Genomic DNA, 72089 nt, shown 5'->3' with positions numbered 1-72089 from the left:
ACAAAACATACTTTTTAGTATAGGTACTAGAAGAAGCAACAATAGCAGTAATATGGTATAGAAGCTATAGTAAGACTTGTAGTGGCACAAAAGGGAATATTTGAATGAGAGTCAAAGAGACAGTTCACCCCCAAATAACCTGAAGAGTATATATGCAAAACAGTGTACAAACCATTGGTATAATGTATTTAACAAGTATGAAGCAGACAAGTTACCACATAATAGGTTTTAGCAGATTTTGAGTCAACAATGTTGAGTTAATTAACAGTGAGCCCAACCCACCCTGATAAATGCACAGGCGAAGTTATGCTGGAAATATAGCTTATAAAAGATGTTTACTGAACTGACATTTTAAATGAAAAAAAAATTAAAACAGTATTATTATCTTTCAAAATGCAGCAATTAATTACTAGGAGTCCTATCATATTACTAGTATAACATGCAAACAATGAAATTAAAAGAAATTACCTGAAATTTAGAACATTTCAACAAAAAAGAAACCTTCTCTGCATAAAGCCTAAACGTTTAATTTTGGCCTTAGATCTTACAATAGGGGAACTTTGACAACCAGAAGGAAATGTATAGGCCCGTTGGCTGTACTTTGGTGGCAGTTGCAATGATAAAAAAAGTAAAATACATTTTTTGTTTTTGATACATTGATTTTCAGCTTTTACAAAAAATATATTATGGTGTAAATTATCAGACTAATAGTTTCAGACAGCTGCATCTTTGAACTCTAGAAAACTAAAACTTAAAAGAAAGTTTGATTCATATATAACCTTAAAAAAAATGCATCCTATACACCTAACGTTTGCATAAAACAAATGACCAATGCAAACAATTAAACAAAGAAAGAAAATACAACAAGATGGTACTTGCAAATCCAAAATACTTGGTTACTTAATAATGTTTTCCAAACAACTTGATAAGGCAGGGCTTAAGTGTGTCATGTATTTCAATGATGCATTGTAGTAGCACTATACAATTGTGCTGAAAAATTGACAAACTATAACAATATTGTTCAGCCCTGAAAGAATGTTCACATTGTGTTTAGCTATGCTAATAGCTCTATGAGTTCATGGCTTTAAGCTCCAGAAGCTCTTGACTGACAGCAATCGTCATGTCAATTTGTCATTTACCAACCTCTAGCTCAAGTTACTGAGCCTCACTGAAATGCAGGAGTTTGGTTGGCTTTTGAAGAAAATATGGTTCGAGTCACTGGTGTGAATTCAGTTAAGAATTTGAAAATTGGAACATTTAATTCCCAATTAAATAATTTGACAAGGCTTAATTAACCAAGTCACATGTCGTACTGTATGCATCATGAAGACAATCGCTTCAGCTTAGATTGCACAGACTGAACGCTGATTCTATATTTATATAGAGCTTTTTTCATGGGTTCAGATTAGCCCAAGATTAGGTATACAATGTGAACATCCTTTAAAACCTTTAATATCTACCAGCTGAAAGCAAAGATGGCATGAATGAACATACATACAATGAAAATAAACATATATTGTTTGGATCAGGTAAAACAAGTTAAAAATAAAAGGAAAGGGAAAGGAAACTTACAGGAGTTATAGTGTCTAAAGTCATGGCCCCCTACCCTACGCTAGAGTATGTAGTTTGAAATTGTGAGGGATATAAGTGTGGGATTTCAGCTGGTAGAAGTACATCAGAAAGTATGTGTTACATAGAACATATACTTTTTGATGTAAATACATTTCTGCAAAATTGTGTCAGCAGCTATTTGTGTCAGCATGATGTTTATAGCTGCTGACACAATTGTGGCCTGTGCATTTATCAACCCTGAGCCCAACCCACCCTGATAAATGCACAGGCCAAGTTATGCTGAAAATATAGCTTAAAAAACACGTTTACCTTAAAAAGATATGACCCATAATATTGTCCAATACTGTGAAAAGTTAAGATTGCCCAAAACATTGTATAGCTCAAAAAACATGATGACATAAAAAAGATATGACCCATAACATTGTCCAGTGCTCTGAAAAGTTTAGATTGCAACAAATATGTTATAGCTTTTAAAAACATGATGACCTAAAAAAGATATGGCCCAATATTTCAAATAGTTTCTACCTACCAAAGGTTCCAGCTAGAACTCACCTGACATCATTAAACACTGTTAGAGGACACGACACAGAACACAGGATTGTGATAACTGTAGTAGGTATTCATCACACCTGAGTGGAGACAGCGCTGTGGTTGAGAGATGAAGATGAGGTCGAGCAGTGTGTTCTTCTCTGTGGTGGCGGCAGTGATGAGCTGTGCATATCCCCTGGACTGAAACATCTCAAGAATTGGCTTACCTGCGTTGGATAAGAGGTTCTCATTGAAATCGCCACAGACAATGATGGGGTGACAATCCATGATCTCCAAGGAGTCCAAAAGGCTGCCCAGGTTTGAGAGGAAGGATCTCACGCTGTAGTCTGGAGGTCTGTAAACAGCTGCAATCAGTGCACTCACTGGGGCTTGTACCGTCAGAGCCAGAAACTCAAGGTCCGGCACATTATGCACATACTGTTTTTCACACACTTGAATGTGGTTTTTCACATATACAGCAACTCCACCACCACCTCTGTTAGCAATCTGTGGGAAATGTGTGTAGGACAGGTGTCTGTTGCATTTAAACTAGGGCTGTCAAGTTAACGCGTTAACGCAAAAAAAATGAACGCCACTAATTATTTTAACGCGATTAACGCATGTGTATTTTTTTTCATCGGCCGCCCCGTAGTTTCAGAGCGCATCGAGTTTAAAATACCATCTACAAGCTGATGCTGACAGCCCCGCTCCTGCCACCCGCTTGTGGCAGACCACACTTCCACGCTCACCGGCAGGCACCGACTGGCCATCTGGAGGACCGGGAGGGTGTGTGTATGTGTGGCACGAGCGAGCGAGAGAGAGACCTTACGTGCATTGTTGTTGTTAGCATCTGGTGCTAGCTAGCTGCGCTAACGGATATAAGGAGCTGTTTCAATGAAAACAGAGGAGCGACATTTCGCCACAACTGCGCCGAGCACTTGACTTTATGCAGGAAGCCAGACAGTGGGACATTGTACGAGAAGTCAGCACACTCAGCACGGATAGTGCGCAACATGATTGCAGCGTCAAGTGAGCTCCCGTTCGAGCATATGCCTTGAGTTGCACATAGCTCCAACGTGCACACACACACACACACACACACACACACACACACACACACACACACACACACACACACCATTTGTATTGTATTATTGTATGAGAGAGGTTCCAGGTTGAATTGAGGCGAATATTCGTAATGTTCAGAGGTTTAATATTCATGAGAATATTTGTTATTGTTCAAATGATAATAAACATTAGCATAAAGCATATTTGTCCACTCATATGTTGATAAGAGTATTAAAAACTTGAAAAATATTCCTCTAAGGTACATTTAGAACAGATCAAACATTTGCGATTAATTTGCGATTAATCGCGATTAACTATGGACAATCATGCGATTAATCGCGATTAAATATTTTAATCGACTGACAGCCCTAGTTCAAACATATTGTAGCCTACCAAATGAAGACTGTCTGCAACAAAGGAGCCTTGCAGGTGAGTTTCTGTAAGACACAAAACATCAGCAAGACACAGTTCATGATGGCTCTTGATGTCATTCACATGAGATGGCAATCCCTCTGTATTATGGTGAACAATGGTCAGAGTGTCCGGTCTGCTCAATGTTTGTTTGATGTGAAGAAGAGGCATCATGTCGTCCAGGTTCACTTGTCTCATGGTCTCTATGGCTCCAGTGATCTCTGGGTTAGCATATATTTTACTCACATCCATATCCAGCAGGTGCAGTCCACTGAGAGAGGTCACTCTACTGAGAGCTACATAAGCCATGCCAGGTTCAAAGATGTTTTTTAATGAGACCACAGCTGATGTCCTCGTCATACCTTGAACCTTGTGAATTGTACAAGCATAGGCCAGTTTAAGTGGAAACTGTCTGCGTACTAGGGATGGGAACGATTAATCGAATATTCGAATATTCAAAGTTATTCAGGTATTCGAATATGAGCTATTCATTTTTTTTTTTTTTGGGAGGGATGCCTAAGTTGATTACATATTATCAAATTGAATAATTCAATGTATACAACAGTGCCATAGCTAAATGTGTTAGGTCTAAAGGTGTGTTTTGCACACAGCGGGCAGAGCTGCAGGTGCTGATCTCTCTCTCTCGCGTCCGGTTATACTTCACTCGCGTTTATGTCCAAATCCATCAGATCTAGCTAGTTCTAGCTAATGATATGGCTGCTGCCCCTCCCTACACGCAGACTCAAACCTCATCTTATGCCCAAATGCGCTCCGCAGCCGTTGCGAGGTTCCGGCGCTAACAGTTCATGAGCGTGCTCCCCCGCCCCCTGTCAACACTCGCGACACATGGCCAGCCTAAACAACAATAAGCGCTGCTTGGCAACCGTGACGGGAGAGATTTAGTTTTGCCGGTATTCAACACATTTTACCAGTCATAGTCCGGTAATTATTTACACTCTAAGAAGAGTCCTACACAACAGACATGGCGTCAAAAAGGAGTAATGTGTGGAAATATTTCGACCAGGTTAGTGAGTGCGGTGTAGAGTGCAAACTATGCCAAATTAAACTTATATACATACTATACCTTGCTATACCCGCAACCTCCGTTCCAGCTGAGACGGTCTTCTCTACAGCTGGCCTGATTGTGAATCCCTCACATGAAAGCTAGGCCTATAGCTGTCAAACTGTGATCACCAGTTCAATACATTTGACAAATTCGACTTGGTTTCTATACTTATTTGAACATGTATTTATTTATTTTCCAAAGATTATTGAAAAAGATTTTTTGGAAAAAAAATTCATTTAATTTTTTACCCAATTTTTTTTTATATAGGATATGTACATTTCGGTTAACCGGTTAACCTTTTTTTGGGGGTTTGAATATTCTAATATACATTTGCTTTCAAATTCCCATCCATACTGCGTACCACTCCTCTCTGTTGCAGGTTCTCCTCTGCTCTCAATGTACACAAGATCATCAGGTTCTCCCGGTGCTCGATTGCGGTAATTCCTTCCAGCTGTTTCATCATCCATCTTGAGCCCAAGCATAGTGACATGTGCAGAACCAGGTTCTTCAGAGGTAAGTACCCTGGCCAGTGTAGTGAACGAACCATTCACCAATCCTTGAGACACATCTATGTTTCTGGTAAGCATGACACGAGCACCCTCAGCAACGGTGGTTGAATCTGGTAACTCACTTCTGCCTCCTTTAAATGGTTTGGCCTGTCTTGCCATTGTTCCAGTTTGTCGGTCCTTTCTGAAGACGTCTGCATCAATCTTGGTGATGTGGGAATAGAGACGAGCTAATGTTGCTGAGTTGTGGGAATCAACTTGTGCAGGACATCAGATGGACAAAGTGCAGGTTCAGTGACAGTCTGTGACAGCAAAGCTCTGTCTGCTGCAGGCAACTGGTCAGATTTCACTTTCACACGGATCTGGTTCAACATATCTGCAAAGGCAACATCATCCTTCTGACGCATGATCTCAGTGAGATTGATCATCTGAAAGTGTTCCTGCCAAAGGTCAATCCCACATGGGTCATAGACACAGAGGGCCTTTCCCTGTCGCACTGGTGGTAGCTGATAAAAGTCTCCAACAGCCAATACTGACAGTCCTCCAAAGGGTCTCTGACTGCCTTTGATCTGTTTCAGTCTCGCATCCACATAGGCGAAAAGAGGCTTTGACACCATGGACACTTCATCAATGATGATCATTTTAGCATTTAGAAGTTCAGATCTGAATTCATCCAGTTTGTTACCAAGACCTTGAAATGGAGGCTTTAGGCTTCTCGGCAGCTTCAGGAGAGAGTGCAGTGTTGTGCCTGATATATTAAAGGCTCCAGTTCCGGTGAAAGCTGTCAACAGGACAGTTAGATTCGATATGTCAGCCTCCTCGGCACGTCTCGGCAGTTTGCACAGTATCTTAGATGCCTCTGAGTAGATGCATTTGATGAGATGTGACTTGCCTGTTCCAGCACCTCCATTAATGTAAAAGAAGAACTGCTCTGGATTTAGGCCACAGACTTTATTCAGGCACCAGTTCCTCACTGCATAGATCACACATGCTTGCTTCTGATTCAGATTCTGGTACATCTGGCGTAACACTGCAGGGTCTCTGATGGCTCTGGCTTCAGTTACAGCATTAGCCTGATTACTGTATTCTGGGACATTCTCTTGTTCATTTTCATTGAGTGGCTGTCTTGCCTCCAGTTCTTCAACACATTCCAACCTGTCTACTTCTGCTTCAGGAGCCAGATTACACCATTCATCAATCAAACCTTTGTTCTGTTCAAACTCCTCGACTGCATTCTCAATCTCTTCACTGTTTTTCTCATATTTGTTTCTGTTTCGTTTCACAATGCGTCTGACATACTCTGGCTGCTCAGAACCTGGTAGTTGGACCCAACAACTGGTGTAGAAGGACTCATAGGTGGGGAAATGGGGTCTTTTCAGTTCCTGGTCTGACCGGTAAGGGACATACAGTCTCAGTAATGTTCCATAAAACTTCTCGGGGTACTTTTCCTGTGAGCAGCGGTAACATCTGTTGATGGCAGGCTTCTCGTTTTTTCGCCTTTGCACAAATCCCATCTCATTGAGGAGGGGCATAACATGTTTACCTTTTGTGTGCTGGCCGTAGACAATTCTGCATGTTGCGGCAAAATCAGCCAAACACATCTCCTCATACTCTGGGGTTTCAGGTCTGGCTTTGTATCTGTCAGTCAAAGACGTCATCCACACATTTGGACATTCTGATGTTTTGTTCTCCAGGCGTGACATGACTCATTTTCACTGGGTTGTCATCTGTCGGTATGAATATTACACCGCGTGAGCACTTCTTCATGTGAATGCCACATGTGTCACACACTCCTGAGCACTGACCTCTCTCTTTTTTGAGTATTCCTGCATGATTTCCCTCATCTCATCACACTCGTTGACATTGTCTCTGCTGGAGTTCTCAATGACTGTTTTGAGGTACTCAGAAAGTCCTGATTCCTTTTTGGTGATGTAGCTAGTGATATAAATGATGCATGAATATGCATTGAGAATATAACTGACATCAATATTTGCATCCCAGGCTTCAAGGAGATGTGGATTATATCCATTTACCCAGCAGTCTTTTGGGTCACGTTTCAGTATTATGGCACTGGATTTGTTTATTGTGTTGAGGCATTGCTGGTACTCACTGAGGGTTAAATTGCATTTAGCCAAACTGAGAGAAGCAGTTTCAGGTTCCTTCAACAGCAAGTTCAGTGGTTTGAGCTTTTCCTTTGCTAGAGCCACTTGCTGTGGATCAACATTTTCTCCAGGTCTCGTTATCATTGTGGTTGAGACAGGTGGTTTAGGAAATCCAAATCTGCATCCAGAGCTGAGGCTTTTGAAACATGTCTTTGAGTGTTTTTTGCTATGCATCTGCACTTCTGTAACTTTATTGTACAGTTCAGGTTATGTATGTGGATCAGGCTGCTTAGCTGAGATGTACTTGGACACACAATTCACAACAGTTTCATCATCATCGTCATCAAACACAGGTGCACCTTCTACCCATAGGAGACAGTGTATGTGTGGGCTAACTCTGTGCTGAAACTCAACTCTGGAAAAGTAGTCAACAACTTTTCCAAGGGGTTGTGCAGGAGATAAGATCAAATCTCTGAATAACGCCTCAACACGCTTATCAAACATGCGCATTGTTGTCACAGGATTGCTTCGCAGTATGTCACACTTTGCTGACCAGTCAAGTCCTTCAAAATCGACATCTTCACCTTGCTGCCTTTTTATTGCTTCAATCACTTCAGGCCAACGCATTTCAGCTGCAGAAAATGTACAGAAGAATGTAGGAGTTCCCAACTGTCTGATCATGGCAAAAAGATCTTTTGTGGTTTTCTCCCAATAGGCTGGTGTTCCTCTCAGTGGCTGCATGAATCTCACTGCATCTTTATTTCATATCAGTTTCTCAACCTCTCGTTTATCTTGCAACATACCAGATATTATTGGTCGTCCATCTCTCGTAAAAGGCTTGCCTTTCCTTAACTGTACTGTCATGCTGGAAGTAGCCAGGTGTATATAAGTAGTTTGTGTCTCTTGCAAAACGATCATCAACACAGAACAGACGTGCTATAAAATAACTGCTGGGTGTTAGTTTGATACATCTCATTTCATCCAGTGTGTTCTGACCTGTAGGAAACTGTACAGGGAAAGCCATGGCCTCTAGTTTAGGTGTTTTGAAAAAACTAACAGGACTGTTTCTTTCTGCTGGGGCAACAGAGTAGATTCCTTCATTAAAACACAATGTGTCCTCTGAAACATCACATGGCTGAAGGCACGATTCCAGAGCAAATCCACCATTAGGCATGTCACCTTCCTGTTCTTCATCATCTCTCTGCTCGTCTGCTTTCTCACCATCACAGGGCAACATGTCAATATCCTGCTCATTGTCTCAAGCGTCATCTCTGATGGTTATGTCCTTGTACTGTGGGTGAATGTGTTTGAGTTGATGCAGTGCCTGCACTAGTTTAGACCAGGTCACAGTCTGGAACAGTTGATGGCCTTTGTAACATAATCTTCTCTTAAGCTTTACTCTCATGACTTGAGACTGGCTTCTCAGTCTTGGTAGCACTTCAACGGTTTCCTGTACCTCAGATGGGACACACACCACATTACCACGTCTCTGTCGTCCTTTGGGAAGAGGAATGATTTTGGCAAACGTTATGCACTTGGCTATAAGATGCCTCTCTAATATATTGAGGTCAGACAGTTCAGGTGGAATATCAGCAGGCTCCAAATGATTGGCTTCAGCGAGGGATGGCATTACTCCTTTTTTAAGATGATCATGGCAGGTGGAACAAATCCACTCTCTCTTTCTCTCATCAGGCACTTTGCATTGTTGTTCATTTCTGCAGACATCATTACAAACATGAACATACTTTCCTGTCAAGCATGCTGAAACCATGACTGGATTTGTGAGGTAATTTGACCTATTACAGGGTCTCACTTGGTTTGGAAAAGATGCTTTATGACAGACGGTGCACACATAAGTGGGACCAGCCTTTTTATGTAATCTGAAAACAGATATGGCCTCCTCAATCAAACTGTTGTCACTTTCTTGAGTTTGTTTATTTATCATTCTGTATTTCTTTGTTATTTTCATGGCATATCGCATCTTATGCATAATCTTATATGCAAGATTGTTTTTATACCGGTCTTTCATTAGTTGTCTGTGTCTTACCCTGAATGGTTTGTCATATTCATGTGTTTGTAACGGGAGGTGAAATACTGCTTTTGTTTCTCTCTAAAATCAGGATTGTCTGTATTACGGTTGATAATGTATTGTTTTCTTTTCTGCTGAAACTCAAAATGATCTCTGTACCGCTTGGCAAAGTCATGGCTTTGCTTCAGTTTTCTTTCAGCAATGCTTTCAGTCTTATTATTGTTAGGTTTTCCTGAGACCATGAGTCTTTTATTGATTTTTCGCCTTTGCTGTTTACTAAGCTTTGACAATTTACAGGAGATGTTCTGCAATACAGTATGTTACGGTTGCTGTTTCTGTCTGCTCATTCATCTGCCTGTGAGTGTTTTCAGCTGTGCGTGTAATATGTAAATAAGCTGCGCAGTAGCCCTGACGTCATTGGCTGCCCATCCTCTGGTCCGCCTCTGAAGATGGTGATTGGATTGACGTCATCCAATCGCAGAGCACAGCCGGCGCACACCTGCTGGGGAGGAGTACAAAGGCTGCGGACTATCACCACTCTGGAGGCTCTGTTGAGGGAACAGACGACTCTCGCTACTTGCTCTTGGTTCTGTGGTTAACTTGTGTGGTGTGTGATTAGTTAGTGGTTATAGTAGTTTTGTATTCTGCGATTGTTGCCTTTAGTTTTGCAGTGTTTTTGTATAGACTCTTTGTATTAGCTGTACCACTTTTATAGTGAGGGTTTTAGTTTCTATTTAGTTCCGTTATTCTCTATTTCTTTGTATGTAAACAGGCTCCCTTTTTTTAGAGTCCTCCCTTTGTTTGGTTGTTCATTTAAACTTGCGCCCTTGTGGCCACTTTGTTTGTTTCAGGCTGCCTGCCTGCCATTTTGTTTCACTCTGTTACAATAAAACCACCTATAATTATTACCAACTCCATTCAGGTTGTGTTGCTTCCCTTTGGTTCCCCTAGCCCAGTAGGAAACGTAATACAGTATCAGACAGATTACTGGCAACATCATTTAATGGAGAAGATATGTATGATTCACTGTGAGAGGCATCATGGGATGGAAGGAAATTGAATTCACTTAAAGGTTCTGGTTACATTTGAGCATTAGGGATTAGGTTAGGTAATACCTCCTGTTGTCTCACAGATGATATGTAAGGGATTTCGGTAGACACTCCTTTAAATATGTTGTCAGAAGGATCACTGAGACCATGGGTTTTCACTTGATCAGTCAACTTTGATTCAACCTGTGGAACATCATGTGATGGAGACGTGATATGGACCTCTTGTTGTTTCACAGCAGGGGTTTGAGTTGACTTGTCTGGTATAATGTGCTCAGAACAATCAGTGGGCGTGTTTGTCCTTAGAGTAGGTGCGCTTGATTCATCAGCAGCTTCATCCAGCAGAGCAGGTGCATCAACAGTGACAGCTGTAGGTCTGCAGTCTGTGTTCAGGACAGCTTCATTCAGAGAGACTGGGTTTGTGTCGTAAAACTCCACAGGCTTTAACTCATAGGTACAGTTTAACTGTGTGCCCAACATTCTGTGAAACTTCATGAGTCTGTCAATCATGTCACTGAGATGTGTAAATGTCAGCATGACAGCAGTACCAGGAGTGAGTGAATCTGAGGAAAGGGGCAAGCCTTTACTAGTCCTGGAGTGTGGGTAAAATAAACCATACCGGCCTGTTCTGGTTCTAAATACTGCAATACACAACTGTGTCATCAGCAGCAAAGCAAACTGCACCTCAGTTAACAAGCAGCTCAGTCCTGACTCAAGGTCCAGAAAGCTATCTACAGTCGGATGTAAAGGTTCTCCTAACGTGCCATACCTGGAAAGCATTGTCATGTCCACATAATGGGTAAACCTGCGTGCAGGAACTTCCTGTGGGAGCTCATCAGAGGTCAAATGGATGTGATTAACAGTTTTCCTCACCTCATTATACATCACGTTACCTTTATCCAAAACAAGTTCAAGGTCAGCTCTGGTGATGTTTTCATTCTCATGGAGGAATGCAAGAAATGTTGGTGAGTTACAGGTGCACTGCTTATTTCTGGATTTTCCATATTTAGGGGAAGCCTGGCTCCACGATGCAGGGACATGTTGCTCAGAAAGTTGATCTCCCAGGTTTACACTGTCTCCATGAGAAGGCCATGCCTCACAAGCAGCTTTACTGACACGTCCACTCTTCAAAATATCTGTATAGGTTGGCTGTGGTACACATGGCTGATCACCTTGACCTCTCTGGTTTACCGGTTTAGCATGAGAAGGGCCTGCCTCACAAAGATCATCACTTCGACGTCTCTTCTTTAGCATGTCAGCGTAAGATGGCTGTGGTACACATGGCTGATCACTTTGACCTCTATGGCAGTGACCATCAACTGGCAGCCCCAGAATGTCTGGCGGGCCACATCCGGCCCACCAGACATTCTCATCCGGCCCGCACGACGGTGGTGACTGTGGCGTTAGTGCGTTTGCCCCCCACTCATTCTTTTTTTACAACGTCTCGTGCGTAGTGTGCAGTATTGGAGTCCAACAGAGAGGCAGCAGCTGCGGGACAGTAGACTGCGTAGCCTTCCCTGCCCTGAAGAAGAAGTGTTCCTTCGTTGTGAAGAGCCTGCTTTATGCACTCCGCAGCAGTAGCCCCGAAAGACAGACAGTCCAACAGAGAGGCAGGAGCTGCGGGACAGTAGCCTAGAAGTGATCCTTCGTTAGCGTGAAGAGTCTGCTAAGCTTTTATGGATTATTAGGTGATAATAATCCATAAATAAATAAATATATATATATTTATTTATGGATTATTATCACCTAATAATAGTCTATAGTCTAATAATCTAATAGTCTATATATATATATATAGAGCAGGGGTCACCAACTACATTTGTCCAAGGGCCAAAATGAATCCAAGAGACGCTTTCGGGGGCCAGAGATTGTTTTATATATATATATATATATATATATATATATATATATAGATCATATTAAATTATATATATATATATAATATATTACGATCTATATATATATATATATATATACAGTGGCGACTGGTCATTAGGGGCACAGCCCCACCTAGTGTCAGCAGAAAGTATTACAAATAATGATTACAAAAAAATGCAAAAAATAAATTTAAAAATATGATTAAATATATTTTAAGTAGGGCCGGGACTTTAACGCGTTAATTAAGATTAATTAATTACACAAAAATTAACGCATTTTAATCGCACTTATTTTTGCACCGCGGAACGTTTCTCACTGGATGAGTTTCAGGCGTACCGATTATACTGGAGCACCAACTAACGTTCATGACTTCAGACAACAACAAACCACAGTGAACAACAGTGGGAAATGTTGTTTTAAAAAACGGACGGATGGAAGCGTCGATAAGAGCACGGTTGTGTGCAAATTATGCAAAAAGGAATTTGCATATCACCGCAGCACATCAAGCCTCAAGTATCACCTCAATGCAAAACATATAGCAGCTAGCGTGGAAGCTAGCCTCTTTTATCGCGTTCACACCAAAAAGAGCCGGTACTAAAATTAGTTCATGAGAACCTTTTTACCCCCACGAAAGTCCCTGCTAGAGAGCAGACAGCTGCTAGAGAGCAGGGACTTTCGTACGGCTCTCTTGTGAGAAAATAGCTATATTTCTGATTGGCTGGGCGGATTGCAAAGCACGCCCCGTAAAACTCCCAAAAAGTGTTGTGAAGCCGCCATTTATTATCCTCGCATTAGCATTATTAGCATTAGCCCAGCGCAGAAACGCAGAGAGACTAACTTATGGCAACACAAAATAAAACATGGGAGCGGTGGAGATGAGGAGGTGTCGGCGTTCTGGCGATTTACTCGGAAGGCTGTTGGGACTCCCAGCAGCTTCTACTGAAGCCAGTCCCCAACTCCGGGGACTTCCGGCCGGGGACTTTGGGCGGCAGTATACGCCGTGAAGTGGTTTTCGGCCTGCCAGTAAACCCAAAGCAGAAGAAGAAGAAGTGACGTCAGCGGCTTCATTTGCCTAATCCTCCCCCAGGTTCAAAGAGTTCTCATGAACCTTTGTGGGAAAAGTACTGCGGTGTGAATGCGCCTAATGGTATACTAAAATCCATGTGAAAAAAATTGCTTCTCACTGTTCTTAGGTCAAATATGTATATGTGATTAAAAATGCGATTAATTTCGATTAATTAATTACAAAGCCTCTAATTAATTAGATTAATTTTTTTAATCGAGTCCCGGCCCTAATTTTAAGATCATGTTTAATCATCTGATTCGTCTGTACATTGCTGTTTCAGTCTGTGTTCTACTAATTAGTGTCTACAGTGTGTGCCTATTGAGCTGTTTAGAGCCATGTGGGACAAAACCCGATCCTGCCCCTCCCTCTTACTGTTTAAGTCAATGGTGACTGTAAAAACTACACTGCACATGCTCAGAATATTTTCCTATTTAATGTGTGTGGCAAAAAAATAATGACCATAGGGGCATAATTCAGAGCTGATTGGCTGTAAGTACGTGTGCCGCGAAAAGTGTGGTGTGTGAAGAGGAGACGAGAGAGCTGCAGTGACGCGTCCTAAAACCCGGAAGTAAGCTGCGCATGGCTTCCCTCGACAAAAAAGCAATGAGATTTCTCCATAGGATTTTAGAAAATAGCTCCAAATAAGGTCTGTGGGAAACAAAGCTGTTAGATAAATGCACGTTTTGTTCAGCCGGATAATATCCACATGTCTACCCTACTTTTATAATTTTTGAATCATAAATCTATTGATTAGATTAGATTTATGATAGACTTTTGAAACTACAAGAACATAAGGAGGACTTTTACAAAAAAGTAAGAGATTTTTGTCCAGAAGGATAGGCTAATGGACTTCATCTTCAAGATAAAATGAGTCAATCAAATAAATGTATCAATTCCACCTTAATACCCGGCGAAATCGCGCGCAATGCATTTTTTTTTGGAAGAAGACCAGTGCTGGAATTGGGCCGGTACTCACCGGTACGCAGTACCGGCACTTCTGGTTCTGACCCATGGAGTACCGGCACTTCTTGCTCAGTACCGGCATGCTGGCGGTACTCCGGTACTCATGCACCGTGCCAGTACTCAACACTCTCCCGCCGTTCTTATTATACATCCATATATATATATATACAGCCGCCCGGTACTCAGTACATGCGTCATGAGGTGCCGAACCGCTGGAGTTTCACAGCGGCTGTCAGCTGTTTACTCCTGTCATTCAAACAGAACGTGCTGGAGAGGGGGCGGGGCTTATCTTCTCCATGTAAATACTGTGGTGGAAACGACTATGTCAAAATTAACCTATTTGACCGTGATTTAATAGTAATACACGTTTCAAAATAATAATAATAATAATAATAATGCCGAAGTAACAACATACTGAAAACTGTTAGTAAAACCATGTTTTAATGCTTTACAATTTACATACCTAGATGCACGTGTGTTGTGTTTATGCAGTGCAACTCCCACCCAGTGGGTGGCTATGTAGAGTGATAGAACAGAGCAGGCACGCCCCCGAGAGAAGGAAAGCAAGTCACGTCACAAATTAGCATTTCTAAAATGTTAGCGTGGATTAATACAAGTGCAAAAAGACAGCGGTTGTCGCCGGAAGAAACTTCAAATACAGAGAATGCTGTGCCTGTGTTGGAAATTGTGTCTGATGGGGAGCTTTCTTTGGTTGATCCTCCTGCTCCAAGTTCTAGTGCATTAGCATTAGCACTAGCTCCGCCGCCTCCTCCAGAGCCTCTAACGTTAGCTGCTGCTGGCGCAACTGCCACCACCAACACCGGGCAAAGCGATGCACCTGACTGCTGGACAACGGACCAGGTGCAATATGTTTGCAAGACCAATGCATGGCTCCTTCTTAAAGATAAGAAGCTAGGATGTCGGATATGCAGAGATGTCAAATCTTTGGGAATACACACTGGACAAGGACTGAAACTGTCAACTGAATGGGGTGAGTGTGCAGTGTCTCATTTCGGTGTTGACAAGGGCAAACAACAAGCTAGCCTGAGAAAAAAAAATCAAAGAACATAAAGAATCACAAGCCCATGTAAAAGCTGCTGACATCCTTACATCTGCTTCACGTGAAACTATTCAACATCAAGTGCAGTCTATGCATAAATCTGAATTAGACACCACTATCAGAGTTTTTCGAACGGCATATAAAATTGGCAAACATAGCCGGCCATTCACAGACATGCCAATTGATTTGAATGTACAGAAACTGAATGGGCTGAACGTGGGCAGGGTTTTGCACTCCAATAAAACCTGTGGCGAAATCATCGACCACATAGCTCATGAGCTGAAGAAAAAAATGGCAAAAGACATTGCAGAAAACCAAAGAAAACTCTGTGTTTTGGTCGATGAATCTACCACTATTAGTGGTACAACGGTGCTTGTTGTGTGTCTACGCTCAGCATTAGCTGATGCTGAGCCCGAAACGTTTTTTTGGGAGCTGATCGAGTTGGATGGAACAACGGCTGATGACATCACAAAGGCGTTAATGGAGTGTCTTGGAAGAGATTTTAACGAGGACTTTTTAGGTCAGTGTTTCGTTTCTTTTGCATGTGATGGGACTTCAGTCATGCTAGGGAAGAGAACAGGCGTTGCTACCCAGTTGTGTAGTAAATTCTCAAGCCTGTTTGTGTGGCACTGCTCCAATCATCGTCTAGAGCTGGCAGTTGGGGATGTGGTCAAGGAGGTCTCAGGGCTCAATCATTTCCAGATCTTTTTTGACAAACTCTATTCCTTGTTCCATGCCTCCCCCAAAAATCAGAGGCAGTTAGCGCAGTGTGCGCAAGCAGTTGGACAGCGTCTCCTGGTGATAGGGCGTGTTTTGTCCATCCGCTGGGTGGCTTCAAGTGAAAGGAGCGTCAGAGCAGTCTGGGAAAACTACCGAGTGCTTCATGATCACTTCACAAATGCTGCAAACGACACGAGCAGAGATTCCAGAGACAGAGCAAAGTACAAGGGCCTGGATGATGTGCTCACATCTGCAACGTTTGTCAGCAATCTGGGACTGATGTACGATGCGCTCACAGAGCTCAGCGACCTCTCTCGGCAACTCCAAAAAAGAGAGATGACACTGCCTACAGCAGATAGGCTCTTAACTCGAGAAATACGAGTTTTTGAATCCATGGTCACCATGCCTGGCCCACACATGACTACAGTTCATACAGCTCTAGCTGAGAAGTCCTTCAAGGGTGTTGCCCTGCGTGAGAATGGCAGGCTTGTACAGATTCATGCAGGTCAGTTTTTCCGCAGTATGGTAGAGAATCTGAGACACAGAATGACTTCCACAACCTCCTCTCATGTCAGCACAAGAGAAATCCCATTACATGGCCGGGAGGCCCGGGACAATCAGCTAATCCAGGACATGAAAGTTATCCATCCTGGAAGTTGGCCTGAAGAGGAGTTAGACGTACAGTATGGGGACGTAGAGGTGCTACGTTTGTGCGAAGTGCTGAAAGTGGACAGAAGAGAAACTGTTCAGGGCTTTCGCGAATACAAGGAAACCAGGGCATCCCGTACACCTGCTGCCATGGAGCCTCTACTGAAAGCAGTCCGAACCATCGCTGTCTCCACTAGTGAGTGTGAGCGGGCATTCAGCTGCATGAACGATATCCTTACTGCAAAAAGGAATGCTCTCTCTGTCAGCCGACTGTCCAGCCTGGTTTTCATTAAATGTAATGGACCATCACTAGGACAGTTCAATCCGGAACAGTATGTGAGGTTCTGGCTGGCAAAGGGAAGGAGAAGTGCTGATGAAAGAGCCTGTCCAGCTCCAGCCCCTGATACTGATGTCCCCAAGGCCTTCTGGAGCCTTTTCTAACAATGTGAAGTATATTGCAAAGCAGCTCACCCAGTGAGAAGACTTTTGGCATAATGTGCCGATTTGTACAGATCCTGGAGATAGAAGGACTTCAGACCAACCAGGGAGTTATCTGATCAGCTTGGTGTTCAATGTAACTCTTTACCATGTCTCAGACTTTGTTACTTGCAGTTACAGTTTCTCATTTTAGATTGTGCAAATTTTGCATTTGTTTTTACATGTTCTTTGTTCATGCTCTTTATCATTTTTCTGAGTTGGAAAGTTAGATTGCATCATAGTTTACTTTATACATATTTGTATTCTTCAGTGGTGAAGTATATTGCAAAGCAGCTCAGCCATGTGAGAAGACTTTTGGCACTTTTTCGTTTTTCGTTTTCTGAGTTGGAAAGTTAGATTGCATTCAAAATGTACAGAAATACTTAATTTTGTTAAAGCTTTTTATAAAAAATGCTTCTGACCAGAGCTTTGTTTCCTTGTCATTAATGTTGAACACCACCAGAGGGGCTCTCACCTGAAAGGTCTCTGCTTCATGTGTCTTCAGCAGAAGATCTAGACTTTGATTGCTATATTTTCAGTTAATATTGACCTTACTGTTTAGCCATATCCGCTGCCTATCATAAAAAATGTTAAGTACAGTGAACCTTTCGAAAATATACAGTAGTAAAGAGACAAACCCACCAGCATTATAGTAGCCAAATTCTTGTTTGTGGGCTGTATATATAAAATTGACTTGAAAAAGTTGCTGATTTTAGAGTACTGGCACCTTTTTCATTCCAATTCAAGCACTGGAGAAGACAGTCAGTCGCAAGGAAGCCAGCTCTGATCGGTAAGTATGGATTGCTGGAATACATTGGAATATTAGTTAATGCGTAACCATATGTAGTATACTGCATTGAAAGTCACCAAAATGAGTTAATGAACTGTCATGAAGTTATTTGCTCTCGTGCTGTTGAATTACCGTGTGCTACGTTTACTCTGTGAAAATGTCCGCCCTAACAGTAACGTTAGTCAGTCGGGTGTGGCCCGCTGCAAGGTGTGTTGGTTCGTAGCTAATTAATGCTATCTGTTAATTTAGCCATTGTTAGCTAACGTAGCATTAGGATTAACATTAACTTTCAAACGAAAGCTTTGGTCAACGAGCAGTACGAGTTTACATTACTGTCGTTAAGAGGCTGGGGCGCTCACGTTTTAACCAAGCCACGCTCCAAAGTTATGCTAAATGTTAGCAAGGGAAAAACGGCCATGCTTTTTAATGTCAATGCTGTTTTTGCTGCAGCAGATTGCCGTCAGACGACCGTAGTGCCTCAAGTTCTGTGGTGAGTATGTATTTTATCTGTAAATAACAGGATTAGAAGTGTGGGTATTGTTTAACAGAATTATGATACCAGTAGGCTACCCTTAAAACCTGTTAAGCCCGATTGTCCCCACCGCGGCGGTGCAGATGCAACATCTTACAAGAAACAGTGTCTGAGGGCTTCTTAACATTTCACAAACTATGAATATATAATACCCAGTTATCGGGAAGAAACTCGGCTAACTCACAATATTAACAATTTTTACCTAACCGAAACAGAATTCCAACACCAAGCTCTAAATCACCACTTAGTGAAACGTGCTAACGGGGCTAACGGCTACTTAGGGGCTAACGGCTTAGCATGGTTAGCAGTCCGGTGCGTCAGCTTTAGGGCATGTATATATGTGTGTGCGTCATTCTAGAATCTAGGTGATACAGATAGGCTATATGCTCTAGTTACCAGAAGCACATGGCTAATTATTATGCAGCACATGGCTAATTGTAATGCAGACTGACATCATCGGACTTGGCCAGTGCCCCATATAGCAGTGATTATTATGATAAGGATAGGTATCCTTTGACTTGAGAAGTCGATACTACTTGGTACCAGGTTATTTCGGTAGGTACCCAGCCCTAAATATATATGTACATTGAAGAAATAAATGGTGTCATTTACATTTTCAGATGCAGAAATGTATATTGGCTATTTGTTGCTCTGCTATAAAAAAGATTGCCATCATCCCTCAAAAAAACATAATCTGTTGACCTGTAGAGTATTTACTATTTGTGTTTATAGAAATACAGTTTTGCATTGTATAAGTGTTTTTTGTGTTGCTCTTTGTTGCTGCAGATTGAAACGCGAACTCTGCCTGTCTGGAGTCTGCGCTTTTACTGTGGGCTCAAATTTATGTGGTGAGAATACAATTGTATTTTGGTTTAACCCCCTTCCACTCGGTTATGTGATTGGCCATTGTGTGATGTGTCACACTAAATGCTTTTAAAACAGTTGTGTCACTACTGTTACTTAGACCTTCCCCATTTTATTATTGATTGATGTTTCATATTTCATTTTGACAGCTTGTCTTGCATTTTTGTCAGCATTTTCTCATTTGACATTAATCCTTCTTTGTTTTCATTTCTCTTTTGCAGTGAATGGTGCTGCAAGTTCTCCAGAATGTTGCTGTGAATGTGGCGTTGTAAGGCCTGCCCCTCAGTTTTACCAAGTAGGTCCCAAATATTAAAACATTATCGAGTGAAACATAGATATTATGGGAATAATAATCGTTTTCCTTGTGTATATGTAAGCTGCCACTGCACTTTTAGAACGTGGAATGCGCTTTTAATTCATTTGAATAGATTTCATGTGACTAAAACCAGTTATCAATCCAAGAGCTGTATATTTAGGTGCCAGTTATGTAATTGTAAGGATCTTGTCTCGGAAAGGTATTACTGGGCTCACATTAATGCACACCTTAAGAAAAATGAGGTTGTAACTTGCATGTTTTTAGATTGCAACTTTCAAACAAATATCTACGGAACATTTAAATCCCACAGGAGCAGAAAACATAGTTCTTATTCAGTTACAGATTTTAAACCAGAAATTGTGACATCAACCACCTTTGTTTCTCTGGAATCTGCGCTAAATACTTCAGATGATGAAATAGGTGAGGCATACTCTGATGCACAACCAGATTGCAGTGTTTATGCCCCGAATGACCTTCCAAATGTAATTGAACAAACTTTTGCTGCGGCTTTGCTAAAGTTAGAACATTTAATCCATGTACCAAGCACAGCAATCAATGATTTTTTGCTAGAGCTTCACCACTTAACTAGCTCTCTCTCTCGTTCCCACACTGATGGCGTTCTAGTTGATATTTTTCAGAAGCACAAGCTCCAGGTTGACAGAGCTATCATAGAGGAAATAACCACCTCTCTGTGCACTGGGAATCCTATAAATAAAGCCATAGAGAAGGGTGGTCCTTTGAGTTCTACATATCAACGTAAGCAGTATTACAAGGCAAACTTTAACATTGTTGAACCAGTTGAATGTATTTTGGATGCTAAAGAGAACAAAACCTTCCAGTATGTCCCCATTCTTGAATCTCTACAGGTGCTGTTGAATAGGAAAGATATTGTGGACAAGTTAGTTTGTAGTCACGAAACGCAAAGGGAAACAGAGACAGCTAAAGAAATTGTGTACAAGTGTTTCAGGGATGGTCTACATTGTAAGCAAAACAGTTTATTGTCAGGTCAAGAGTTAAGGGTATCTATTGGTTTGTATGTTGATGACTTTGAGGTCTGCAACCCTCTTGGCACCTCCCGTAAAACCCACAAACTTTGTGCTGTGTACTGGGTGCTGAGTAACCTACCCCAGGGTCTCATTCTTCTTTGTCCTCCATTTACTTAGCCATTTTGTGCAAAACAGACAATGTTAAGACCTATGGCTATGACAAGGTTTTAGAGCCACTTCTACGTGATCTCAGGTCTTTGGAAGTTGATGGAATTTTTGTCCCACAACTTGGAACATCGCTGAAAGGTACAGTTCAGACTATTGCTGCAGACAATTTAGGAGCTCATGGATTAGCGGGCTTTGTTGAGAATTTTTCAGGCACCTATTTTTGTCGTTTTTGTACTGCAACAGCTTCAGACATTGCATCGAATGAGGTTAGAGCAGGAACTTTCAGCCTCAGAACAAAATAAATACATGACACTCATGTCAGAGCAGCCCTAGATAGTGGCAGTAGCTATTTTGGAGTTAAAAGAGCTTGTCCTTTGACTAAAGCGCTTTCTCATTTTAATGTCATCAGTGGCTACCCTCCTGACATTGCCCACGATCTCTTTGAAGGCATTGTGCCTGTTGAAATAGCACATTGTCTCACATTTCTAATATCAAAGAAGTATATAACCTTGGAAGATATTAACAATTCCATTCTACATTTCCCATACAAGTGGACAGACAAAACAAATAAGCCTCACATTTTGCCACAAAATCTCTCACACAGGAAAACCATAGGTGGTAATGCCCATGAAAACTGGTGCTTGTTAAGATTGCTCCCATTTCTAATTGGGCCTAAGATTCCTGAGCATGATCCAGCATGGCAGGTCTTGTTGGACCTAAAACAGATTGTTGAGCTTGTGGTTGCCCCAGTTCACAACGACGAGTCTATTGCATACCTTGAGAGCAACATTTCAGACCATAGACAAAGGTATCGAGAGGTTTTTCCTAACAATATACTGCGGCCCAAACACCACTACATAGAACATTACCCACAACTAATAAGGTTTTTTGGGCCTCTTGTGGGACTTTGGACTATGAGGTTTGAGGCAAAGCACAGTTTCTTTAAAAAGATAATCAAACACACCAGTTGCTTTAAAAATGTGCCCCTATCTCTGGCTGTGAAACATCAGTTTATGATTGGGTACCACTTGTCGTCTCCAAGTATTGATAATCAAATGCTGGATGTCTCAGATGTATCTACTGTCCCGTTAGATGTTTTGAAGGAGGAGCTAGTTCAAGCTTTTAAACAGAAAGATCCTGACATATCTGAAATACACCTTGCAAAAAATGTTTGGAGCAAGGGAATAAACTACAGGACAGGTATGGTAGTTGTCCATGGGTCTGAAGGTGGCTTGCCCGAATTTGGGGAAATCCATCAAATATGCATTTTGCATCAGAGAGTGTTTTTAGTCTTGAAACTGCTGTGTGGATGTTATAGTGAGCACTACAGAGCCTTTGAGGTGACTCCATCTCCGTCACGAGAACTTGCTCTTGTGGAAGTCTGTGAACTGGTCGATGAGTATCCCTTGGCCGCCTATCTGGTTGGATGTGTGCGGATGGTGACTTTGAAGAGGTCAATCTGTGTCTGAGGTAAAGACACTTTACAACTGTTCTGGCGTCTTCTTTTCTGGTAGGATAGGCCTCTACCCACTTGGAGAACTGGCACACTATTACCAAAATATATTTGAATCCTTGGCATGGTGGCATGTGCGAAAAGTCAATTTGCATATTTACAAAGGGCCCCGAGGGGGGCGGTAAATGTTCATGCTGAACTGGACCTTTTCTTCTTCTTGTCTGCTGGCATATCATGCATCTATCTACAAGGGTCTGTGTAGCTAGTGTAATGCCTGGAGCAAACCATTGTGACTTTATAATCCCATTCATCCCTCCTTTTCCTACATGTGATTTGCCATGTGCAACATGTGCCAAAACATGGAGGAATGAACGGGGACAGACCATCCGGCCGTCTGGGTGGAGCCACAAGCTGGACTCAGCGTCAAGTGTACAACCTCGTCTTAGCCATAAATCTTTCTCCCTAACATCAGCGCGGGCTTGCATGTCCGCGACATCATTACAGGAAGGCAAACAAATGGTTTCTGCGGGTTGTGTCGAGGGGCATTGGAGTACCATAGAAGAGGAGGAAACTGCTGCTTGTTTAGCCGCGGTGTCGGCTAACGCATTTCCACGCGAAATAGGATCATTAGAATTTGTGTGAGCAGCACATTTAACTACTGCTAGCTGTGCAGGGAGCAGGATAGCGTCTAATAGCTCAGCTACTAACGCATGATGTTGAATAGGCTTACCAGCCGATGTTAAGAAACCGCGCATTTTCCACAAGACACCAAAGTCATGGCACACACCAAATGCATACCTGGAGTCTGTGAAAATGGTTGCAACTCTACCTTGAGCCAAAATACACGCCCTGAGCAGAGCATACAACTCTGCAGCCTGAGCTGACGTGCCATTTGGCAAGGCCCGGCTTTCTAAAACTTCCCAGTCATTCACAACAGCGTAGCCTGCTAAGTGTACTGTGTCAGACGGCCTGCTCGCAGACCCGTCTGTGTATAGAATCATATCTGAATTAGGGATAGGAGTTTGCAACATATCAGCTCTGGGGGAGGAAGACATGTCAATCGTTGTGACGCAGTCATGTGTTATTTCAAAATCTGGAATTGGCACCAGTGTTGCTGGGTTTAGGGGGGGGAACGTTTAAGAGTGATGTGTGGACTTGAAAGAATTACCGCTTCATAACCAGATCGCCTTGCTGCCGTCATATGCTGAGTAGCAGAGGTGTTCAGAATATGCAAAACTGCATGTGGGACATGTACTACACAGTCACTGGCCAGTACAATGGGAGAGGATTGTTTTACAACTATCGCAACTGCGGCCACAGCCCGCAGGCATGAGGGCATACCAAGCACCACAGGGGAGAGTCGAGATGAGTAGTATGCAACAGGCCGGAAATTAGAGCCATGCTTCTGCACCAAGATGCCCGTTGCAAAGCCCCCCTTCTCATGGACGTGCAGGTGAAACGGCTGATGGTAGTCAGGGAGCCCCAGGGCAGGAGCAGATGTGAGGGCCTGCTTTAAGTACTGAAAGGCAGTGTGCATGTCCTCAGACCACTGAACAATGTTAGGGGCAGCCTGCAGAGTGGCAGCACGCAGGACAGAATCCATCGCAGCATACTCAAAAATCCAGTGTCTGCAATAATTTGCCATGCCCAAGAAGGAAAGCATGTCCTTCTTTGTGCGAGGTGGTGGTACTTTGTTCAACAGACAAATCCTTGCTGGCGAGAGGAGGCGGTGTCCATCCCTCAGAATGTGACCCAAATACGTGACCTCAGTCTGGCAGTATTGCAACTTGGCCAGGGATGCTCTGTGTCCGCATTCAGAAAGTCTTTTCATGAGCAGAATGGAGTCGATGCGACAGGCGTCTTTATTGGGAGAAGCTAACAACAGGTCATCTGCGTACTGAAGCAAGGTACTACCTCCTGTCAGGACCAAAGTGTCCAGATCTCTCCTCACAGCTGCTGCATACACTATCGGAGATTCAATAAACCCCTGTGGGAGGCGCGTGTATGTGATTTGTTTACCTTTAAAAGTAAATGCAAACAGATACTGGCTGTCTGGATGCAGAGGAACAGAGAAAAATGCTGAACATAAATCAATCACTGTGTAGTACTTAGAGTCCGGGGGCAGAGAAGCTAAAATCGAATTGGTGTCCGGCACTATAGGAGCTGTCGGAACGACAATAACATTAATAGCTTGCAAATCTTGGACAAAGCGCCACTCATCAGGGCGATTGTGTTTAGGTATGGGTAGAATTGGAGTATTACAGGGACTAGTTGTGTAAATTAACACGCCCTGATCAAGCAAAGATTGGATGACTCCTTCAATCCCCAAAATGGCTCTATGGGGCAAATTGTACTGTCTGATAGCTGGCAATCTGGCGTTGGCTTTAAGTGTTACTCGATGTGGAGGCGCTGAGGCAACAAAACCCACATGATTCTTGTGTTTTGCCCATAATGCAGCCGGTACTTCTGAAAAATCTGAGGGGGGGGGCCATACTCTGTGGGGGGGGGTTGGTTGTAAATGAAGGAAGGTGCTTTGGGGAAGAGCAATCGGCTCCGCGAGACGAAGCAGGAAATGCTCCCCTCCAAAGTTAATTACGTTACGTTACGTTGTGTGTGTGTGTGTGTGTGTGTGTGTGTGTGTGTGTGTGTGTGTGTGTGTGTGTGTGTGTGTGTGTGTGTGTGTGTGTGTGTGTGTGTGTGTGTGTGTGTGTGTGTGTGTGTGTGTGTGTGTGTGTGTGTGTGTGTGTGTGTGGTGTGTGTGTGTGTGTGTGTGTGTGTGGTGTGTGTGTGTGTGTGTGTGTGTGTGTGTGTTGTGTGTGTGTGTGTGTGTGTGTGTGTGTGTGTGTGTGTGTGTGTGTGTGTGTGTGTGTGTGTGTGTGGTGTGTGTGTGTGTGTGTGTGGTGTGTGTGCGGGGAAAGTGAGGCTTCCAGCTGGGCCTGGCAGCGGGCTGCCATGGCCCCCCACCTCCTTTGGGTTACTGCCTGGCGTAACAGCCACCGTTATGTAGGGGAGGGTTTCTTCAACATGGAGAACCTGCTGGGGTGTTGTGAGTCTGATGGGTAAAACACATCCTTGTCGGGAAATGAACAAATATTGTTCACTTGTACTGATCTGACGGATTAAAGGCTGCTGTGCAATGACAATTCAACACAGGTCGCATAAGAGACATTAAAGACGCACAAACCGGAGAAATGCTAGCAATCTTCTGAATCCCTGTTGTGGAGAAAAACAGAAATCATGTTGAAATCTGGAAATGACCAACAATAAAGGTTGTCTCGCGATGATTGAATGAATTGGACTGCCTGATAGACCTTACTGTCAGGAATTGTCAAAAACAATCCGTCTGAAGTGCAATGTATTGTTGCCTGTAATTCACATAGTAAGTCCCTGCCCATTAAATTAATAGGACTTCCATCTGAAACTAGAAAATGCATTTCTTGCAGAAAATGCGTGCGAATGCTGTAAACTGTGAACATTTATGGCTGAATTTAGCTGAAAATGCAGAAAAAAGCTGAATATGTTATTAGCTGAATGGTAGCTGCTTTTAGCTAAAAAAATGCAGAAAAAGCTTAATATTTAAAAGAAAAGGTTTAAAAAAGGTATAAACAACAACATGTATAGCCTTGATGTCCTGAAATAGCTGAATAATGTAATAGTTGAATGGGTTATGCAGCTGAAAATAGGCTGAAGGAGTTAAATATCAGATGTAAGTAGTAGTGAATTAATTTGTATTAAGATGAGAAAAGACAGTAAAAAGGCTTGGGAAAGCAGAAGAATATTTCAACTGCAAACTTTTCGACTAAAACCATACGTCACCAATAATGTATAAAATATGTGGAACCTGTTGAAGTCTGTATGAAGTCTCCATCAGACAGAAAATAATAGGCTGAGACAGTCTGTTAAAGTCCAGTCTGTCAGTGTTTGTTTCTGTTCCTGAGCACCTACTCATAACACCCAATCATATCACCTGTGTGTGTGTCCAGAGATCAAAGACAACCAACTGCAGCACTGCGTCCCATAATAATGCATTGACTTGTATATCTGACCATTTTGCCACCCGTTCAAACACTATGGCCATAGAGAGAGAGTGTGTGTTGTCTGTGTTTGAATGTGTGTGTGTGTGTGTGTGTGTGTGTGTGTGTGAGAGATATTGTGTGTGTCTGTGTTTGAGTGTGTGTGTGTGTGTGTGTGTGTGTGAGAGAATGTGTGTGTGTGTGTGTGTGTGTGTGAGAGATATTGTGTGTGTCTGTGTTTGAATGTGTGTGTGTGTGTGTGTGTGTGTGTGTGTGTGTGTGTGTGTGTGAGAGATATTGTGTGTGTCTGTGTTTGAGTGTGTGTGTGTGTGTGTGTGTGTGTGTGTGTGTGTGAGAGAATGTGTGTGTATGTCTTTGAGAGTGTGTGTGTGTGTGTGTGTGTGTGTGTGTGTGTGTGTGTGTGTTTGAGTGTGTGTGTGTTAGAGAGTGTGTGTGTGTCTGTATGTGTCTGTGTGTGCCTGTGTTTGAGAGAGAGAGAGTATGTGTGTGAGAGAGAATGTGTGTGTATGTGTCTGTCTGTGTGTTTGAGAGTGTGTGTGTGTGAGAGAGTGTGCCTGTGTGTGAGAGTGTGTGTGTGTGTGTCTGTCTGTCTGTGTTTGAAAGAGTGTGTGTGTTTGTGTGTGCGCCTGTGTTTGAGAGAGAGAGTGTGTGTCTGTGTAAGTCAGTGGTTCTCAAACTTTTTCTGTCAGGCCCCCCCTTTGGAGAAAAAAAAAAAGTCGGGCCCCCCCCAACACAAGTCAGGCTCAGTGGCGGTGCCAGAGATTTATTTTGGGGGTGCTGTGGGGTAGCTTGACATTTCATAGAGGGTGCTCAAACATTTAGGGTTTCCCATTAATGTACCGGTCGCTACAGTATTTTCAGGAATTTTCTACTGCAACAATCCACACGCATATACACAGTGTGACTGTTACAATGAAGGCTCGATAATCAGCTCACGGCTTATAGGTGTAAGCTGGGGTAAAGTTCTATTTTTATAGGTGGTGTGTGGACCCCCGGGAAGATTTCTTTTTAAATATTGAAGTTAAAAGCATCAATCTGGTGCACTTTGAGAGCAAAATGAAGAGATCTATGGATACCTCTCTCAACACCTATGAAACAGACCTGTAAGCAGATTTACTTATTCTTTATGGATATTTTACAAATCACCCTTTTAAACTGTATTCTTGTTTTACTGCCATATAGTATTTTATACCTGTTTTTCATTTATTCTCTTATTTTTTTATAACTATAATGATCATATAAACGTGTGCCTCGGAAATAATTGTTTACATTAATCGTGACCAAAACGTTTGAGACCCACTGAGATAACATAGACTAAAGTTAACTATCTAAACACTGAGAGTCCTTTAGTTCACTGAGTCTCTCAGTCTGACAGGAGAGCTCTCCTCCACTTTGTTGTTGAAAAAACTCTTTATATCCGTTAGCGTAGCTCGCTAGCACCAGAAGCTAACAACAACGATCTCCGGTACCGGTACGCTCTCTCTCGCGCACACAAAATGGCTCGTTTAACACACACACAGAGCCAAGCTTTAATGAAACACAGAGACCCAGACGTAATAGTACTGCATCATATTATTTTCGAATAAATAATTTTTCAATTTATGATTTTTTTGTTATCTTTTTTTTTTTTTAATAACCATTTTTCCTCCTGGTCTCTCGCGCCCCCCCCCTGGCATGCCTCTGCGCCCCCCACTTTGAGAACCACTGGTGTAAGTGTATGTGTGTGAGAGAGAATGTGTGTGTGTAAGAGAGAGAGTGTGTGTGTGTCTGTGTGTGTGTGTGTGTGTGTGTGTGAGAGTGTGTGAGAGAGTGTGTGTCTGTGTGTTAACTGGTACAGCTGAAATGCATTGCAATAACTTACATGTTAAAAAATACTTTAAAAAGTATAACATATTTAGAAAAAGTAGACAATTAAAATTGGAATAAGCAAGAAAAATAAAGAAATAGGAAAATATACATGTTGGATTTGACAGGATATTATATATATATACATAAATATAATGCAATATACATGTTGAGTTTGGCAGGATATTATATATATCTAATATATTGTTGTACATTTTTTCTAAATGGTTGCCAATGGCAACCGTTACTGTAGTACTACTAGTAGTAAGCAACAATAGCAGTCATATTGTACTAGAAGCTGGAGTAAGAGCGCAACACTGAATATTTTTGAATGAGAGTTAAAGAGACAGTTCATCCCCAAATCACCTGAGGATCTTTGTGGAGTTTACTGTATATGCAAAATAATGTAGAGCAAACCATTAGTATGAAGAAGACAAGTTACCACATTACACAGAAAGGGTTTACTAGATTTTGAAAGTCAACAATGGTGTGCCATCTTCAAAATGCAGCAATTAATTACTAGGAGTCATATCATATTAATAGCATAACATACACACCATGAAACTAAAATAAATTAGAAAATGTCAACAAAAAAGAAACCTTCTCTGCATAAAGCCTAAACGTTTCATGTTGGCCTTCGACCTTACGATAGGGGCACTTTGACAAACCAGGAGGAAATGTATAAGGCCCTTTGGCTGCATTTTGGTGGCAGTTGCACTGATTACAAAAAATGTAAGATATCTTTAGTTCCTTTTTTTATTTTAGAATTAGGTGGATGCTGACAATTTGTTTTACTTAGTTGCTTTTCAGCTTAACAATAAATTGATTATGGTGTAAATTATCTGACTGATAGTTTCAGTCAGCTGCAACTTTTAACTCTAGAAAATTAAAGCTTAAAAGAAAGTTAGATTATCTTGTGAGTGTTATAGTTGGAAATAAGTCTCTAGCTGAAAGTGAAAATGCAGAAGAAGTTGAATGGTGTCTGTAGCTGCTTCTTGCTACAGAAACAAAGTAAGGATGTTGCTGAACTTACCGGAAAGATACAGAAAAGTTACATGATATGAATTAAAATGGTTAAAGATCAAATGCTTTTATTTAAAAAATAAACCTTACACTAGTGGGTCTTTAAAATCTTCTGAAAAAATATTTTTAAATGCTCTCAGGTAACTATCATAGTCAACTTTATAGTCAGTTTGTGTGTACAGACAAAGAGATAGAAATACCGTGGGAAGAGAGTTCAGCCTCCTGAGAGCCTGGTGAAAAAAAATGTTTTTTTAATTCGGTTGGAGCGCGACCTCAGGCTGCGGAACCATGGTGTTGCTGGGCAGATTGGGGCCACACACACACCTGAGTGATATTATCTAATCATTGAAGAAACAAAGACATTTTAGATGTTATGGACCAGGTTGTTGTCCTTTCACCACTCAGTCAGATGTTCCACTTCAAGCATGGAGGCTGCATCCAGCTTCGCCTGTCTCAGTAGCTGCATTAAGCCGTCAGTGACTATGTAGTTCAATGACTCAATGACTAAATGTTTGTACAAATAAGTTGTTTAAGGTATTTTTATCTTAAAAACTCAGATGACATGTTAATTGTCTGTTAGAGGACATTACATGTCACTTGTTAGACGCTTTTATCCAAAGCAACTGTATACATTCAATACTGTGGGGAATCCGCACAGGAACAATTTGAGGTGAAGTGTCTTGTCCAAGGACACAGCGGAATGTTGACTGCAGCGTGATCCGAAGCTCAGCGCACTAACCACTGAGCAGCAACCTCCCAACATGACATAATACAGCTTGTGGATATCCGGCTCTGATCCGACGTTGTCTCAGCATACCATTGGGTTTCCCGGGTGGGGTTGTGAGGGACAGTCCTCATGCTCTGTTCATCCCAGCTGGACTTGACCTGTGTGACATTGAGAGGGAGAGAAAGAAAGAAAGATAAAGCCCTTTTCTCAAAGAAAATGTGCTTTTTTCCTTGAATACCTACATGATGAGTCATTTACAAAAGAACTGCATAGTGCAGTGCACCAGTTCTTGAGTAAATACAAAAATTAAAGGACCAATTGTTTTCAAACATAAAAAAAAAGGAATACATCATGTAATCTCAATCTTTATTTATATAGCACATTTAAAACAACCTTCGGTTGACCAAAGTGCTGTACAGGCAGTAACTACAATATTGAATAACCCAATGGAAGTACAATAATAAAACAATAATTAAAAGCACAATAACTAGAAACATATACAAAATAAATAAATAAAAAAGACAAATATAAAAATGTAATGTTCAACTAGTATTAAAAGCCAGTGCAAAGAGGTGAGTTTTTAGCTGGGATTTAAAAAGTTCAATAGACTCAGCAGTCCGGATATGTGCTGGGAGGCTGTTCCACAGTCTGGGAGCTGCAACACTGAAGTCCCTGTCACCTCTGGTTTTTTTTCCTGCTCCGAGGAACCACCAACATATTCTGCTGAGGGCAATGCTCTCGCTGGAGCATGGCGGTGCAACAACTCAGACAGGTAATGTGTAACCTTAATCCTTCACTGTGGTACCACTAGCTGTGAATATGAACAATGCCAAACTCCCCTTTCTAACTGTAAAGCCAACAAAGGGAAATATTGCATCCATTAATTAAGTTATAACCATTATATTCTTATACATTGTGAAGCGCATACAATATTGCACTTTCAAACCTCCTTGTTCTGGCCATTAACATTTTAGCTCCCTGCAAAATGACAGAAAATCTTGTTGTAAGATTTGTATTCAAATGTATGGTTTTTTATTTTAGAAAGCAGAATGGGGATACCTGTCTGGAAATAGGTCGTTTTCTCAACTTTCCATACTTATCAAGACCTAAATTACTCATGGTATTTCCTATGGCACAGGAACGCTGAATACAACTTCTATCCAGAAAGGTGATAAATGTAAATAAAACAATAATTATAAAAAAGAGAAGCCGGTCAGTATTCTTCTCAGCTGTTTATGGTGTCTGTCTAGCAATTCTTTATTCATTCAGAGTGTGGGCCTCAGCAAGATCAACATGGCATATCATCTACAGTAGGTAAGAAATGTTTCATTAAATTATACCTTTACTATTTAAGTTGTTTTGTTGGCATGAGTGAATAAAATAAAACATTACACACATCCACTATACAATCATAATTAACTAAGACAATATAACGGGACATGGAGGAAAAGAGGGACTAAGGAAGGTAACATGGAGTATGGACCAACATCATATTCAAAAATAATAATTTATAAAATGAACTATTAGCCATATGTCCCCTGTGCCACCAGGCTAAAAAGTCAGCCAGGTTGGTCTGTGACAGCCTACCACAATTGCCAGGTTGCTTGTATTCATCAAGTACAGTGAATTACTGAATTATAAATGGATAGTCAGGGAATCAACTCAGCTGTGTCTCGTGAGACTTTATCAAAGCCCGGGAAGACTTGTTTGTCGCGAGGCATAATACCCTATATCCGAGGCCAGTCGGTGTCTCGTGAGACCCCACTTTATCAAAGACCGGGAAGACTTGTCTGTCGCGAGGCATAAAACCCTATATCAGAGGCCAGCCGGTGTCTCGTGAGACCAGTCAACAGCAAATAGAATACTCGCCACTTGTTACAAACCGACCTTCAACGACTCCCTGTCAACCAAAAATTACTGTATATCTATATTAATATATTATCAAGTTAGGTTAGTTTTATAATTCTTATTATTCTCGTGTTATTCTCACACCACATTTAAAGGTAAGTCAGCTGCTACCGGTGCATTTACATTACATGCCACTGCGCCACACGCCTCCCATTTAGCTTAAGGAAGTTACGCTGTAGGTTTTTTTAAATGTCATATATCCTTGAAAAGTTACACCAAATAGGTTTAAAGACTATGTGAAAAGTGATAAATAAGTTAAAAAAAGCTTTTGTAAGTATTTACTTAAGCTAACGCTAACTTTCTTAGCTGGTAAATTGCTAACAGCCAAGTGTGCTAGCGTTAAATTCATTTCGTGACTATGACATCAAATGCCGTGACACTGGGTTGCAACTTAACAGCTAAGAGAGCTAGCATTAGCTATTTATTTATTTTAGCTTCGTTATTAAGCAAGTAAAATAAAGCACGTTTTTACATCGCTTAACTTTAGAAATGAATTATATTAAGACTTAAACTAATGGGGAAAGTATTACAATTCATTGCCTCTAACCCTGGTATGACGTATGAAGTTAAGCGAACACTAGTTTACTAAATTACTTCTCCCACTTTAGTTTCAATATAGTTCCGAAAATATGCGTTCACACCAAAAAAATCCGGAATTAGAACTTAGTTCATATGAACCTTTTCACTCCCTTTTCAGTCGCTGCTAGAGAGCAGGTACTTTAATGGGAGAAAAAGGTTCCTATTTCCTCGCATTAGCCCAGCGCTCTGTACTTAGTTCATATGAACTGTTTAGTTGTCATGAACTAAAGTGGGAAAAGTACTTGGTGTGAAAGCGCCTATTATGTCAAGTCGTATCAGCAGTGCTAATGCTAGCACGTAGGTTTACTGTATCAGATGCGTAGCTGAGCTAACGTTAGCTCAAGAACTAGAACACACTGCTCTATCTTACGGCTTTCAGATAGTTAACGTTGTATAAAGTAGCAAACGTTAACTCTTGACTACCCATTGCTATGCAACTGTTAAGTTTAGTTAACGGAATTGGTACACATATACTTAAATAACTTAGGATAAGGAATCTCACCTTTACATATTTGAAAATGTAATCCTTAATACAACAAAAAGCCTCGTCGCGGAGCTAATTCTCCAGCACATGCTGTTCAGTTTACGTGCGTTCAGAAAGACATCAAATTACTACTCACCCTTGCTGCTGTTCGAAAAAAAAACATAGATAAAATCCAATAAACTCCAAAATGTGACTCACGGGTTATATTCGTTCACAAACTTCTGATCCTTAGCTTTCTGTATTGTCTGACTACGGTCGAGTCGCCCAGGCTACTTGCACATGGCATGTCACTAACATAAACTGAATCTGTCCTGCTCATGTGATTTTTATGGGCCGCTTTTTCAACCACTCCGTCGTTTTACGGCATAGTTGTTGAGACGTTTTTTTAAAACTTAATTTAACATGTTCAACGACCACTATCCAAACAATTATATATTGACATTATACAGACATTTGTTAATGAATGCTTGAAATCACCTTTTCTTGATAAGCGATAGAATATGTTCAGTGTGAATTTTACAACACTACCAAAATCAATTTGGTCCACTTAAACTTGATTTTACAAGTGTATCTTAGATTAAAATGTATGATAATGAGTATACATAAATATATATTCTAGTTGAATAACTTCAACAACTACTTTATTTAAGTAGTCATGCAAGCAGTACCTCATGAAGGTTCCAATGTCATTTCTAATGTATATTAAAACAAATATGATAACATTGTATCTAAATAAATGAATTTACAAATTACGTTTACAATTAGGAACTTTATTTTGTGAACTAAGTGAAAGTTGGGCTACTTTCTTCTCATTACATTTCAGACTGAATTTTACTTCTAGAATATAATGATAATTAAATGTACATTACACTCTGATGAGAATGTCAAATGATTCATAAATAATGTGTTAATAACCATTTTGTTATGGTCCCTTCACGCTTCTATATACTCTATATTGAGATCTCTGACTGCCTGGTATCGGGGGACAATTGGTTGATCAAACAAGCAGTCAGTCATGTACACAATTTCCTCATTCATTTGAATATGCTTCGGTTATTAAAAACTAATAAAAGTGTATATTTTGTTGTTTCAGAACATGGCCCTGAAAACTGTGCTCAACACACCGATGGACACACCTTATTTCAAGCTCCCACCAATAACTGTGAAGGTGCTCAAACTGGAGGACCAGTCAAAAGTAGTGTCTTGGGACTTTGGCGCCACAGTAAAGGCGGCCACCATTAAAAATAACAAAGTGGCCATTCTGTCTGATGGCAGCAGTGTAATAAAAGTTACCATTTATGAGGAGTATGCCTCAAAAATCACAGAGGGGGGTACCTATGTAATAAGGGGGTACACACTGCGCGGGCAGTTTCCCCCATATTTTATGAATATAGCAAAAAACACGATGTTTTTTCGAGGAACCACCCTGCAAGTGCCGCAAAACCTTCTGGAGGAGGCGGAGGCCCTCCTCCACCCTGCCTCGCCATTGACCTTGATCAAGGACTGCACAGAGGGGCAAGGTTACATGTCAGTGCAGGGAGAAATAATTGAGGTAACTTTGACCTTACTTTCTAGTATTAAGATTATCAGTACGGTGGCATGTGCTCTCAAAATAAACCAGGTGGAGATGTGAATGTGTCCTAAATACATCCACGTTTTGTCTGTAGTTATCATGTTGTTATTCAATATAAAAACATAATAACAGAACACCTTGTTGTTTAGATGTTTGCGGTTAAAAGGGTACGGAGTGGAAAAGAATTCGTCCCAACCCGGAGGTTGACATTGGAGCAGGTAGGTTATACATGTTTTACTTACATTGGTTCATTTGTTTCAATTAAGTTTCAATTTTTTTTGAAAATATTGTATCACCCCAAGATGAATACTTTGTTGAAGTTTTTTTGTTTCCACTTTGATATTGTTGTGACATTAGATACAACTATTTTGCTCCCTTAAACAGGAGTCCAACCGAATCTCCATCACCCTTTGGAGGGAAGCTGCCATGGCAGCAGCAAACATTGGGGAGCTGGTGATCATCAGCCATCTAAAGGCCACTCGCACCGACTATGGGATCCAGCTCCAATCCTCACAGCTCACCAAGATTGAGGTACGTTGTGTAATCTGTTATTTGATCTTTTTCAAACACAGTTTTAGAATGAAAGATATGTTTTTATTTGTATTTAATGTTTTTGGAACTTTTTGTTAACAAGAAAATAATAATGTATTTCTGATTGAAGACATTAACCAATTTAAATCCTGGATCTGATAATGATATGACCTTACTTACATACATTTTTTGATAGTTAAAACAGGAATTATTTGGAATTCTTATTTTAATCAATGTAATGAAAACGTATGAACATTTTAGATCAAACTAAGTGAAAAAAAGAAACTACTACATAGCCTACACTTAAATGTCATCAATTGTTTATTCGCTCAATGTAAATAGTGATTTAAATCCTTATACCCACTTTCCCTCAACAGAAGCCAAAACTGCAAACTATATATGGAGAAATTATTGGGGTGATGGACTTGGAGTGCAGCGGTTGCAGCGGTGGCAGCAGTGGCGGTGGCAGTGCCAGCGCCAGTGGCAGTGCCAGTGGCAGTGGCAGTGGCGGCAGTGCCTGTGAGGTTCAGCTGCAAGTTCTGCTGGAGAGTGGGGAAGTATTCTCCATTGAGAAGGCTACATGGGAGCCTTTTGAAGCCAAATTAAAATTAGACACGATCAGGGGTAATATTTACATTGAGGGGAAAACAATAAAAAAAATAGAACAAATACGGGAATTGTAATGTAATATATGTGTAAGTTCATCAGTTTTGTTATTTGCATTTGTTGTTGTTTGTTATTCATAAATTAAATCACATCAACAAAATCTGTTGGCATTTTCATTGAAATATTCAAGTCAATAATTGATTAAATGTTAGACTTTATAATGAACTTTATTAATCTTCTGTGGCAAAATGTATTTATTCATTTAACTAACAATGAGTAAAACACTACTTTTATCTGTAACCAAACCATCACAGACAAGATAATCTACACCTCGGTTATTTTCCTGGCAGTAGGTATTTCAGGGTTGTGAAGGTATTGAGATGACACAAAATAATGATAGCTCTTCGAAAATAAAATAAAGACATACTGAATCAAACATAATGAGATACAAAATATTAAGACAAATTAATGAAATACTAAGTCTAGCCTTTTTCATTATGTTGGTTAGCGTGTTGACCATCTGCAGTACTGCGTTATACCCATTAGAAAATGTGAAACGGTCTTAACATTTTACAAAACCTAAACTGATCATTCAAAAACTGTAAAATATCAAAAATGTAGTTTAATAGATAATTTGCTTGTCACCGGCTTGAAGTTTGAATGAACTCTTTAGCTGAAGGAGTAGCATTTCAAAAGTGACAGAGGTTGAAGAGGATTTGAAAAGGCTGAATATTTGTACAATGAAAGTTAATACCAACAACAGTCACAGCATTCATGTCCTGAAAAAGCTTATCCTGTGCTTTCGAGTTTGTTTACATTGCATTTCTAGGGGCTTTTATTTTCAGGGTTCATATACTTTTCACCAATGATTTCAAAGACTTCTCCATAACATTTACCTAATGTTATTCCATGACCAAGGAATGACTCTTTCTCAGCGGTACCATTGAAAATAGTTTATTTTAACATTAAGGATAATAAGGTCTGCATCTGAAACATATAGTGCCTATCTCAAACAAATAGACACCAGAGAGGCACACTTAGATACATTTCCTCATATTTAAATTTAGAGAAGTTACACCTTTTTGTCGATCAGTAAGATATATGAAACAATGCTATCACATTTTCTATCAGAGTGAACAAGAGATAATGAATGAGAATAGTGCATTGGAGTAGGAATGCAACTGCTAACTACTGAATTACAGCTCAAAATAAAATATAAAATAAAGGAAAGAATGTGAAAGAAGTAATTACTTCAGTAACATTTTGATTGCAGGACTTTTACTTGTAACAAAGTTGAATATTTGATTGGTTTTAAGTTTGAACCAATACATTTGTTGTTGATCAAAGTTGACAATATATTATAGTGAAAACAGTACTTGAATGAAAATTGTAAAGCCCCAATGCATTGCACTGATTTGCTGAATAACCTGAAGATGAAATGTAAAACAGGCAGAGTTGAAATAAGTAATAAAGCTTGTTATTTTTGTATAAAGTATAAAATGGTAGAAACAACAAATTCATAGATATAATTTCCTTACATAGCTGAATGATTTAGTGGTTGAATGGTTTCAGTAGCTGAAAGTATGCTGAAGTAGTTAGATGAGACAAAAGGTACTTTGTAGAATAGGTACTAGTAGTAGAAGAAGCAACAATAGCAGTATTATGGTACTATAAGCTGGAGTAACAGTTGTAGCGCAAAAGTGAATATTTGAATGAGAGTTAAATGGACAGTTCATTTGAACCGTATGAAGCAGGCAAATTACCACTAAAAGGTTTGAATAAATGTTGTGAGTCAACAATTTAGTTGTAATTAAAAGTATTATTATCCTTCAAAATGCAGCAATAAATTACTACGAGTCATGTCCTATTAATAGTACAACATACAAACAATGAAATTAAAAGAAATGACCTCAAATGTATATAAATATATCTTCTCTGCATAAGGCCAAAACTTTTATTTGGGCCTTAGATCTTACAATAGGAAAACGTTGACAAACCAGAAGGAAATGGTCCTTTGGCTGCACAAAAAAAGAGGATTATTTTATTTGTTTTATTTTAAAATTAGGTGGATGGTGAAATGTTATTTTATTTAGTTTCTTTTCAGCTTCACAATAAATTATTTATGGTGTAAATGATCTGATTAATAGTTACAGTCAGCTGCACTTTTTAAACTGCATTAAAACATTTAAGAAAGTTAAATTAATATATAACCTTTGATACAATTATCATACACCTAAATGTTTGCATAAAACAAAAGACCAATAAACAAATAAAAAAACAAAAAACAAGATGATACTTGCAAAACCAAAATGCTTGGTTGTTTATCAATTGTTTATCAAACAGGTTGATAAGGCAGGGCTTACCCATATTGTCACCATCAGGCAAAGGAAGTGTGTGCTGTATATTTAAATGATGCATTGTAGTAGCACTGTAAAATTGGGTTGAAAAAATCAACAAAACTATAACAATATTGTCCAGCCCTACCCTGAAAGAACGTTCACATTGTGTTTAGCTAGGCTAATAGCCCTATGAGTTCATGGCTTTAAGCTCCAGAAGCTCTTGACTGACAGCAATCGTCATGTCAATTTGTAATTTAGCAACATCTAGCTCAAGTTACTGAGCCTCACTGAAATGCAGGAGTGAACTCAGTGAAGAATTTGAAAATGTAATTCCTAATTAAATAATTTGACAAGGCTTAATGAACCAAGTCACATGTCGTATGCATCATGAAGACAATGGCTTCAGCTTAGATTGCACAGACTGAACGCTGATTCTATATTTATATAGAGCTTTTTTCATGGGTTCAGATTAGCCCAAAACTAGGTACAACGTGAACATCCTTTAAAACCTTTCATATCTACCAGCTGAAACCCCACACTCGTGATCACTATGTTGTACTGTTTTCCTGTCCTCTTCCAGTTAAATGAACCTGGAAGAGGACAGGAAAACGATGTCTTTTAGATACATGTAGAACACAGGTAAACAGGGAAAGCAAAGATGGCATGAATGAACATACATATAATGAAAATAAACATGCATTGTTTGGATCAGGTAAAAAAGGTAATAAAAAAAAAGGACCAGTAAAAAAATCAAACCAAATTGCTGTCCTACTGCTCAGTGGCAGTCAGTCCGTCAGTCCGTCAGTCCGTCAGTCCGTCAGTCCGTCAGTCCGTCAGTCCGTCAGTCCGTCAGTCCGTCAGTCCGTCAGTGGGTTAGTGGGTCAGTGGGTCAGTAGTATTGGTTGCTGTATGTTGAATCTGTCCATTGTAGGCACACATCAAAACGGTCAACGTTCAGTGTGAGGACGTAAGGGCGGTAAGATGGTGACCTTTGACATGTCCAATCGCTGTAGAAGTGCTGCTTCCAGTTTCCTTTAGCAACATGGAGGGGGAGAGTCTTAAAGAAAAAAGGTCAAAAAACGTTACCCCTCACATTCCTGTAGTTGTTAATACAGTTAGATATTGTATGAAGCGAGTACAAAAATGTGTTACCTTCACAGCTTTAGGAGGAACGTTCACTCTGACAGGGATGACTGATCTGTGGTAGTTTGGTTCCCTGCAACAGTTCATCTGATCACTGCCAAAGGATCCACAGGATGCAGGTCCTGCTGCACTGAGCTGTGCACAGCAGTGGATACACATGTGGGGATGTGGAGGTAGTCATTGCAGATATCTTGAACACTGCTGAAGGGCAACACATCTTCTCACACAGAAGTTTAGGACTGCTGCAGGATGGTCAGCTTCTTCGGTGTTTGGTTCTGTCTGTGCAGTCCTGAGTGTCTTCACTGTGAAATGTTGGAATCACAGTGGAGCAAGACCTGATGGAAGAAGTGAATACATGAGTGAACACAACATTACATTAAAACATTAGATAAGCACAAATGAAATTAGAAGACAATACCTTTTGCTCTGTTGTGAAGAATCTTCACCACTGCCTGCATTGAGGGGGAACACATTTCTCTGTGGTCCAGCAGTGATGAGTCCACTGTGGTTGAACAGTTAAGCTGCTGCCACTGTTGCAGCTTGCATGTCTTGGTTTTACGAGATGATCCAGTATCTCAGCACCAGAGAGAAGACAAGGCTGAGGCAGGCAGGAGATATCTCATCCTCTTCTTTGAAGAATTGGGATGAGAAGGAAGTAGAAGGTGTGTCTGTGTGGTCCAGCAGTGACTGGTCCACTGTGGTTGAACAGTTAAGCTGCTGCCACTGTTGCAGCTTGTCAGTCGTTGTGAGTGGATCCTCACGGTGCTGAAGGAGATGAGGACAAAGCTGGCAGGTGCCGTCACAGAGGAAACTGACAAACTGTGTCTGGTCCAGGGGAAAGGAAACTTACAGGAATTATAGTCTCTAAAGTCATGGCCCCCTACCCTACGCTAGAGTATGTCGTTTGAAATTGTGAGGGATATAAGTGTGGGATTTCAGCTGGTAGAAGTACATCAGAAAGTACGTGTTACATAGAACATATACTTTTTGATGTAAATACATTTTTGCAAAATGGTGTCAGCAGCTATTTGTGTCAGCATGATGTTTATAGCTGCTGACACAATTGTGGCCTGTGCATTTATCAACCCTGAGCCCAACCCACCCTGATAAATGCACAGGCCAAGTTATGCTGAAAATATAGCTAAAAAAACACGTTTACCTTCAAAAGATATGACCCATAATATTGTCCAATACTGTGAAAAGTTAAGATTGCCCAAAACATTTTATAGCTTACTAAAACATGATGACATAAAACAGATATGACGCATAACATTGTCCAGTGCTCTGAAAAGTTTAGATTGCAAAAAATATGTTATAGCTTTTAAAAACATGATACTTCAATACTTCAAATAGTTTCTACCTACCAAAGGTTCCAGCTAGAACTCACCTGACATCATTAAACACTGTTAGAGGACACGACACAGAACACAGGATTGTGATAACTGTAGTAGGTATTCATCACACCTGAGTGGAGACAGCGCTGTGGTTGAGAGATGAAGATGAGGTCGAGCAGTGTGTTCTTCTCTGTGGTGGCGGCAGTGATGAGCTGTGCATATCCCCTGGACTGAAACATCTCAAGAATTGGCTTACCTGCGTTGGATAAGAGGTTCTCATTGAAATCGCCACAGACAATGATGGGGTGACAATCCATGATCTCCAAGGAGTCCAAAAGGCTGCCCAGGTTTGAGAGGAAGGATCTCACGCTGTAGTCTGGAGGTCTGTAAACAGCTGCAATCAGTGCACTCACTGGGGCTTGTACCGTCAGAGCCAGAAACTCAAGGTCCGTCACATTATGCACATACTGTTTTTCACACACTTGAATGTGGTTCTTCACATATACAGCAACTCCACCACCACCTCTGTTAGCAATCTGTGGGGAATGTGTGTAGGACAGGTGTCTGTTGCGTTTAAACATATTGTAGCCTACCAAATGAAGACTGTCTGCAACAAAGGAGCCTTGCAGGTGAGTTTCTGTAAGACACAAAACATCAGCAAGACACAGTTCATGATGGCTCTTGATGTCATTCACATGAGATGGCAATCCCTCTGTATTATGGTGAACAATGGTCAGAGTGTCCGGTCTGCTCAATGTTTGTTTGATGTGAAGAAGAGGCATCATGTCGTCCAGGTTCACTTGTCTCATGGTCTCTATGGCTCCAGTGATCTCTGGGTTAGCATATATTTTACTCACATCCATATCCAGCAGGTGCAGTCCACTGAGAGAGGTCACTCTACTGAGAGCTACATAAGCCATGCCAGGTTCAAAGATGTTTTTTAATGAGACTACAGCGGATGTCCTCGTCATACCTTGAACCTTGTGAATTGTACAAGCATAGGCCAGTTTAAGTGGAAACTGTCTGCGTACCACTCCTCTCTGTTGCAGATTCTCCTCTGCTCTCTCAATGTACACAAGATCATCAGGTTCTCCCGGTACTCGATTGCGGTAATTCCTTCCGGCTGTTTCATCATCCATCTTGAGCCCAAGCATAGTGACATGTGCAGAACCACGTTCTTCAGAGGTAAGTACCCTGGCCAGTGTAGCGAAGGAACCATTCACCAATCCTTGAGACACCTCTATGTTTCTGGTAAGCATGACACGAGCACCCTCAGCAACGGTGGTTGAATCTGGTAACTCACTTCTTCCTCCTTTAAATGGTTTGGCCTGTCTTGCCATTGTTCCAGTTTGTCGGTCCTTTCTGAAGTCATCTGCATCAATCTTGGTGATGTGGGAATAGAGACGAGCTAATGTCACTGAGTTGTGGGAATCAACTTGTTTATTAGTTACAAAAATGTGCAGGACATCAGATGGACAAAGTGCAGGTTCAGTGACAGTCCGTGACAGCAAAGCTCTGTCTGCTGCAGGCAACTGGTCAGATTTCACTTTCACACGGATCCGGTTCAACATATCTGCAAAGGCAACATCATGCTTCTGACGCATGATCTCAGTGAGATTGATCATCTGAAAGTGTTCCTGCCAAAGGTCAATCTCACATGGGTCATAGACACAGAGGGCCTTTCCCTGTCGCACTGGTGGTAGCTGATAAAAGTCTCCAACAGCCAATACTGACAGTCCTCCAAAGGGTCTCTGACTGCCTTTGATCTGTTTCAATCCACATAGGCGAAAAGAGGCTTTGACACCATGGACACTTCATCAATGATGATCATTTCAGCATTTAGAAGTTCAGATCTGACTTCATCCAGTTTGTTACCAAGACCTTGAAATGGAGGCTTTAGGCTTCTCGGCAGCTTCAGGAGAGAGTGCAGTGTTGTGCCTGATATATTAAAGGCTGCAGTTCTGGTGAAAGTAGTCAACAGGACAGTTGGATTCGATATGTCAGCCTCCTCGGCACGTCTCAGCAGTTTGCACAGTATCTTAGATGCCTCTGAGTAGATGCATTTGATGAGATGTGACTTGCCTGTTCCAGCACCTCCATTAATGTAAAAGAAGAACTGCTCTGGATTTAGGCCACAGACTTTATTCAGGCACCAGTTCCTCACTGCATAGAACACACATGCTTGCTTCTGATTCAGATTCTGGTACATCTGGCGTAACACTGCAGGGTCTCTGATGGCTCTGGCTTCAGTTACAGCCTTAGCCTGATTACTGTATTCTGGGACATTCTCTTGTTCATTTTCATTGAGTGGCTGCCTTGCCTCCAGTTCTTCAACACATTCCAACCTGTCTACTTCTGCTTCAGGAGCCAGATTACACCATTCATCAATCAAACCTTTGTTCTGTTCAAACTCCTCGACTGCATTCTCAATCTCGTCACTGTTTTTCTCATATTTGTCTCTGTTTCGTTTCACAATGCGTCTGACATACTCTGGCTGCTCAGAACCTGGTAGTTGGACCCAACAACTGCTGTAGAAGGACTCATAGGTGGGGAAATGCGGTCTTTTCAGTTCCTGGTCTGACCGGTAAGGGACATACAGTCTCAGGAATGTTCCATAAAACTTCTCGGGGGACTTTTCCTGTGAGCAGCGGTAAAATCTGATGACGGCAGGCTTCTCGTTTTTTCGCCTTTGCACAAATCCCATCTCATTGAGGAGGGGCATAACATGTTTACCTTTTGTGTGCTGGCCGTAGACAATTCTGCATGTTGTGGCAAAATCAGCCAAACACATCTCCTCATACTCTGGGGTTTCAGGTCTGGCTTTGTATCTGTCAGTCAAAGACGTCATCCACACATTTGGACATTCTGATGTTTTGTTCTCCAGGCGTGACATGACTCATTTTCACTGGGTTGTCATCTGTCGGTATGAATATTACACCGCGTGAGCACTTATTCATGTGAATGCCACATGCACGCGTCACACACTCCTGAGCACTGACCTCTCTCTTTTTTGAGTATTCCTGCATGATTTCCCTCATCTCATCACACTCGTTGACATTGTCTCTGCTGGAGTTCTCAATGACTGTTTTGAGGTACTCAGAAAGTCCTGATTCCTTTTTGGTGATGTAGCTCGTGATATATATGATGCATGAATATGCATTGAGAATATAACTGACATCAATATTTGCATCCCAGGCTTCAAGGAGATGTGGATTATATCCATTTACCCAGCAGTCTTTTGGGTCACGTTTCAGTATTATGGCACTGGATTTGTTTATTGTGTTGAGGCATTGCTGGTACTCACTGAGGGTTAAATTGCATTTAGCCAAGAGCTGCAGCAAACTGAGAGAAGCAGTTTCAGGTTCCTTCAACAGCAAGTTCAGTGGTTTGAGCTTTTCCTTTGCTAGAGCCACTTGCTGTGGATCAACATTTTCTCCAGGTCTCGTTATCATTGTGGTTGGGACAGGTGGTTTAGGGAATCCAAATCTGCATCCAGAGCTGAGGCTTTTGAAACATGTCTTTGAGTGTTTTTTGCTATGCATCTGCACTTCTGTAACTTTCTTGTACAGTTCAGGTTGTGTATATAAAATTCACAACAGTTTCATCATCATCGTCATCAAACACAGGTGCACCTTCTACCCATAGGAGACAGTGTGGGCTTCCTCTGTGCTGAAACTCAACTCTGGAAAAGTAGTCAACAACTTTTCCAAGGGGTTGTGCAGGAGATAAGATCAAATCTCTGAATAACGCCTCAACACGCTTATCAAACATGCGCATTGTTGTCACAGGATTGCTTCGCAGTATGTCACACTTTGCTGACCAATCAAGTCCTTCAAAATGGACATCTTCACCTTGCTGCCTTTTTATTGCTTCAATCACTTCAGGCCAACGCATTTCAGCTGCAGAAAATGTACAGAAGAATGTAGGAGTTCCCAACTGTCTGATCATGGCAAAAAGATCTTTTGTGGTTTTCTCCCAATAGGCTGGTGTTCCTCTCAGTGGCTGCATGAATCTCACTGCATCTTTATTTCAGTTTCTCAACCTCTCGTTTCTCTTGCAACATACCAGATGTTATTGGTCGTCCATCTCTCGTAAAAGGCTTGCCTTTCCTTAACTGTACTGTCATGCTGGAAGTAGCCAGGTGTTTATAAGTAGTTTGTGTCTCTTGCAAAACGATCATCAACACAGAACAGGCGTGCTTTGAAAGAACTGCTGGGTGTTAGTTTGATACATCTCATTTCATCCAGTGTGTTCTGACCTGTAGGAAACTGTACAGGGAAAGCCATGGCCTCTAGTTTAGGTGTTTTGAACAAACTAACAGGACTGTTTCTTTCTGCTGGGGCAACAGAGTAGATTCCTTCATTAAAACACAATGTGTCCTCTGAAACATCACATGGCTGAAGGCACGATTCCAGAGCAAATCCTCCATTAGGCATGTCACCTTCCTGTTCTTCATCATCTCTCTGCTCGTCTGCTTTCTCACCATCACAGGGCAACATGTCAATATCCTGCTCATTGTCTGCCCCACAAAGTGCACTTTGCTCACACCTGTCCATTTCCATCAAATCAGCTTCATCATAATCAACCTCATCCATTGATGCATGCTCATCATCATCATCGTCCTCATCAGGAAGTGTTGGGTCACATAAGTCAGCGTCATCTCTGATGGTTATGTCCTTGTACTGTGGGTGAATGTGTTTGAGTTGATGCAGTGCCTGCACTAGTTTAGACCAGGTCACAGTCTGGAACAGTTGATGGCCTTTGTAACATAACCTTCTCTTAAGCTTTACTCTCATGACTTGAGACTGGCTTCTCAGTCTTGGTAGCACTTCAACTGTTTCCTGTACCTCAGATGGGACACACACCACATTACCACGTCTCTGTCGTCCTTTGGGAAGAGGAATGATTTTGGCAAACGTTATGCACTTGGCTATAAGATGCCTCTCTAATATGTTGAGGTCACACAGTTCAGGTGGAATATCAGCAGGCTCCAAATGATTGGCTTCAGCGAGGGATGGCATTACTCCTTTTTTAAGATGATCATGGCAGGTGGAACAAATCCACTCTCTCCTTCTCTCATCAGGCACCTTGCATTGTTGTTCATTTCTGCAGACATCATTACAAACATGAACATACTTTCCTGTCAAGCATGCTGAAACCATGACTGGATTTGTGAGGTCATTTGACCTATTACAGGGTCTCACTTGGTTTGGAAAAGATGATTTATGACAGACGGTGCACACATAAGTGGGACCAGCCTTTTTATGTAATCTGAAAACAGATATGGCCTCCTCAATCAAACTGTTGTCACTTTCTTGAGTTTGTTTATTTATCATTCTGTATTTCTTTGTTATTTTCATGGCATATCGCATCTTATGCATAATCTTATATGCAAGATTGTTTTTATACCGGTCTTTCATTAGTTGTCTGTGTCTTACCCTGAATGGTTTGTCATATTCATGTGTTTGTAACGGGAGGTGAAATACTGCTTTTGTTTCTCTCTAAAATCAGGATTGTCTGTATTACGGTTGATAATGTATTGTTTTCTTTTCTGCTGAAACTCAAAATGATCTCTGTACCGCTTGGCAAAGTCATGGCTTTGCTTCAGTTTTCTTTCAGCAATGCTTTCAGTCTTATTATTGTTAGGTTTTCCTGAGACCATGAGTCTTTTATTGATTTTTCGCCTTTGCTGTTTACTAAGCTTTGACAATTTACAGGAGATGTTCTGCAATACAGTATGTTACGGTTGCTGTTTCTGTCTGCTCATTCATCTGCCTGTGAGTGTTTTCAGCTGTGCGTGTAATATGTAAATAAGCTGCGCAGTAGCCCTGACGTCATTGGCTGCCCATCCTCTGGTCCGCCTCTGAAGATGGTGATTGGATTGACGTCATCCAATCGCAGAGCACAGCCGGCGCACACCTGCTGGGGAGGAGTACAAAGGCTGCGGACTATCACCACTCTGGAGGCTCTGTTGAGGGAACAGACGACTCTCGCTACTTGCTCTTGGTTCTGTGGTTAACTTGTGTGGTGTGTGATTAGTTAGTGGTTATAGTAGTTTTGTATTCTGCGATGTTGCCTTTAGTTTTGCAGTGTTTTTGTATAGACTCTTTGTATTAGCTGTACCACTTTTATAGTGAGGGTTTTAGTTTCTATTTAGTTCCGTTATTCTCTATTTCTTTGTATGTAAACAGGCTCCCTTTTTTTTAGAGTCCTCCCTTTGTTTGGTTGTTCATTTAAACTTGCGCCCTTGTGGCCACTTTGTTTGTTTCAGGCTGCCTGCCTGCCATTTTGTTTCACTCTGTTACAATAAAACCACCTATAATTATTACCAACTCCATTCAGGTTGTGTTGCTTCCCTTTGGTTCCCCTAGCCCAGTAAGAAACGTAATACAGTATCAGACAGATTACTGGCAACATCATTTAATGGAGAAGATATGTATGATTCACTGTGAGAGGCATCATGGGATGGAAGGAAATTGAATTCACTTAAAGGTTCTGGTTACGTTTGAGCATTAGGGATTAGGTTAGGTAATACCTCCTGTTGTCTCACAGATGATATGTAAGGGATTTCGGTAGACACTCCTTTAAATATGTTGTCAGAAGGATCACTGAGACCATGGGTTTTCACTTGATCAGTCAACTTTGATTCAACCTGTGGAGCATCATGTGATGGAGACGTGATATGGACCTCTTGTTGTTTCACAGCAGGGGTTTGAGTTGACTTGTCTGGTAGAATGTGGTCAGAACAATCAGTGGGTGTGTTTGTCCTTAGAGTAGGTGCGCTTGATTCATCAGCCGCTTCATCCAGCAGAGCAGGTGCATCAACAGTGACAGCTGTAGGTCTGCAGTCTGTGTTCAGGACAGCATCATTCAGAGAGACTGGGTTTGTGTCGTAAAACTCCACAGGCTTTAACTCATAGGTACAGTTTAACTGTGTGCCCAACATTCTGTGAAACTTCATGAGTCTGTCAATCATGTCACTGAGACGTGTAAATGTCAGCATGACAGCAGTACCAGGAGTGAGTGAATCTGAGGAAAGGGGCAAGCCTTTACTAGTCCTGGAGTGTGGGTCAAAGAAACCATACCGGCCTGTTCTGGTTCTAAATACTGCAATACACAACTGTGTCATCAGCAGCAAAGCAAACTGCACCTCAGTTAACAAGCAGCTCAGTCCTGACTCAAGGTCCAGAAAGCTATCTACAGTCGGATGTAAAGGTTCTCCTAACGTGCCATACCTGGAAAGCATTGTCATGTCCACATAATGGGTAAACCTGCGTGCAGGAACTTCCTGTGGGAGCTCATCAGAGGTCAAATGGATGTGATTAACAGTTTTCCTCACCTCATTATACATCACGTTACCTTTATCCAAAACAAGTTCAAGGTCAGCTCTGGTGATGTTTTCATTCTCATGGAGGAATGCAATAAATGTTGGTGAGTTACAGGTGCACTGCTTATTTCTGGATTTTCCATATTTAGGGGAAGCCTGGCTCCACGATGCAGGGACATGTTGCTCAGAAAGTTGATCTCCCAGGTTTACACTGTCTCCATGAGAAGGCCATGCCTCACAAGCAGATTTACTGACACGTCCACTCTTCAAAATATCTGCATAGGTTGGCTGTGGTACACATGGCTGATCACCTTGACCTCTCTGGTTTACCGGTTTAGCATGAGAAGGGCCTGCCTCACAAAGATCATCACTTCGACGTCTCTTCTTTAGCATGTCAGCGTAAGATGGCTGTGGTACACATGGCTGATCACCTTGACCTCTCTGGTTTACCGGTTTAGCATGAGAAGGGCCTGCCTCACAAAGATCATCACTTCGACGTCTCTTCTTTAGCATGTCAGCGTAAGATGGCTGTGGTACACATGGCTGATCACCTTGACCTCTCTGGTTTACCGGTTTAGCATGAGAAGGGCCTGCCTCACAAAGATCATCACTTCGATGTCTCTTCTTTAGCATGTCAGCGTAAGATGGCTGTGGTACACATGGCTGATCACTTTGACCTCTATGGCAGTGACCATCAACTGGCAGCCCCAGAATGTCTGGCGGGCCACATCCGGCCCACCAGACATTCTCATCCGGCCCGCACGACGGTGGTGACTGTGGCGTTAGTGCGTTTGCCCCCCACTCATTTTTTTTTTACAACGTCTCGTGCGTAGTGTGCAGTATTGGAGTCCAACAGAGAGGCAGCAGCTGCGGGACAGTAGACTGCGTAGCCTTCCCTGCCCTGAAGAAGAAGTGTTCCTTCGTTGTGAAGAGCCTGCTTTATGCACTCCGCAGCAGTAGCCCCGAAAGACAGACAGTCCAACAGAGAGGCAGGAGCTGCGGGACAGTAGCCTAGAAGTGATCCTTCGTTAGCGTGTAGAGTCTGCTAAGCTTTTATGGATTATTAGGTGATAATAATCCATAAATAAATAAATATATATATATTTATTTATGGATTATTATCACCTAATAATAGTCTATAGTCTAATAATCTAATAGTCTATATATATATATAGAGCAGGGGTCACCAACTACATTTGTCCAAGGGCCAAAATGAATCCAAGAGACGCTTTCGGGGGCCAGAGATTGTTTTATATATATATATATATATATATATATATATAGATCATAATAAATTATATATATATATAATATATTACGATCTATATATATATATATATATATTTATATATATATATATATATACAGTGGCGACTGGTCATTAGGGGCACAGCCCCACCTAGTGTCAGCAGAAAGTATTACAAATAATGATTACAAAAAAATGCAAAAAATAAATTTAAAAATATGATTAAATATATTTTAAGTAGGGCCGGGACTTTAACGCGTTAATTAAGATTAATTAATTACACAAAAATTAACGCATTTTAATCGCACTTATTTTTGCACCGCGGAACGTTTCTCACTGGATGAGTTTCAGGCGTACCGATTATACTGGAGCACCAACTAACGTTCATGACTTCAGACAACAACAAACCACAGTGAACAACAGTGGGAAATGTTGTTTTAAAAAACGGACGGATGGAAGCGTCGATAAGAGCACGGTTGTGTGCAAATTATGCAAAAAGGAATTTGCATATCACCGCAGCACATCAAGCCTCAAGTATCACCTCAATGCAAAACATATAGCAGCTAGCGTGGAAGATAGCGTGGACGTTAGCCTCTTTTATCGCGTTCACACCAAAAAGAGCCGGTACTAAAATTAGTTCATGAGAACCTTTTTACCCCCACGAAAGTCCCTGCTAGAGCTGCTAGAGAGCTGCTAGAGAGCAGGGACTTTCGTACGGCTCTCTTGTGAGAAAATAGCTATATTTCTGATTGGCTGGGCGGATTGCAAAGCACGCCCCGTAAAACTCCCAAAAAGTGTTGTGAAGCCGCCATTTTATTATCCTCGCATTAGCATTATTAGCATTAGCCCAGCGCAGAAACGCAGAGAGACTAACTTATGGCAACACAAAATAAAACATGGGAGCGGTGGAGATGAGGAGGTGTCGGCGTTCTAGCGATTTACTCGGAAGGCTGCTGGGACTCCCAGCAGCTTCTACTGAAGCCTTCCCCAACTCCGGGGACTTCCGGCCGGGGACTTTGGGCGGCAGTATACGCCGTGAAGTGGTTTGCGGCCTGCCAGTAAACCCAAAGCAGAAGAAGAAGAAGTGACGTCAGCGGCTTCATTTGCCTAATCCACCCCCAGGTTCAAAGAGTTCTCATGAACCTTTGTGGGAAAAGTACTGCGGTGTGAATGCGCCTAATGGTATACTAAAATCCATGTTAAAAAAATTGCTTCTCACTGTTCTTAGGTCAAATATGTACGGAAGAGGATTAGGGCCACATAAAACATTTTTTTGTGAGGATTTGAAAAAAAATATTTATTTTTTTGTTCTGAGAAAAAAGTCAGAATTCTGACTTTAATCTCAGAATTCTGACTTTTTTCTCAGAACAAAAAAAAAACATTTTATTTGGGAGAAAAAAGTCAGAAATACCGGTAACTGTAGAACCAGCTTCACTGCGATTTACACATTGCAGATGGTTGTAAAATGACTTATTATGGTTTCCTCTTGGACCCCTCTGGCGCGCAGAAATTCACTCACGTCCTCCATTGTTGCCTACTGCAATGTGTAAATCGCAGTGAAGCTGGTTCTACAGTTACCGGTATTTCTGAGAAAAAAGTCAGAATTCTGAGATTAAAGTCAGAATTCTGAGATTAAAGTCAGAATTCTGACTTTTTTTCTCCCAAAAAAAAAAATGTTTTTTTGTTCTGAGAAAAAAGTCAGAATTCTGAGATTAAAGTCAGAATTCTGACTTTTTTCTCCCAAAAAAAAAAATGTTTTTTTTTTCTGAGAAAAAAGTCAGAATTCTGAGATTAAAGTCAGAATTCTGAGATTAAAGTCAGAATTCTGACTTTTTTCTCACAAAAAAATTTGTTATGTGGCCCTAATACTCTTCCGTAAATATGTATATGTGATTAAAAATGCGATTAATTTCGATTAATTAGATTAATTTTTTTAATCGAGTCCCGGCCCTAATTTTAAGATCATGTTTAATCATCTGATTCGTCTGTACATTGCTGTTTCAGTCTGTGTTCTACTAATTAGTGTCTACAGTGTGTGCCTATTGAGCTGTTCAGAGCCATGTGGGACAAAACCCGATCCTGCCCCTCCCTCTTACTGTTTAAGTCAATGGTGACTGTAAAAACTACACTGCACATGCTCAGAATATTTTCCTATTTAATGTGTGTGGCAAAAAAATAATGACCATAGGGGCATAATTCAGAGCTGATTGGCTGTAAGTACGTGTGCCGCGAAAAGTGTGGTGTGTGAAGAGGAGACGAGAGAGCTGCAGTGACGCGTCCTAAAACCCGGAAGTAAGCTGCGCATGGCTTCCCTCGACAAAAAAGCAATGACATTTCTCCATAGGATTTTAGAAAATAGCTCCAAATAAGGTCTGTGGGAAACAAAGCTGTTAGATAAATGCACGTTTTGTTCAGCCAGATAATATCCACATGTCTACCCTACTTTTATAATTTTTGAATCATAAATCTATTGATTAGATTAGATTTATGATAGACTTTTGAAACTACAAGAACATAAGGAGGACTTTTACAAAAAAGTAAGAGATTTTTGTCCAGAAGGATAGGCTAATGGACTTCATCTTCAAGATAAAATGAGTCAATCAAATAAATGTATCAATTCCACCTTAATACCCGGCGAAATCGCGCGCAATGCATTTCTTTTTGGAAGAAGACAGTCAGTCGCAAGGAAGCCAGCTCTGATCGGTAAGTATGGATTGCTGGAATACATTGGAATATTAGTTAATGCGTAACCATATGTAGTATACTGCATTGAAAGTCACCAAAATGAGTTAATGAACTGTCATGAAGTTATTTGCTCTCGTGCTGTTGAATTACCGTGTGCTACGTTTACTCTGTGAAAATGTCCGCCCTAACAGTAACGTTAGTCAGTCGGGTGTGGCCCGCTGCAAGGTGTGTTGGTTCGTAGCTAATTAATGCTATCTGTTAATTTAGCCATTGTTAGCTAACGTAGCATTAGGATTAACATTAACTTTCAAACGAAAGCTTTGGTCAACGAGCAGTACGAGTTTACATTACTGTCGTTAAGAGGCTGGGGCGCTCACGTTTTAACCAAGCCACGCTCCAAAGTTATGCTAAATGTTAGCAAGGGAAAAACGGCCATGCTTTTTAATGTCAATGCTGTTTTTGCTGCAGCAGATTGCCGTCAGACGACCGTAGTGCCTCAAGTTCTGTGGTGAGTATGTATTTTATCTGTAAATAACAGGATTAGAAGTGTGGGTATTGTTTAACAGAATTATGATACCAGTAGGCTACCCTTAAAACCTGTTAAGCCCGATTGTCCCCACCGCGGCGGTGCAGATGCAACATCTTACAAGAAACAGTGTCTGAGGGCTTCTTAACATTTCACAAACTATGAATATATAATACCCAGTTATCGGGAAGAAACTCGGCTAACTCACAATATTAACAATTTTTACCTAACCGAAACAGAATTCCAACACCAAGCTCTAAATCACCACTTAGTGAAACGTGCTAACGGGGCTAACGGCTACTTAGGGGCTAACGGCTTAGCATGGTTAGCAGTCCGGTGCGTCAGCTTTAGGGCATGTATATATGTGTGTGCGTCATTCTAGAATCTAGGTGATACAGATAGGCTATATGCTCTAGTTACCAGAAGCACATGGCTAATTATTATGCAGCACATGGCTAATTGTAATGCAGACTGACATCATCGGACTTGGCCAGTGCCCCATATAGCAGTGATTATTATGATAAGGATAGGTATCCTTTGACTTGAGAAGTCGATACTACTTGGTACCAGGTTATTTCGGTAGGTACCCAGCCCTAAATATATATGTACATTGAAGAAATAAATGGTGTCATTTACATTTTCAGATGCAGAAATGTATATTGGCTATTTGTTGCTCTGCTATAAAAAAGATTGCCATCATCCCTCAAAAAAACATAATCTGTTGACCTGTAGAGTATTTACTATTTGTGTTTATAGAAATACAGTTTTGCATTGTATAAGTGTTTTTTGTGTTGCTCTTTGTTGCTGCAGATTGAAACGCGAACTCTGCCTGTCTGGAGTCTGCGCTTTTACTGTGGGCTCAAATTTATGTGGTGAGAATACAATTGTATTTTGGTTTAACCCCCTTCCACTCGGTTATGTGATTGGCCATTGTGTGATGTGTCACACTAAATGCTTTTAAAACAGTTGTGTCACTACTCATTTCTTACGGTTATTGAATACAATTTATATAAAAATAATCTCTGCATTGTTTAGTTAGTCTAAGTGGTTGCAGTTTGAGAATGTACAATTGGCCCAGTCTCCTCTGATGTTACACTGCAACCTGCCTGTGAGACAAAGTCCAACCACACATGTCCAACACATAGGACATAACCTAATAATAATAATAATAATAATGACACATTAGATGTATAGGCCTAGCGCTTTTCTACAACTCAAATACGCTTACACATGTCCTGCAATACACATGCTGCAGCTGCTCACTGTTTGTAAAAGTAAATAAATAGTATTTTCATTTCAATAATGTACTTTCTATACCCTGCTTCATAAACAATACTGACATCCCTGTGCTCCTCTGAGTCTGGGGGTCCGGGGATGTGAGGACACAGACAGGGAGGTTGCTTTACTTCATAAAGGAAATGGTGGTCAATATTAACAACATAGGAGTTTAAAACGCTTAATAACCTTCATTGTGTGTTAGTACTTAGACCTTCCCCATTTTATTATTGATTGATGTTTCATATTTCATTTGACAGCTTGTCTTGCATTTTTGTCAGCATTTTCTCATTTGACATTAATCCTTCTTTGTTTTCATTTCTCTTTTGCAGTGAATGGTGCTGCAAGTTCTCCAGAATGTTGCTGTGAATGTGGCGTTGTAAGGCCTGCCCCTCAGTTTTACCAAGTAGGTCCCAAATATTAAAACATTATCGAGTGAAACATAGATATTATGGGAATAATAATCGTTTTCCTTGTGTATATGTAAGCTGCCACTGCACTTTTAGAACGTGGAATGCGCTTTTAATTCATTTGAATAGATTTCATGTGACTAAAACCAGTTATCAATCCAAGAGCTGTATATTTAGGTGCCAGTTATGTAATTGTAAGGATCTTGTCTCGGAAAGGTATTACTGGGCTCACATTAATGCACACCTTAAGAAAAATGAGGTTGTAACTTGCATGTTTTTAGATTGCAACTTTCAAACAAATATCTACGGAACATTTAAATCCCACAGGAGCAGAAAACATAGTTCTTATTCAGTTACAGATTTTAAACCAGAAATTGTGACATCAACCACCTTTGTTTCTCTGGAATCTGCGCTAAATACTTCAGATGATGAAATAGGTGAGGCATACTCTGATGCACAACCAGATTGCAGTGTTTATGCCCCGAATGACCTTCCAAATGTAATTGAACAAACTTTTGCTGCGGCTTTGCTAAAGTTAGAACATTTAATCCATGTACCAAGCACAGCAATCAATGATTTTTTGCTAGAGCTTCACCACTTAACTAGCTCTCTCTCTCGTTCCCACACTGATGGCGTTCTAGTTGATATTTTTCAGAAGCACAAGCTCCAGGTTGACAGAGCTATCATAGAGGAAATAACCACCTCTCTGTGCACTGGGAATCCTATAAATAAAGCCATAGAGAAGGGTGGTCCTTTGAGTTCTACATATCAACGTAAGCAGTATTACAAGGCAAACTTTAACATTGTTGAACCAGTTGAATGTATTTTGGATGCTAAAGAGAACAAAACCTTCCAGTATGTCCCCATTCTTGAATCTCTACAGGTGCTGTTGAATAGGAAAGATATTGTGGACAAGTTAGTTTGTAGTCACGAAACGCAAAGGGAAACAGAGACAGCTAAAGAAATTGTGTACAAGTGTTTCAGGGATGGTCTACATTGTAAGCAAAACAGTTTATTGTCAGGTCAAGAGTTAAGGGTATCTATTGGTTTGTATGTTGATGACTTTGAGGTCTGCAACCCTCTTGGCACCTCCCGTAAAACCCACAAACTTTGTGCTGTGTACTGGGTGCTGAGTAACCTACCCCAGGGTCTCATTCCTCTTTGTCCTCCATTTACTTAGCCATTTTGTGCAAAACAGACAATGTTAAGACCTATGGCTATGACAAGGTTTTAGAGCCACTTCTACGTGATCTCAGGTCTTTGGAAGTTGATGGAATTGTTGTCCCACAACTTGGAACATCGCTGAAAGGTACAGTTCAGACTATTGCTGCAGACAATTTAGGAGCTCATGGATTAGCGGGCTTTGTTGAGAATTTTTCAGGCACCTATTTTTGTCGTTTTTGTACTGCAACAGCTTCAGACATTGCATCGAATGAGGTTAGAGCAGGAACTTTCAGCCTCAGAACAAAATAAATACATGACACTCATGTCAGAGCAGCCCTAGATAGTGGCAGTAGCTATTTTGGAGTTAAAAGAGCTTGTCCTTTGACTAAAGCGCTTTCTCATTTTAATGTCATCAGTGGCTACCCTCCTGACATTGCCCACGATCTCTTTGAAGGCATTGTGCCTGTTGAAATAGCACATTGTCTCACATTTCTAATATCAAAGAAGTATATAACCTTGGAAGATATTAACAATTCCATTCTACATTTCCCATACAAGTGGACAGACAAAACAAATAAGCCTCACATTTTGCCACAAAATCTCTCACACAGGAAAACCATAGGTGGTAATGCCCATGAAAACTGGTGCTTGTTAAGATTGCTCCCATTTCTAATTGGGCCTAAGATTCCTGAGCATGATCCAGCATGGCAGGTCTTGTTGGACCTAAAACAGATTGTTGAGCTTGTGGTTGCCCCAGTTCACAACGACGAGTCTATTGCATACCTTGAGAGCAACATTTCAGACCATAGACAAAGGTATCGAGAGGTTTTTCCTAACAATAGACTGCGGCCCAAACACCACTACATAGAACATTACCCACAACTAATAAGGTTTTTTGGGCCTCTTGTGGGACTTTGGACTATGAGGTTTGAGGCAAAGCACAGTTTCTTTAAAAAGATAATCAAACACACCAGTTGCTTTAAAAATGTGCCCCTATCTCTGGCTGTGAAACATCAGTTTATGATTGGGTACCACTTGTCGTCTCCAAGTATTGATAATCAAATGCTGGATGTCTCAGATGTATCTACTGTCCCGTTAGATGTTTTGAAGGAGGAGCTAGTTCAAGCTTTTAAACAGAAAGATCCTGACATATCTGAAATACACCTTGCAAAAAATGTTTGGAGCAAGGGAATAAACTACAGGACAGGTATGGTAGTTGTCCATGGGTCTGAAGGTGGCTTGCCCGAATTTGGGGAAATCCATCAAATATGCATTTTGCATCAGAGAGTGTTTTTAGTCTTGAAACTGCTGTGTGGATGTTATAGTGAGCACTACAGAGCCTTTGAGGTGACTCCATCTCCGTCACGAGAACTTGCTCTTGTGGAAGTCTGTGAACTGGTCGATGAGTATCCCTTGGCCGCCTATCTGGTTGGATGTGTGCGGATGGTGACTTTGAAGAGGTCAATCTGTGTCTGAGGTAAAGACACTTTACAACTGTTCTGGCGTCTTCTTTTCTGGTAGGATAGGCCTCTACCCACTTGGAGAACTGGCACACTATTACCAAAATATATTTGAATCCTTGGCATGGTGGCATGTGCGAAAAGTCAATTTGCATATTTACAAAGGGCCCCGAGGGGGGCGGTAAATGTTCATGCTGAACTGGACCTTTTCTTCTTGTCTGCTGGCATATCATGCATCTATCTACAAGGGTCTGTGTAGCTAGTGTAATGCCTGGAGCAAACCATTGTGACTTTATAATCCCATTCATCCCTCCTTTTCCTACATGTGATTTGCCATGTGCAACATGTGCCAAAACATGGAGGAATGAACGGGGACAGACCATCCGGCCGTCTGGGTGGAGCCACAAGCTGGACTCAGCGTCAAGTGTACAACCTCGTCTTAGCCATAAATCTTTCTCCCTAACATCAGCGCGGGCTTGCATGTCCGCGACATCATTACAGGAAGGCAAACAAATGGTTTCTGCGGGTTGTGTCGAGGGGCATTGGAGCACCATAGAAGAGGAGGAAACTGCTGCTTGTTTAGCCGCGGTGTCGGCTAACGCATTTCCACGCGAAATAGGATCATTAGAATTTGTGTGAGCAGCACATTTAACTACTGCTAGCTGTGCAGGGAGCAGGATAGCGTCTAATAGCTCAGCTACTAACGCATGATGTTGAATAGGCTTACCAGCCGATGTTAAGAAACCGCGCATTTTCCACAAGACACCAAAGTCATGGCACACACCAAATGCATACCTGGAGTCTGTGAAAATGGTTGCAACTCTACCTTGAGCCAAAATACACGCCCTGAGCAGAGCATACAACTCTGCAGCCTGAGCTGACGTGCCATTTGGCAAGGCCCGGCTTTCTAAAACTTCCCAGTCATTCACAACAGCGTAGCCTGCTAAGTGTACTGTGTCAGACGGCCTGCTCGCAGACCCGTGTGTATAGAATCATATCTGAATTAGGGATAGGAGTTTGCAACATATCAGCTCTGGGGGAGGAAGACATGTCAATCGTTGTGACGCAGTCATGTGTTATTTCAAAATCTGGAATTGGCACCAGTGTTGCTGGGTTTAGGGGGGGGGAACGTTTAAGAGTGATGTGTGGACTTGAAAGAATTACCGCTTCATAACCAGATCGCCTTGCTGCCGTCATATGCTGAGTAGCAGAGGTGTTCAGAATATGCAAAACTGCATGTGGGACATGTACTACACAGTCACTGGCCAGTACAATGGGAGAGGATTGTTTTACAACTATCGCAACTGCGGCCACAGCCCGCAGGCATGAGGGCATACCAAGCACCACAGGGGAGAGTCGAGATGAGTAGTATGCAACAGGCCGGAAATTAGAGCCATGCTTCTGCACCAAGATGCCCGTTGCAAAGCCCCCCTTCTCATGGACGTGCAGGTGAAACGGCTGATGGTAATCAGGTAGACCCAGGGCGGGAGCCGATGTGAGGGCTCGCTTTAAGTCCTGAAAGGCAGTGTGCATGTCCTCAGACCATTGAACAATGTTAGGGGCAGCCTGCAGAGTGGCAGCACGCAGGACAGAATCCATCGCAGCATACTCAAAAATCCAGTGTCTGCAATAATTTGCCATGCCCAAGAAGGAAAGCATGTCCTTCTTTGTGCGAGGTGGTGGTACTTTGTTCAACAGACAAATCCATGCTGGCGAGAGGAGACGGTGTCCATCCCTCAGAATGTGACCCAAATACGTGACCTCAGTCTGGCAGTATTGCAACTTGGCCAGGGATGCTCTGTGTCCGCATTCAGAAAGTCTTTTCATGAGCAGAATGGAGTCGATGCGACAGGCGTCTCTATTGGGAGAAGCTAACAACAGGTCATCTGCGTACTGAAGCAAGGTACTACCTCCTGTCAGGACCAAAGTGTCCAGATCTCTCCTCACAGCTGCTGCATACACTGTCGGAGATTCAACAAACCCCTGTGGGAGGCGCGTGTATGTGATTTGTTTACCTTTAAAAGTAAATGCAAACAGATACTGGCTGTCTGGATGCAGAGGAACAGAGAAAAATGCTGAACATAAATCAATCACTGTGTAGTACTTAGAGTCCGGGGGCAGAGAAGCTAAAATCGAATTGGTGTCCGGCACTATAGGAGCTGTCGGAACGACAATAGCATTAATAGCTTGCAAATCTTGGACAAAGCGCCACTCATCAGGGCGATTGTGTTTAGGTATGGGTAGAATTGGAGTATTACAGGGACTAGTTGTGTAAATTAACACGCCCTGATCAAGCAAAGATTGGATGACTCCTTCAATCCCCAAAATGGCTCTATGGGGCAAATTGTACTGTCTGATAGCTGGCAATCTGGCGTTGGCTTTAAGTGTTACTCGATGTGGAGGCGCTGAGGCAACAAAACCCACATGATTCTTGTGTTTTGCCCATAATGTAGCCGGGACTTCTGAAAAATCTGAGGGGGGGCCATACTCTGTGGGGGGGTTTGGTTGTAAATGAAGGAAGGTGCTTTGGGGAAGAGCAATCGGCTCCGCGAGACGAAGCAGGAAATGCTCCCCTCCAAAGTTAATTACGTTACGTTGCGCGCGTGTGTGTGTGTGTGTGTGTGTGTGTGTGTGTGTGTGTGTGTGTGTGTGTGTGTGTGTGTGTGTGTGTGTGTGTGTGAGAGAGGGGAAAGTGAGGCTTCCAGCTGGGCCTGGCAGCGGGCTGCCATGGCCCCCACCTCCTTTGGGTTACTGCCTGGCGTAACAGCCACCGTTATGTAGGGGAGGGTTTCTTCAACTTGGAGAACCTGCTGGGGTGTTGTGAGTCTGATGGGTAAAGCACATCCTTGTCGGGAAATGAACAAATATTGTTCACTTGTCAACCGATCTGATTTGTTGCAAAAACCTCTTACTGATTGCGCGTAGTCATCTGACGGATTAAAGGCTGCTGTGCAATGACAATTCAACACAGGTCGCATAAGAGACATTAAAGACGCACAAACCAGAGAAATGCTAGCAATCTTCTGAATCCCTGTTGTGGAGAAAACAGAAATCATGTTGAAATCTGGAAATGACCAACAATAAAGGTTGTCTCGCGATGATTGAATGAATTGGACTGCCTGATAGACCTTACTGTCAGGAATTGTCAAAAACAATCCGTCTGAAGTGCAATGTATTGTTGCCTGTAATTCACATAGTAAGTCCCTGCCCATTAAATTAATAGGACTTCCATCTGAAACTAGAAAATGCATTTCTTGCAGAAAATGCGTGCGAATGCTGTAAACTGTGAACATTTATGGCTGAATTTAGCTGAAAATGCAGAAAAAGCTGAATATGTTATTAGCTGAATGGTAGCTGCTTTTAGCTAAAAAAATGCAGAAAAAGCTGAATATTTAAAAGAAAAGGTTTAAAAAAGGTATAAACAACAACATGTATAGCCTTGATGTCCTGAAATAGCTGAATAATGTAATAGTTGAATGGGTTCTGCAGCTGAAAATAGGCTGAAGGAGTTAAATATCAGATGTAAGTAGTAGTGAATTAATTTGTATTAAGATGAGAAAAGACAGTAAAAAGGCTTGGGAAAGCAGAAGAATATTTCAACTGCAAACTTTTCGACTAAAACCATACGTCACCAATAATGTATAAAATATGTGGAACCTGTTGAAGTCTGTATGAAGTCTCCATCAGACAGAAAATAATAGGCTGAGACAGTCTGTTAAAGTCCAGTCTGTCAGTGTTTGTTTCTGTTCCTGAGCACCTACTCATAACACCCAATCATATCACCTGTGTGTGTGTCCAGAGATCAAAGACAACCAACTGCAGCACTGCGTCCCATAATAATGCATTGACTTGTATATCTGACCATTTTGCCACCCGTTCAAACACTATGGCCATAGAGAGAGTGTGTGTTGTGTGTGTGTGTGTGTGTGTGTGTGTGTGTGTGTGTGTGTGTGTGTGTGTGTGTGTGTGTGTGTGTGTGTGTGATTGTGTCTGTGTTTGAGTGTGTGTGTGTGTGTGTGAGAGAATGTGTGTGTATGTCTTTGAGAGTGTGTGTGTGTTTGTGTGTGTCTGCGTATCTGTGTTTGAGAGAGAGAGTGTGTGTGTTTGAGTGTGTGTGTGTTAGAGAGTGTGTGTGTGTCTGTATGTGTCTGTGTGTGCCTGTGTTTGAGAGAGAGAGAGAGTATGTGTGTGAGAGAGAATGTGTGTGTATGTGTCTGTCTGTGTGTTTAAGAGTGTGTGTGTGTGTGAGAGAGTGTGCCTGTGTGTGAGAGTGTGTGTGTGTGTGTCTGTCTGTCTGTGTTTGAAAGAGTGTGTCTGTGTGTGTGTATATGTGTGTGTTTGTGTGTGCGCCTGTGTTTGAGAGAGAGAGTGTGTGTCTGTGTAAGTCAGTGGTTCTCAAACTTTTTCTGTCAGGCCCCCCCTTTGGAGAAAAAAAAAAGTCGGGCCCCCCCAACACAAGTCAGGCTCAGTGGCGGTGCCAGAGATTTATTTTGGGGGTGCTGTGGGGTAGCTTGACATTTCATAGAGGGTGCTCAAACATTTAGGGTTTCCCATTAATGTACCGGTCGCTACAGTATTTTCAGGAATTTTCTACTGCAACAATCCACACGCATATACACAGTGTGACTGTTACAATGAAGGCTCGATAATCAGCTCACGGCTTATAGGTGTAAGCAGGGGTAAAGTTCTATTTTTATAGGTGGTGTGTGGACCCCCGGGAAGATTTCTTTTTAAATATTGAAGTTAAAAGCATCAATCTGGTGCACTTTGAGAGCAAAATGAAGAGATCTATGGAGACCTCTCTCAACACCTATGAAACAGACCTGTAAGCAGATTTACTTATTCTTTATGGATATTTTACAAATCACCCTTTTAAACTTTATTCTTGTTTTACTGCCATATAGTATTTTATACCTGTTTTTCATTTATTCTCTTATTTTTTTATAACTATAATGATCATATAAACGTGTGCCTCGGAAATAATTGTTTACATTAATCGTGACCAAAACGTTTGAGACCCACTGAGATAACATAGACTAAAGTTAACCATCTAAACACTGAGAGTCCTTTAGTTCACTGAGTCTCTCAGTCTGACAGGAGAGCTCTCCTCCACTTTGTTGTTGAAAAAAACTCTTTATATCCGTTAGCGTAGCTCGCTAGCACCAGAAGCTAACAACAACGATCTCCGGTACCGGTACGCTCTCTCTCGCGCACACAAAATGGCTCGTTTAACACACACACAGAGCCAAGCTTTAATGAAACACAGAGACCCAGACGTAATAGTACTGCATCATATTATTTTCGAATAAATAATTTTTCAATTTATGATTTTTTTTTGTTATCTTTTTTTTTTTTTAATAACCATTTTTCCTCCTGGTCTCTCGCGCCCCCCCCCTGGCATGCCTCTGCGCCCCCCACTTTGAGAACCACTGGTGTAAGTGTATGTGTGTGAGAGAGAATGTGTGTGTGTAAGAGAGAGAGTGTGTGTGTCTGTGTGTGAGTGTGTGTGTGTGTGTGAGAGTGTGTGAGAGAGTGTGTGTCTGTGTGTTAACTGGTACAGCTGAAATGCATTGCAATAACTTACATGTTAAAAAATACTTTAAAAAGTATAACATATTTAGAAAAAGTAGACAATTAAAATTGGAATAAGCAAGAAAAATAAAGAAATAGGAAAATATACATGTTGGATTTGACAGGATATTATATATATATACATAAATATAATGCAATATACATGTTGAGTTTGGCAGGATATTATATATATCTAATATATTGTTGTACATTTTTTCTAAATGGTTGCCAATGGCAACCGTTACTGTAGTACTACTAGTAGTAAGCAACAATAGCAGTCATATTGTACTAGAAGCTGGAGTAAGAGCGCAACACTGAATATTTTTGAATGAGAGTTAAAGAGACAGTTCATCCCCAAATCACCTGAGGATCTTTGTGGAGTTTACTGTATATGCAAAATAATGTAGAGCAAACCATTAGTATGAAGAAGACAAGTTACCACATTACAATGAAAGGGTTTACTAGATTTTGAAAGTCAACAATGGTGTGCCATCTTCAAAATGCAGCAATTAATTACTAGGAGTCATATCATATTAATAGCATAACATACACACCATGAAACTAAAAGAAATTAGAAAATGTCAACAAAAAAGAAACCTTCTCTGCATAAAGCCTAAACGTTTCATGTTGGCCTTCGACCTTACGATAGGGGCACTTTGACAAACCAGGAGGAAATGTATAAGGCCCTTTGGCTGCATTTTGGTGGCAGTTGCACTGATTACAAAAAATGTAAGATATCTTTAGTTCCTTTTTTTATTTTAGAATTAGGTGGATGCTGACAATTTGTTTTACTTAGTTGCTTTTCAGCTTAACAATAAATTGATTATGGTGTAAATTATCTGACTGATAGTTTCAGTCAGCTGCAACTTTTAACTCTAGAAAATTAAAGCTTAAAAGAAAGTTAGATTATCTTGTGAGTGTTATAGTTGGAAATAAGTCTCTAGCTGAAAGTGAAAATGCAGAAGAAGTTGAATGGTGTCTGTAGCTGCTTCTTGCTACAGAAACAAAGTAAGGATGTTGCTGAACTTACCGGAAAGATACAGAAAAGTTACATGATATGAATTAAAATGGTTAAAGATCAAATGCTTTTATTTAAAAAATAAACCTTACACTAGTGGGTCTTTAAAATCTTCTGAAAAAATATTTTTAAATGCTCTCAGGTAACTATCATAGTCAACTTTATAGTCAGTTTGTGTGTACAGACAAAGAGATAGAAATACCGTGGGAAGAGAGTTCAGCCTCCTGAGAGCCTGGTGAAAAAAAATGTTTTTTTAATTCGGTTGGAGCGCGACCTCAGGCTGCGGAACCATGGTGTTGCTGGGCAGATTGGGGCCACACACACACCTGAGTGATATTATCTAATCATTGAAGAAACAAAGACATTTTAGATGTTATGGACCAGGTTGTTGTCCTTTCACCACTCAGTCAGATGTTCCACTTCAAGCATGGAGGCTGCATCCAGCTTCGCCTGTCTCAGTAGCTGCATTAAGCCGTCAGTGGCTATGTAGTTCAGTGACTCAATGACTAAATGTTTGTACAAATAAGTTGTTTAAGGTATTTTTATCTTAAAAACTCAGATGACATGTTAATTGTCTGTTAGAGGACATTACATGTCACTTGTTAGACGCTTTTATCCAAAGCAACTGCATACATTCAATACTGTGGGGAATCCGCACAGGAACAATTTGAGGTGAAGTGTCTTGTCCAAGGACACAGCGGAATGTTGACTGCAGCGTGATCCGAAGCTCAGCGCACTAACCACTGAGCAGCAACCTCCCAACATGACATAATACAGCTTGTGGATATCCGGCTCTGATCCGACGTTGTCTCAGCATACCATTGGGTTTCCCGGGTGGGGTTGTGAGGGACAGTCCTCATGCTCTGTTCATCCCAGCTGGACTTGACCTGTGTGACATTGAGAGGGAGAGAAAGAAAGAAAGATAAAGCCCCTTTCTCAAAGAAAATTTGCTTTTTTCCTTGAATACCTACATGATGAGTCATTTACAAAAGAACTGCATAGTGCAGTGCACCAGTTCTTGAGTAAATACAAAAATTAAAGGACCAATTGTTTTCAAACATAAAAAAAAAGGAATACATCATGTAATCTCAATCTTTATTTATATAGCACATTTAAAACAACCTTCGGTTGACCAAAGTGCTGTACAGGCAGTAACTACAATATTGAATAACCCAATGGAAGTACAATAATAAAACAATAATTAAAAGCACAATAACTAGAAACATATAAAAAATAAATAAATAAAAAACACAAATATAAAAATGTAATGTTCAACTAGTATTAAAAGCCAGTGCAAAGAGGTGAGTTTTTAGCTGGGATTTAAAAAGTTCAATAGACTCAGCAGTCCGGATATGTGCTGGGAGGCTGTTCCACAGTCTGGGAGCTGCAACACTGAAGTCCCTGTCACCTCTGGTTTTTTTTCCTGCTCCGAGGAACCACCAACATATTCTGCTGAGGGCAATGCTCTCGCTGGAGCATGGCGGTGCAACAACTCAGACAGGTAATGTGTAACCTTAATCCTTCACTGTGGTACCACTAGCTGTGAATATGAACAATGCCAAACTCCCCTTTCTAACTGTAAAGCCAACAAAGGGAAATATTGCACCCATTAATTAAGTTATAACCATTATATTCTTATACATTGTGAAGCGCATACAATATTGCACTTTCAAACCTCCTTGTTCTGGCCATTAACATTTTAGCTCCCTGCAAAATGACAGAAAATCTTGTTGTAAGATTTGTATTCAAATGTATGGTTTTTTATTTTAGAAAGCAGAATGGGGATACCTGTCTGGAAATAGGTCGTTTTCTCAACTTTCCATACTTATCAAGACCTAAATTACTCATGGTATTTCCTATGGCACAGGAACGCTGAATACAACTTCTATCCAGAAAGGTGATAAATGTAAATAAAACAATAATTATAAAAAAGAGAAGCCGGTCAGTATTCTTCTCAGCTGTTTATGGTGTCTGTCTAGCAATTCTTTATTCATTCAGAGTGTGGGCCTCAGCAAGATCAACATGGCATATCATCTACAGTAGGTAAGAAATGTTTCATTAAATTATACCTTTACTATTTAAGTTGTTTTGTTGGCATGAGTGAATAAAATAAAACATTACACACATCCACTATACAATCATAATTAACTAAGACAATATAACGGGACATGGAGGAAAAGAGGGACTAAGGAAGGTAACATGGAGTATGGACCAACATCATATTCAAAAATAATAATTTATAAAATGAACTATTAGCCATATGTCCCCTGTGCCACCAGGCTAAAAAGTCAGCCAGGTTGGTCTGTGACAGCCTACCACAATTGCCAGGTTGCTTGTATTCATCAAGTACAGTGAATTACTGAATTATAAATGGATAGTCAGGGAATCAACTCAGCTGTGTCTCGTGAGACTTTATCAAAGCCGGGAAGACTTGTTTGTCGCGAGGCATAATACCCTATATCCGAGGCCAGTCGGTGTCTCGTGAGACCCCACTTTATCAAAGACCGGGAAGACTTGTCTGTCGCGAGGCATAAAACCCTATATCAGAGGCCAGCCGGTGTCTCGTGAGACCAGTCAACAGCAAACCATCTACTAGAATACTCGCCACTTGTTACAAACCGACCTTCAACGACTCCCTGTCAACCAAAAATTACTGTATATCTATATTAATATATTATCAAGTTAGGTTAGTTTTATAATTCTTATTATTCTCGTGTTATTCTCACACCACATTTAAAGGTAAGTCAGCTGCTACCGGTGCATTTACATTACATGCCACTGCGCCACACGCCTCCCATTTAGCTTAAGGAAGTTACGCTGTAGGTTTTTTTAAATGTCATATATCCTTGAAAAGTTACCCAAATAGGTTTAAAGACTATGTGAAAAGTGATAAATAAGTTAAAAAAGCTTTTGTAAGTATTTACTTAAGCTAACGCTAACTTTCTTAGCTGGTAAATTGCTAACAGCCAAGTGTGCTAGCGTTCTGCTTAGCAGTATCTCAACATAGTGTGATGAATAACATTAAGTATAAAAGGTTGTACATCACCTTACTTAAAACATTACTAATATTTAAACCTTAACGAAAAGTATTACAATTCATCGTCGATGACGAGCGAAGCTAAAGCCAGCTAATTTAGCTGTTAAATTCATTTCGTGACTATGACATCAAATGCCGTGACACTGGGTTGCAACTTAACAGCTAAGAGAGCTAGCATTAGCTATTTATTTATTTTAGCTTCGTTATTAAGCAAGTAAAATAAAGCACGTTTTTACATCGCTTAACTTTAGAAATGAATTATATTAAGACTTAAACTAATGGGGAAAGTATTACAATTCATTGCCTCTAACCCTGGTATGACGTATGAAGTTAAGCTAACACTAGTTTACTAAATTACTTCTCCCACTTTAGTTTCAATATAGTTCCGAAAATATGCGTTCACACCAAAAAAATCCGGAATTAGAATTTAGTTCATATGAACCTTTTCACTCCCTTTTCAGTCGCTGCTAGAGAGCAGGTACTTTAATGGGAGAAAAAGGTTCCTATTTCCTCGCATTAGCCCAGCGCTCTGTACTTAGTTCATATGAACTGTTTAGTTGTCATGAACTAAAGTGGGAAAAGTACTTGGTGTGAAAGCGCCTATTATGTCAAGTCGTATCAGCAGTGCTAATGCTAGCACGTAGGTTTACTGTATCAAATGCGTAGCTGAGCTAACGTTAGCTCAAGAACTAGAACACACTGCTCTATCTTACGGCTTTCAGATAGTTAACGTTGTATAAAGTAGCAAACGTTAACTCTTGACTACCCATTGCTATGCAACTGTTAAGTTTAGTTAACGGAATTGGTACACATATACTTAAATAACTTAGGATAAGGAATCTCACCTTTACATATTTGAAAATGTAATCCTTAATACAACAAAAAGCCTCGTCGCGGAGCTAATTCTCCAGCACATGCTGTTCAGTTTACGTGCGTTCAGAAAGACATCAAATTACTACTCACCCTTGCTGCTGTTCGAAAAAAAAACATAGATAAAATCCAATAAACTCCAAAATGTGACTCACGGGTTATATTCGTTCACAAACTTCTGATCCTTAGCTTTCTGTATTGTCTGACTACGGTCGAGTCGCCCAGGCTACTTGCACATGGCATGTCACTAACATAAACTGAATCTGTCCAGCTCATGTGATTTTTTTTATGGGCCGCTTTTTCAACCACTCCGTCGTTTTACGGCATAGTTGTTGAGACGTTTTTTTAAAACTTAATTTAACATGTTCAACGACCACTATCCAAACAATTATATATTGACATTATACAGACATTTGTTAATGAATGCTTGAAATCACCTTTTCTTGATAAGCGATAGAATATGTTCAGTGTGAATTTTACAACACTACCAAAATCAATTTGGTCCACTTAAACTTGATTTTACAAGTGTATCTTAGATTAAAATGTATGATAATGAGTATACATAAATATATATTCTAGTTGAATAACTTCAACAACTACTTTATTTAAGTAGTCATGCAAGCAGTACCTCATGAAGGTTCCAATGTCATTTCTAATGTATATTAAAACAAATATGATAACATTGTATCTAAATAAATGAATTTACATATTACGTTTACAATTAGGAACTTTATTTTGTGAACTAAGTGAAAGTTGGGCTACTTTCTTCTCATTACATTTCAGACTGAATTTTACTTCTAGAATATAATGATAATTAAATGTACATGTACATGTACTCTGATGAGAATGTCAAATGATTCATAAATAATGTGTTAATAACCATTTTGTTATGGTCCCTTCACGCTTCTATATACTCTATATTGAGATCTCTGACTGCCTGGTATCGGGGGACAATTGGTTGATCAAACAAGCAGTCAGTCATGTACACAATTTCCTCATTCATTTTAATATGCTTCGGTTATTAAAAACTAATAAAAGTGTATATTTTGTTGTTTCAGAACATGGCCCTGAAAACTGTGCTCAACACACCGATGGACACACCTTATTTCAAGCTCCCACCAATAACTGTGAAGGTGCTCAAACTGGAGGACCAGTCAAAAGTGGTGTCTTGGGACTTTGGCGCCACAGTAAAGGCGGCCACCATCAAAAATAACAAAGTGGCCATTCTGTCTGATGGCAGCAGTGTAATAAAAGTTACCATTTATGAGGAGTATGCCTCAAGAATCACAGAGGGGGGTACCTATGTAATAAGGGGGTACACACTGCGCGGGCAGTTTCCCCCATATTTTATGAATATAGCAAAAAACACGATGTTTTTTCGAGGAACCACCCTGCAAGTGCCGCAAAACCTTCTGGAGGAGGCGGAGGCCCTCCTCCACCCTGCCTCGCCATTGACCTTGATCAAGGACTGCACAGAGGGGCAAGGTTACATGTCAGTGCAGGGAGAAATAATTGAGGTAACTTTGACCTTACTTTCTAGTATTAAGATTATCAGTACGGTGGCATGTGCTCTCAAAATAAACCAGGTGGAGATGTGAATGTGTCCTAAATACATCCACGTTTTGTCTGTAGTTATCATGTTGTTATTCAATATAAAAACAGATAATAACAGAACACCTTGTTGTTTAGATGTTTGCGGTTAAAAGGGTACGGAGTGGAAAATAATTCGTCCCAACCCGGAGGTTGACATTGGAGCAGGTAGGTTATACATGTTTTACTTACATTGGTTCATTTGTTTCAATTAAGTTTCAATTTTTTTTGAAAATATTGTATCACCCCAAGATGAATACTTTGTTGAAGTTTTTTTGTTTCCACTTTGATATTGTTGTGACATTAGATACAACTATTTTGCTCCCTTAAACAGGAGTCCAACCGAATCTCCATCACCCTTTGGAGGGAAGCTGCCATGGCAGCAGCAAACATTGGGGAGCTGGTGATCATCAGCCATCTAAAGGCCACTCGCACCGACTATGGGATCCAGCTCCAATCCTCACAGCTCACCAAGATTGAGGTACGTTGTGTAATCTGTTATTTGATCTTTTTCAAACACAGTTTTAGAATGAAAGATATGTTTTTATTTGTATTTAATGTTTTTGGAACTTTTTGTTAACAAGAAAATAATAATGTATTTCTGATTGAAGACATTAACCAATTTAAATCCTGGATCTGATAATGATATGACCTTACTTATATACATTTTTTGATAGTTAAAACAGGAATTATTTGGAATTCTTATTTTAATCAATGTAATGAAAACGTATGAACATTTTAGATCAAACTAAGTGAAAAAAAGAAACTACTACATAGCCTACACTTAAATGTCATCAATTGTTTATTCGCTCAATGTAAATAGTGATTTAAATCCTTATACCCACTTTCCCTCAACAGAAGCCAAAACTGCAAACTATATATGGAGAAATTATTGGGGTGATGGACTTGGAGTGCAGCGGTTGCAGCGGTTGCAGCGGTGGTGGCGGTGGCAGTGCCAGCGCCAGTGGCAGTGCCAGTGGCAGTGGCAGTGGCAGTGGCAGTGGCGGCAGTGCCTGTGAGGTTCAGCTGCAAGTTCTGCTGGAGAGTGGGGAAGTATTCTCCATTGAGAAGGCTACATGGGAGCCTTTTGAAGCCAAATTAAAATTAGACACGATCAGGGGTAATATTTACATTGAGGGGAAAACAATAAAAAAAATAGAACAAATACGGGAATTGTAATGTAATATATGTGTAAGTTCATCAGTTTTGTTATTTGCATTTGTTGTTGTTGTTGTTGTTGTTTGTTATTCATAAATTAAATCACATCAACAAAATCTGTTGGCATTTTCATTGAAATATTCAAGTCAATAATTGATTAAATGTTAGACTTTATAATGAACTTTATTAATCTTCTGTGGCAAAATGTATTTATTCATTTAACTAACAATGAGTAAAACACTACTTTTATCTGTAACCAAACCATCACAGACAAGATAATCTACACCTCGGTTATTTTCCTGGCAGTAGGTATTTCAGGGTTGTGAAGGTATTGAGATGACACAAAATAATGATAGCTCTTCGAAAATAAAATAAAGACATACTGAATCAAACATAATGAGATACAAAATATTAAGACAAATTAATGAAATACTAAGTCTAGCCTTTTTCATTATGTTGGTTAGCGTGTTGACCATCTGCAGTACTGCGTTATACCCATTAGAAAATGTGAAATGGTCTTAACATTTTACAAAACCTAAACTGATCATTCAAAAACTGTAAAATATTAAAAATGTAGTTTAATAGATAATTTGCTTGTCACCGGCTTGAAGTTTGAATGAACTCTTTAGCTGAAGGAGTAGCATTTCAAAAGTGACAGAGGTTGAAGAGGATTTGAAAAGGCTGAATATTTGTACAATGAAAGTTAATACCAACAACAGTCACAGCATTCATGTCCTGAAAAAGCTTATCCTGTGCTTTCGAGTTTGTTTACATTGCATTTCTAGGGGCTTTTATTTTCAGGGTTCATATACTTTTCACCAATGATTTCAAAGACTTCTCCATAACATTTACCTAATGTTATTCCATGACCAAGGAATGACTCTTTCTCAGCGGTACCATTGAAAATAGTTTATTTTAACATTAAGGATAATAAGGTCTGCATCTGAAACATATAGTGCCTATCTCAAACAAATAGACACCAGAGAGGCACACTTAGATACATTTCCTCATATTTAAATTTAGAGAAGTTACACCTTTTTGTCGATCAGTAAGATATATGAAACAATGCTATCACATTTTCTATCAGAGTGAACAAAGAGATAATGAATGAGAATAGTGCATTGGAGTAGGAATGCAACTGCTAACTACTGAATTACAGCTCAAAATAAAATATAAAATAAAGGAAAGAATGTGAAAGAAGTAATTACTTCAGTAACATTTTGATTGCAGGACTTTTACTTGTAACAAAGTTGAATATTTGATTGGTTTTAAGTTTGAACCAATACATTTGTTGTTGATCAAAGTTGACAATATATTATAGTGAAAACAGTACTTGAATGAAAATTGTAAAGCCCCAATGCATTGCACTGATTTGCTGAATAACCTGAAGATGAAATGTAAAACAGGCAGAGTTGAAATAAGTAATAAAGCTTGTTATTTTTGTATAAAGTATAAAATGGTAGAAACAAAAAATTCATAGATATAATTTCCTTACATAGCTGAATGATTTAGTGGTTGAATGGTTTCAGTAGCTGAAAGTATGCTGAAGTAGTTAGATGAGACAAAAGGTACTTTGTAGACTAGGTACTAGTAGTAGAAGAAGCAACAATAGCAGTATTATGGTACTATAAGCTGGAGTAACAGTTGTAGCGCAAAAGTGAATATTTGAATGAGAGTTAAATGGACAGTTCATTTGAACCGTATGAAGCAGGCAAATTACCACTAAAAGGTTTGAATAAATGTTGTGAGTCAACAATTTAGTTGTAATTAAAAGTATTATTATCCTTCAAAATGCAGCAATAAATTACTACGAGTCATGTCCTATTAATAGTACAACATACAAACAATGAAATTAAAAGAAATGACCTCAAATGTATATAAATATATCTTCTCTGCATAAGGCCAAAACTTTTATTTGGGCCTTAGATCTTACAATAGGAAAACGTTGACAAACCAGAAGGAAATGGTCCTTTGGCTGCACAAAAAAAGAGGATTATTTTATTTGTTTTATTTTAAAATTAGGTGGATGGTGAAATGTTATTTTATTTAGTTTCTTTTCAGCTTCACAATAAATTATTTATGGTGTAAATGATCTGATTAATAGTTACAGTCAGCTGCACTTTTTAAACTGCATTAAAACATTTAAGAAAGTTAAATTAATATATAACCTTTGATACAATTATCATACACCTAAATGTTTGCATAAAACAAAAGACCAATAAACAAATAAAAAAACAAAAAACAAGATGATACTTGCAAAACCGAAATGCTTGGTTGTTTATCAATTGTTTATCAAACAGGTTGATAAGGCAGGGCTTACCCATATTGTCACCATCAGGCAAAGGAAGTGTGTGCTGTATATTTAAATGATGCATTG

At 40.6% G+C, this 72089-nt stretch overlaps 1 protein-coding gene and 1 long non-coding RNA gene across 2 annotated transcripts; both read left to right on the top strand.

Annotated features, from left to right (window-relative positions):
* Positions 1–33945: 33945 nt before the first annotated feature.
* LOC117537009 lies at positions 33946–38486 on the top strand. The gene is made up of 5 exons (XM_034202162.1): positions 33946–34401; positions 34572–34640; positions 34807–34953; positions 35331–35577; positions 38479–38486. The coding sequence occupies exons 1-5, from the start codon at positions 33946–33948 to the stop codon at positions 38484–38486; spliced, it is 927 nt and encodes a 308-aa protein (XP_034058053.1).
* A 30168-nt stretch (positions 38487–68654) lies between these two features.
* LOC117537011 lies at positions 68655–69499 on the top strand. Its single transcript, XR_004567657.1, has 3 exons — positions 68655–68722; positions 68889–69035; positions 69413–69499. It is a non-coding gene; the product is annotated as an uncharacterized LOC117537011 (long non-coding RNA).
* The last annotated feature ends 2590 nt before the right edge of the window (positions 69500–72089 follow it).

The sequence above is a fragment of the Gymnodraco acuticeps genome, unplaced genomic scaffold (genome assembly GCF_902827175.1).
Source record: "Gymnodraco acuticeps unplaced genomic scaffold, fGymAcu1.1, whole genome shotgun sequence".
NCBI lineage: Eukaryota > Metazoa > Chordata > Actinopteri > Perciformes > Bathydraconidae > Gymnodraco > Gymnodraco acuticeps.
The sequence above is the reverse complement of the archived record's forward strand: the minus strand, read 5'-3'. Positions and strand labels throughout refer to the sequence as shown.

Excerpts from the sequence above, each read along its gene's own strand:
- LOC117537009 (XM_034202162.1), top strand. The coding sequence starts at position 33,946 with ATGGCCCTGAAAACTGTGCTCAACACACCGATGGACACACCTTATTTC. Across the intron at positions 34,402-34,571 it reads TGCAGGGAGAAATAATTGAG|ATGTTTGCGGTTAAAAGGGT; the intron begins GTAACTTTGACC and ends CTTGTTGTTTAG. Across the intron at positions 34,641-34,806 it reads GGAGGTTGACATTGGAGCAG|GAGTCCAACCGAATCTCCAT; the intron begins GTAGGTTATACA and ends TCCCTTAAACAG.